The 71,501-nt window shown below is 51.5% G+C and overlaps 2 protein-coding genes and 2 pseudogenes across 2 annotated transcripts; 1 reads left to right on the top strand and 3 right to left on the bottom strand.

Annotated features, from left to right (window-relative positions):
* Positions 1-28,484: 28,484 nt before the first annotated feature.
* LOC145389477 (uncharacterized) lies at positions 28,485-30,260 on the bottom strand. The gene has a single exon (XM_080264770.1). The coding sequence runs from the start codon at positions 30,258-30,260 to the stop codon at positions 28,485-28,487; it is 1,776 nt and encodes a 591-aa protein (XP_080120896.1).
* A 75-nt stretch (positions 30,261-30,335) lies between these two features.
* LOC145389476 (uncharacterized) lies at positions 30,336-30,665 on the bottom strand. The gene has a single exon (XM_080264769.1). The coding sequence runs from the start codon at positions 30,663-30,665 to the stop codon at positions 30,336-30,338; it is 330 nt and encodes a 109-aa protein (XP_080120895.1).
* A 27,999-nt stretch (positions 30,666-58,664) lies between these two features.
* On the bottom strand, positions 58,665-58,958 carry LOC145419019 (histone H4-like; annotated as a pseudogene).
* Positions 58,959-60,797: 1,839 nt separating this feature from the next.
* Positions 60,798-61,618, top strand: LOC145389475 (histone H3-like; annotated as a pseudogene).
* The last annotated feature ends 9,883 nt before the right edge of the window (positions 61,619-71,501 follow it).

Raw genomic sequence — 71,501 nt, 5'->3', positions numbered from 1 at the left:
TGGACAGCCGTTCTTTGAACTTCATCACATACTCCAGCAGGTTGACGTCATCTTCCTCCGACAGCCAGCATTCCTTGAGTAACTTAAGGGGTCCTCTTACTTCATGGCCAAACAGTAGTTCAAAAGGTGAGAAGCCCAGTGATTCATTTGGAGATTCTCTTGTGGCAAACACAACGAATGGAAGACCTTTATCCCAGTCTTTCTGATGTTCCAAACAGTATTTCTTGAGCATCGATTTGAGTGTTTGATGATATCTCTCCAACGCTCCTTGGGTCTGGGGATGGTAAGCTGAAGACGTGATCTGGGTGATGCCCAACTCTTTCAGAGGCTGCTTGAAAACATTCGACATGAAATTACTTCCCCGGTCTGACTGTACCTCCTTGGGCAGACCAAACTTTGTGAAGAACCCTAGCATTTCCTTAACCACGTTCTTTGCTGAGATGTTTCTAAGTGGAATGGCTTCAGGATAACGAGTAGCCATATCAATCATGGTCAACACATAAGAAAATCCTGAAGAAGTCTTAGGAAGAGGGCCCACAATATCCACCAACACACGGGTGAAAGGCGCCTCAAAAGGAGGAATGGGAACTAGAGGTGCAACCTTTTCGGTCTGATTACACTTCCCCACAACTTGACAGGTGTGACAAGATTTACAATACCAGGAAACATCCCTGAAGATACCTGGCCAGTAGAAGTGTTTCAAAATGCGTGCCACAGTCTTCCTCACTCCAAGGTGTCCTGCCAAACTGGAATCATGAGCCACTCGAATGATATCCTGCCTACAAACACGAGGGATGACAACTTGATGTACAACCTCCCATTCACAGTCGGCTGATGCTGTTGGGGGTCTCCACTTCCTCATAAGTACTCCTGACTTTACATAATAACAAGTAGAAGCACCGGCTGACTCTTCTTCACTGTAAGCAGAGTTAGCTAGACCTTTCAACTCAGGGTGAGCAACCTGCAACTCAACCAACTCTTCACGAGACAAATTATCAACACTACGGGGTACTGCCTCATCTGGTGAGTGGTCCAAATTAGCAAGAAAAGTGTCAGCTAGGATAACATCATCATCATCATTATCCTCTAAATCACCAGTAACTTTAGACTTAGCCCTAATGACAGCACATGCAGGGAACACATCAGGGATATCACAATCCTGGGACACAGCCACTGGCTCACTAGACAACTGAGGAGCTGGACACACTTGACTACCACCAATATCATTTCCAAGTAAGAAAGTTACACCTGACAATGGGAGTGTCTCAACCAACCCAACCATAACGGAACCATTAACAAAACCAGACTCTAAATTCACTCTGCACAGAGGGACAGAGAAGTAATTATTCCCTACACCTTGTAAGATTACAGTTTCATCAGAGGAATTAACATTAGAGCCTAGAACACTGGTCAGCATAAGGGATTGGCAAGCACCTGTATCACGATATATTTTAACTGATTTCCTGTCATTACTGTCCAGAGGACTGACAAAACCATCAGACAGGAAATTAGCACATGAACTCTTGAGAGTGTCACCCACGTTACTGCTCAAAAGAGGAGCTCCATCATGAGAATTTAAGTTACCCCTCAAAGCAGGTTCAGTTAACTCAGTTAAAGAATTCTGGGAACTCTCAAGAGTGGACACTAGACCAATTGACTGAATATTTAAAGACTCCTTTTTGTTCACATCACGCTGTCTCCTGAAACATCTCTCCGTAGTATGACCAAGCTTACTACAATAAGTACATTTACTTTTCTGAAATCTAGAGGTGAAGCTGGTATTTACTTCCTGAGAAACATCATCCTTATTCTCTTTCCTGTTACCTGTACTCTGAGTAGAGGCAACGTACTTACTCTCAGCTTTCCCTTTTTCTCTAGAATATCTCTTGTGAGTGAGAACATACTCATCAGCTAAAACTGCAGCATCAGACAAATTATCTATCCTTTTCTCATCAAGATATAGGCTTACATCTTTATAAATACACCTCTTGAAGTCCTCCAGCAAAATCATCTGCTTAAATTTACCAAAATCAGAATCCACATTCTTAGAATTTAACCACTGCTCTAACAGATCTTCTTTGATTTTTGCATACTCAGCATGGGATTGCTTATCTTGCTTGTAAGTTGTCCTAAATTTTACTCTATAGGCTTCAGGAACAAGCTCATAGGCCTTAAGAATCAAGCTCTTAACTACATCATAATTATCAGATTGATCCTGAGGCAAAGATGCATAAGTTACTTGAGCTTTACCGGTGAGAACAGTTTGAAGGAGTACTGGCCAATTCTGTTTGGGCCAATTAAAACCTGTAGCTACCCTCTCAAACAACTGAAAATACTTTGTTAAATCAGATTCATTAAAAGGAGGGACAAGTTTAACATTTTTAGCCACATCAAAATCATCAGAGCTAGATGATCCAGTTCCACCTTGTTTCATGCGATACTCATGGTCTGCCTGAATCCTAGCAATTTCAACTTGTGCCTCAGCCTCCTTAGAACGGGCCTCCGCCTCCTTAGCCTTAGCCTCCTGCAGGGCTAGCTGTAACTTAGCTAATTCAATCTGCGTTTGCTCATTTGGAGGAGTTACATTAAACAAGCTTTCATTAATCATGTCAACAATTTGATCTTTAGAATGATGAGAGCGAACAGCAATTCCCAATTGTTGAGCAACAAGCTTAAGTTCATTCTTTGTTCTGTTTTCTATATCACACACTGTTTGCACATTTGACAAAAAATCTTTGGCTTCATCAAGTGTAGTAATAGTAGACATAATCAATAAGTAACAGTCACAAAATATCAAGCAATATCCTTATGATAATATCCTGAATATCCTGATATGAGGTCGCCAAATTTATGTTACGGAACAGAGAAAGATAATGTACACTTTAAGTGAGAATACTAAGAGTCACTACTGTCCCGTAAAGTTCCAGGTTCAAAACAAAAGAGTTAGGTAAAATTACAAGTTAAAGTTTAATGCACAAACTAACAACAAAACATTCAGGACTCATAAGGATAATGTAATGGCAAATAAACAGGTTAAATATATGGTTAACTGCAATAGCCTCTATTAACACGAAATTAGCAAGAGTAAATTTATCTAAGTCAGCCCTGATAAAATGAGATGCCAGATAATACTCAGTGAATGCCAGATAAATTATTACAGATACAAACTATTATCAAAAATGACTGACATAAAACCCAACATTAATCAAAAACCTCACTAGGCCTAAGAATTAACCTTATGCTACACAGTACAAGAAAAAATGCAAAACAGTTATACTCAAATTACACACAGCTGCTAGATGTTTGGAGATTTCTTGAGCACTCACAATAATAATATCTGTACAGGGGAGGACAGAGATGTGAACAAAATGAGGAGCAGATCTAAGTGGCAATGATGTAGAGAATGAGCTCATTATATAGGGGCCAGTAAAGCTTGATACAACTTGTAAGAAGGACGCGCAAATGAAGCCATGGGGACAAAAAGCTGAAAATCCTGCTCTGAATAACAGAGAGAACGACTTACTCTACTATAACGGTAGAAAGGGGGGACTGAGGCAGAACACGCTCGTGATCAAACATGCAGCAACTGTGCGTTAAAATTACACAAAGGATGATGAAATCATAGGCTATGTAACAATATGTATAACAACACAGGCACACCTTAGGCATGCATGCTAGGTGGGAGGGGGAGCAGAGAGCACAACTTGAGTTAGAACAGGGAGGGGAGTCGTGGCTACAACATAGGCTGCTGCATAGCGGATGGTATTTGTTGATCTTGCAGCTGCATGGGTTCGGGGTATGTCTGGATTGGGAAGAGGGTGTCTTTTTCTGATTTGGGAGGTGGCCGGACATCGGAGGAGGTACTGCAGGAGGGGGAAGGGAGTGGTTATCTGGCAGTGTTGACACTCAGAATCAGGGTCTGTATCGTCGTCCATAATCTCGGAGAAACACTTATAACCAAGGTGAAGGCAGCGCAAACGATTAAGTGTGTTTGTGTCATACTTGGCGTTAAAAGGCAGGGACTTGTACTGTGTGGCTGCAGCATACCATCTGGCAGAGGGAGAGCCCAGTTGTACTTGAAGGCGGTGATCTGCTTTATTTAAAATGGTTGCCTGATGGCCGATAGAACGTTTGACCTGGCTTAAGCTGGTTGGTATTTCTAGGTCAATATTAGGTCTATCTAGAGCGGTCTTTGCTATGTGGTCAGCCTTCTCATTCCCGACGATGCCGACATGACTTGGGATCCAGTTGACAGTGATCGTTCCCCCTGCATTGCAGATTTCCATGGCTGTGTTGAGAATATCGTATAAAAGTTTGGTGTTATCGGTGTGAGTTTGTCGGCGAAGTGTATGAATGGCTGAAGCTGAGTCCGTGTGTATGATGTTGGGAGATGTAGGGGCGTGCTTTAGGACGTCAGAGAGGGCAGCAGAGATGGCTGCCATTTCAGCTTGAAGGGTGGAGGCCCCATCTGTGATGCGCAAGCTGTGGGAACGATCTCCACACACAAAGGCTGCTCCTGCCCTGGAAGACGTAACCGAGCCGTCAGTGTAGTACGTGGCCGAGTCGAGGACTGCAAGGGAGGCGATTTGTTTGAGGCCCTCTTGACGCATCAGTTCGGTGGTGGTACAGTTCTTGGGTGGAGCGCGGGGGATGATGAGATTGAACAGAGGGGGGCTCCAAGGAGGCTGGGCTTGGTAGGTGACTGCAGGTCCAGCTGAGATCTGTACGATGTGATCAGCCAGGTTGTAGGTGTGAATAGCGCGCGCGGCACTGTGAATCCAGCTGTGTGACAGTAGGTCCGGGTGGAGATTGACTGCTGCTACGAGTCGGGGCAGGAGTGGGAGGGGAGAGGCGTTGTGGGCTAGCTTGGCCGCGAGCCCAGCCATTCTAGCAGCTATGCAGAGGTGTAGTGACTCCAGGTTGCATTCAAATCGGAGGTTGCAAAGGCGTGTCCACATGGGAGCTCCAGTCATAATTCGCATAGCATGGTTTTGGATGACCTCCAGTTTGTCAAGCAGTGGGGGGTCAATAGTAGGCAATGCTGGAGCCGCGTAGTCAACCAAGGCGCGGATGGTCTGTGTATAAAAGAGGCGGAGGACTTTGTAAGTAGCTCCCCTCCCCTTTCCTGCCAAGGACCTCAGAGCATTAATGTGGAACCTTGTTCGTTCTCGGAGGTGGAAAACTTCTGGTTTAAATGAAAGTCTGGAGTCGAAGATGACTCCGAGGTATTTGTGCGTGGTGACATTCAATAACAGAATTGCCAAGATGGAGCTGGTCTGTAGGAGGGTTTATGAGGAAAGGGAGGGCCTTGGTCTTACAGGGGTTGATCTTAAGGCCCAGCTCTGTGCATTTCTGGTGCAGTCTCGACAGGGCCCTCTGGGCTTTAATATAGTAGGGGCCCCCATGGATGACCAAAGTTATGTCATCTGCATAACAGAGGAGACGAGCTCCAGGGCCTAGGTCCACTTGCAGAAGGCAGTCTATTATGATGTTGAAGAGCGTTGGGCTTAGAATGCTGCCCTGTGGAGTGCCATTCGTGTGTTGGTGTTCAGAGGACGTGTGCCCCTGGAAGCGTACTGCTTTTCGACCCCGGAGAAACCCCTCCAGACAGCTTAAGAGACGACCCCTGACACCCCTGCTTGCAAGGGCTGCCAGGATGACATCTGGGCATGCAAGCTCGAAGACCTTCTCCAGGTCAATGAAGACAGCTAGGCCTCTGCCGCCACGCAACTCAGAAAGGAACGATCTCAGGCACTCGGCAGTCCCCTTACCCCTGGCATAGGCAAAAATATGGCTGTGAAGGTCTGGCAGGAGCCAGGTGAGTCGCCGGAGCACCATCCTCTCGGCAGTCTTGCATAGGCAGCTGAGGAGGGAGATGGAGCTGAAAGTGGTGGGATCAGTTGGTTTGGGGATGGGGTGAATGGTGGCAGTCTTCCACTGATCTGGGAGTTTGCCCATAGACCAGGAATGGTTGATTAAATCAAGGAAGGCAGATCTTGCTGTGGTGCCAGCATGTGCAAGCATGGAATATGTGATACTATCTGGGCCCGGGGCAGTGTCAGTGCTAGTTTTGAGCGCGTTCTCTAGTTCATGGATGGTAAACAACTGATCACAGTCTGCTGGGGTGGTCTTGCAGGTGTGTATCAGTTCTGATCTGGCTTGGTGTAAGGCTTCTTGCTGACGTCTAGTGTCATCAGGAAGCTGGGTGGGAGAGGTCCGCTGAGCAAATGCAGCTGCCAACCTTTCAGCCTCTCTCTGTGGATCGGGATGAGAGGGGGGACTAGGTGGATGGGGGTTAGAGACAGTCCTCAGCTTCTTCCAGATGCTCCCCAGCCGTGAATGAGCCCCTAGGGATCGACACCATTCCAACCATCTTTCTTCCTTGATGTCGGCCTTTTCGGATATGGAGTGCCTGACGACAGCTTGAAGGTGGGCTAGGCTGTCAGGTGTCGGGTTGGCTCGATGGATCTTCTTGGCTCTGTTAAGGCGCCTGTTAAGTTCCTGCACTCTGGCACAATAGAACCAGTGGTCCTTATGGAAGACTTTTGGTGGGGCGGTTTTGGGGATGGAAGAGCCTGCTGCTGTGCTGAAGGCATCTGTGAGTAGAGTGGCATGTTTTTCCAGGTCGACTGGGGGGGTGAATGCTGCTGTGTTCTCCAGTGTGGCAGTGAAGTGTGACCAGTCTGCTTTCTTGGTGTTCCACCTTGGTGGGGGCCCAGAAGGTTCAGGGAGTGGGGCCACATGAATGGTAGTGACAATAGCATGGTGGTCAGATGTGGTGGGGTGCAGTTCCCAGGTGCTAAGGGTAGTCAGGCCAGAGACGAAAGAGAGGTCCAGCCTGCCTCCTCGTACATTTGTTGGTATGGTGGGGTCGTTAACCCCTACACCGTGGGCTTGTTTACCAATGACTTGCGTGTGCCGCGGGGTTATTTGGGCTCCGACAGACTCTCAAAAAATATTTGCCAAAAATCAGTTATTAGTCCTAGAATAATAAAATTACATATGCTTATGGCACATACCTTCAGCTTTCTCCTGGAATGATTGTCGAGCCTTCGTCGTTACCGTAGGACTTGTGGAGACCTCTGAAGTAGGGTAACGAAGTCTCCACTTTACACTTCCCGACAACCCGTAATATGATTACCACAGCCAGATACAAACACTATAAACACTATTCTACAATTTTCAAGTAGTTTGGGATCCATACTCAAAAAAAAAAACACTGTGAAAGCAATGGAAATTACGAGCGCGTCTGATCGTCGCACTGGCACTAGTTCGCTCTTGGTAGTCTGTCATTTATTATTCATAAAACCCCTCACACTTTATATTTCTATTACTATATAACACTTATATATATCTACAGTCTTTATCCATAAGTTTCCTTCAGTAGTATTAGTTTATTGTCACTGTAGGGATTCAATTTCTTTCAGTAAAATACGTAGCATTCACTTTCTCGTCCTGTATACTGGCATTGAGAGTGAATGTCACTTTCATCTTCACTCTCATAACTCATAGCATTCAGACATGCTAGAGTGAAACTTTCACTTTCATTACTCCTAGGGTATATACTCGTATTCTTATAATACTACTCATTTACATTTCTATTTACGTTCTCTATTTTATTTACGTTATTTACATTTCTATTTTATTTACACTGTGTTGTGCACTGTCACTTGAAATAACTTATAAAACTATTTTCCATTGTTCACGTATATTTACATTCATTACTTTCACTTGCTGTTTACACATTATTTACAATTCCACTTGCACTGTTTTACTCAATAGAAAGATCGTAGTCACTCTTTTATCAATTGTCAGCCCTTTACCTCTTTCCACACGAGGTTTAGCAGGGGGTAAAGGTCACAGAGCCATTTGCATGGGGGTGAAAAAAGGCCTTGAAGTCAGCAAGAAGAAACATACGTCCTCTCACTTCGGAAGATGACAGTACACTGATAACGCAGGGCCAGCCAGCCTAGAGGCCTTTTTAGGGGTTATTCAGAGTTACCAATATTACTTCTTGAAACAGCTAAGTCTAGCACTGATATGATTGGCAGGAAATCTAGACAATACATTATAAATTTGGTAGTTCCAGGTGAATGTAAATATCACTTAGGCTTCTCCCTTCCCTCCTTACGTGTATATTTATTACGAAAATAGATTAGAGGCCTACTTAGGAGATATATAATCAGAGCTACCAATGTTAAATCTTGAAACAGCTTTGTGTAGCACTGATATGATTGGCAGGAAATCTAGACAATACGTTATGAATTAGGTAGTTCCAGGTGAATGTAAGTATCACTTAGGCTTCTCCCTTCCCTCCTTACATGTATATTTATTACGAAAATAGATTATACGGCATATTTCAAGGGGAAAAAAACAGCGAAAATTAGCGAACGAGTGCACGTGAGGTGTTGTCAGGTGATAATTAGCCAATTCCAGGTGTATGGCACTCTCACTTACCTGATTTCTTTCTTGTATATATTATTTGGTATAAGAATACGACATAGGGCTTATTTCAATGGATGAAATCAGTGAAAAATTCCAGGGAAGATTTACTTAGCGTTGCATGGCCGGGCAGGCGAGAGGATAGGGTAATGGAGGGGGGGTAGGGAGGGGAGTCAAGAACGGGGAGAAATGGCTAAATTGTCAACAATGGATGGGAGTACAGATGAGATTAGGAGTGCTGACTAGTGTTGGACATTGTCAGTACTGATAGATGATACAAGCCCCCACTTGGAAGCCCGGGTGAATTCAAAATAACACAGAATCACAAAAGCGACGCCCCGCGGTATGATCACTTGCTCCCAAGCGTCACGAAAGTGACGCCCCGCGGTTAAGGGGTTAAGGAGAGCTATATCAGGCACCTCTTCCAGCATCTCAGCTATATGGCAGCCAGCAGTGTTAGTGGTGGACCTGGACCCAAGACTGGGGTGGTGGGCATTGAGGTCGCCGCCGATAAAAAGTCGTGAGGTAGCAGAGAGAGTGGCAACTTCTCCAAGGTTAAGGTTGGCATTGGGGGGGCGATAGATGTTAAAAATGAGGAGGTGGGTATCGGCCAGGGTGATGTCAATTCCCTGTATTTCGATGTGGTCACCACAGTCTGGTAAGAGACTGATGGCTGTGGCTGGGATGTGGCTGCGTACAAGAATTGCACAACCTCTAGGGCCCCCTGGAGAGCTGGAGAGGAGGAAGGTAGTGAAGCCTCACAACCTGAAAGGTTTGAGAGGTTGGAGCAGGGTCTCCTGGAGGAGGAGGATGTCAAGTCAGTCCCTGTGGGCTGCTTCCTCCAACAAGGGGCACTTAGGCGATGCACCTTGGATATTCCATTGGAGAATTCGTAGTGTCGGGACGGTGGGGGTGTGGCTGGGGTCTGGGGAAGGGGAAGGGATATCCCTCAGTCGTCTATTGCTGTGCGTGGTGGTATGGGGGACCGTGAGCGAGGCCTGTGTGTGGTTGTGGTTGAGCGTGATGGTGTGGGAGGTTGGCGATGCAATGTGCGTGTCGGTATGTCCGTGGTGAGGGTTAGGCTGCTTGGGTTTGCGAGAGCCGATTGAAGGTGTTCCCGGGGTGTGTTTTGAGAGAGGGATCTGCTCCTCTCGTCTTCCTTGCTTCTTTGTTTGCGGCGTTGTGTGGCTCTGACAGGACTGTGCTTGGGGAGGAGTGGGGGAGATGGTATGAGAGGGAGTGGCAGGGGGCATGGTGGGTGGCGGCAATGTTACTGTCTGAGTTGGAGGGGAGTCGTGCTGATGTGTGCTGGGTACGGCAGTCGTGGGTTGTTTTTCTAGACACTGCACTATGGTCTTGTCGATCATAGTGAAAATTCCCTCTGGGTGTGGGATGGGCTTGCCTATCATCATTGCTATCCAGTCGGTGATGAATTCGCCAAGCTGTTGACTGAGGAGGCAGAGGTCTTCTTTGCTCAGCAGAAAGTATCCCTGGGGAGGTGTAGGAGCTGGTGGAGGGGTTGGGGTTGCAGTGTCTGGTTCCGTCTGAGTTCCGGTGGTTAGCACTGGTGGACGTGTACGAGATGAGTGAGGGACAGGGGGATGGGGTGTGGTGGGAGGGGAAGTCCAAGGTGAAGGGGCTGCAGAGGGCATGCCAGTTCTTGGAGGTAGAGGGGGGAACTCTTCTGGGGCCAGTGGAGGCTGAGGTGTGGGGTGCGGTGCGGCTGCTGGCCCCATGCGAAGGTCCCTGGTGGTGCTGGTGCCGTAGTCGCCCTTGCCTGAACCCAGTGATGTTCTTTTTCCATGCCCTTCTGAACTAGGTCTTTCCTCGCACTACAGAGTTTGTTCCATGCGTGATGGGGGCCTGTGCAGTTGGGACATTTTGGTGTCACAGGTTGTTTGGCTTTCAGTTTGTTGATGCATTGCTGTGTGGGATGACGACTGCTGCAGGCAGCACAGGTTGGAGGACGGGTGCATCGGGATTGGTGATGGCCATAGCGTTGGCAGTTGAAGCAGCGGAGAGGTTCTGGGGTGTAGGGGCGGATGTTGTAGATGCCCTATGATTTCAGGTTTAGAGTAGGAGGGATGGGGCCCCTGATGGTGACAAGAACCTGCTTGGTGGGAGCTCCCTTGACCTCGCATCGGGAAGCTTCCTCTACTTGGTCGTGGTGTTTGATGGCTTGGATTGGAAAATTTAGGGGATAGTGCTGGAGGACGACCTTCCTGGTGGTTAGGTTCGGGTCCAGTTTCTTAAGGTGTAAGGGCTTGCCTGCCACCGTGGAAAAGTTTTCTAAGGCATGCAGGGTATTCTCATCAAGGGGAACGAGGATGGTGTTAAGGTTCCTAGTTGCCTCCATCCGAAACTGAAGGTGTGGTAGCTCGGTCTCGATAGCCACAACTGCTTCGTAAGGGGTCATGGAGGCATCAGTACTGGAGATGAGGAAGGCTAGATACTTGGAGGTAGGCTGTTGGTGTGCCCTTGTCATGTCTGGGGGGGCCTGAGATGCGAGTTGTGTGCCCCGACGTAAGGTGACAGTGGGGTTAGCGCGGTCTGAAGCAGGGAGGGAAGTGCTTGCTGTTTCTGGGAGGTTGTGTGCACGCCTTTTTGTCTTTCTGTCAACGAGGATGAAGCCGTCGTCAGGGTTGTTGGGGGCAGGGGCTACAGTAGCTGAGGTAGTGGCTGCATTCATCTGGGAGGAGGGGCCGGCAAGGTGAGTCAGGTCAGTGGCGTCAATGCAGGTGGGTTCAGGAATGGCATCAGGGTTGTCGTCAGCATCCATAGCTAGGCAAGGGTTCTCAAAGATATAGTCAGGGCCAGTGAGCCGTGGTTTCTTGGCTGAGGAGCGTGGTGCATCGCTATTGGGTGGAGGTGGAGTGGCAAGGTCGCCACCAGGCTCAGGGGCAGGACAAAGGTCGGGCGTGTCCATGGTGAAAAAAAAAAAAAAAAAAGCACGTCAGGAAACCTACCTATTACCCGTGGCTAAAATTACCCTGAGTGCAAACCCCCCCCCTCCACTAATGGAGGACGAGGGGTGGATCGTGGGTATGCCTTGGGTAACCCTTCACAGGGACCTAACCTAACCCCTAACAGCAATGCCACCCCAGACACCTCCTACAACTACCCCTGCCTAAGGGGCCCCCTCGTGGATGTTCCTAAGCGAACAAACCCTCGGGGTTCAGCGTCGTACTACGCCTGGGGTATCTAGTGGCAGCCTGACAAGAGTGCATAAAAAAAAACAAAGTCCAAAAACACGCCAAAAAAGTCGAAAAGACGGGAAAAAACCTATGAGGGTAAATGAGACCCAATCCCAAAACCCCCTCGTAGTGTCAGAGACAGAGTCCTAGAAGGTGGCAAAATCAGGTAAAGTGGAGAAAAAAAAAAAAAAAAAAGACAAGAGGGCCAGGAACAGTCCCAAAAGTGGCTGGAAGTCCGGGAAAATGAGCAAAATTCGATAAGAGTAACTGAGACTAAGTCCCAAAACTCAAGAGCTCTGACTGCACGTCTGCACACGGGGAGAATGCTCGCCAGAGTGGTGCGCCACCCACCTTTTTTTTTTTTTTTTTTGAGATATTTGCCCCACTAGTTGAGGACACGGGCAAATAAGAGCCCGTCAGGGAAATAGCTTGGAAAATAAAAAGAAAAAATAAATAGAGAAAGAAACAGGCGACTCTTAAGACAGCAAACGAGTGGGAATAAAATCCAGGACAGTAGAGTGAGGCGGATCGTGAGCCAGGGAAGCAAACAAACGAGACTCCAGGTCGCCAGAGATAGACTGGTCAACGTATGCCTCCCTGAGGTCGACATACAGCTGGCGGGAAATTGGAGCTGAAGGATCATCGGGATCAGCAGGGGTAAAAAGATCAAGGAGCATCTCCTGAAGATCTGAGTCGGTAGCTGAGGCCAGGTGGGCGGCCGTCGAGGCATCGATGGGCGGAAGGGCGTCGGCAATACGCTGGGCAACAGATGGAGGGTCGCCCTTGCTCCTACGCTTGCCCTTGCCCTTCCGTTTCTTCTTCCTAGGTGGAGGTGAAGATGGGGAAGAAGAGCGTAAAGCAACAGGAGATGCAGCACATTCAGCAAGATCCACCAAACTCCCATCAGCAGATGGAGGCACCGAGGAAGGAGGGCCCTCAACGTCCAGGTGGACTGAGGGGACGGGAGAAACGGTCAGTTCTCCCTCGGCTGCTGACAGTGGGGGGTGGACCTCGGCGATAGTGGATCCAGTTTCCATGTCCATTGTCGGTTCCGGGTCAATGATCAGGGAAGAGCCAGTTGCCCTGTTGAGAGGGGCATCAAGCTGTAGCCGTTTCCGCGGTGTACTGCGGGGTCGTGGTGGCTGCAGCTGCTGGGTCTGACGCTTCTGACGAGGGGCCGATACTGCATCGCCAGCAAATCTCCGAGGGATGGCAAGGCGTGGCAGCCCGTTCTCCTCAAAAATCTGAGGGAGGAGAACGCGAAAAAGCCGCCTTGTCACCCCCACAAAAAGCTTCTGCAGTATCGCAACAATGGTGTTTATCTCCCCAGAGCTTCCAGGACCCTTAGGCCGGCGCCTCCAAGCCATGGGGCGTCGCTGTGCATAGGCAGAGCCCTGCACAGCAACACCTCCCGGCCCAGAGACATCCTTAGCCACAGGACCTCTGGAAGACTGAGAGAGACGAAACTCCACTGTCTCACCCTCGGCTAGAGAGCGTTGGAGGTGCCGTGAATTTGGTGCAACGATCCCAAAACTGTGCATGAAAACATCAGCACCAGTGTCCTGGCACTTGATGAATCCGTACCTAGCTTTCACGTTGAACCAATTCACGGTCCCCACGATCTTCTCGGCTCTCGGTGACTGTGATCTGCTACAAGGTGCCCCCCTCAACAGGTCGTAGGCGTGAGCAGAGGTGGACGAAATTGCTCTCGTGTCGGGCATGGTGAGGACTGGCCTGGCCAAGCAACAGACTGGAAGTGGCCACCCGCCTTTTTTTTTTTTTTTTTGAGATATTCGTCCGAGCAATGCTGGGACACGGGCAAACAAAGAGCCCGTCAGAGATGCGCTTAACTTGCGCGAGCTTGAATTATCGAGGGGATTGGTATTCCCTGACTGTGGTGATCAATAATTGTAGAGGAGCACGTGCAACGATGCAAGCGGCATCCATGAAATCATCCCCTGTCCGAGCAAAAGTCGTGTCAGGGTGAGACCTGAGCATCGTAGTGGCTCGGCAGTACAGAAGATAGTGAAAGAGGGGCTCCACAGATGAGACCAAACAATGGGTACACGGGCCTGGCTCTGTACCGACAATTTGTTTGTAGCATGGAAACCCCAGACGTAAGCGCCTGAGCCTCACTACAATATAGTTGGGTATGCCTTTAAAGGGTAACAAAAGAGAATATGAAGTGGCGGTGGTGTACCATGTAGCAGAGCGGGAGCCTTCTGTCACCAAAAGCTGATGTTCCTCTCGAGAGAGCCTGCTAATGGTAGCAGTGAGAGTGCTAATGACGTACGACGGGCTGGGGCGCAGTTGAAATGTGACGTCAGGAAGCGAGCAAGCTGAGCGTGCTGCGTCATCAGCATGCTCATTGCCGCTGATTCCAACATGACCTGGGAGCCAATGGAGAGTAATAGTGGCACCCCTACGGACGAGAAGGGATGCAAAAGTAAAAATTGCAGTCTGAAGAAAGACGTTGTCCTTCAAGGAGAAAGATTTTAGCCTCTGAAGGGAGGAAAGGGAGTCTGTGTGAATTACGACACGGTGATGATGATGGTGATGAGCGTGGCGCAAAGCACCCAGGATGGCAGCAAGCTCTGCCTGAAATGCGGATACACCCTGAGAGAGTCGCCAAGATTCAATTGTATGCCCAGAGACAAAGGCCACCCCAGCAGAGCCATCAGAGGATACTGAACCATCCGTAAAATAAGTGGCTGTGTCTGGTGAATCTAGAGCCGCAACCCAACTAAGACCCTCTTGACAGAGGAGCGCAGAAATGGAAGTTCGAGGTTTGGCTTCAGAGGGGCATACAAATTTAAAAAGAGGCGGGTCTCATGGTGGCGGATCAGTGTACCCAGGAAAGGGAGAATCAGGATCTTGGCAGAGGCTCGCAGCAGCTCCCAGTCCATGGATAACAGCAGTTGTAGTCCGGACCCAGTCACGCTGAGTGGCAGGCTCCGGTGGACGGCACAAAAGACGTCGTAGGAGGGCAGAGACATGCAGGTGGGGCCGGCACCGTATCAGCTGTAGAGTGATGACTGCCGCTTGTAGTGCAACACGATGCGCCAGAGAAGGCAAACCACTCTCCATACTGAGATTGACAATCTGGGTCCAGGGTGGAGCACCCAGCATGATACGGAATGCAGTGTTCTGTATAACCTCCAGAGATCTGGAGACCGGTGGAGCGAATCCGGTCAAACAGATGGCACTGTAGTCCACCAGGGATCGGATGGCATGTATATAAAATGTTCGGAGGACTAAATACGATGCCCCCAAATTCCGCTTGGAGAGATAGCGGAGAGCAGCCAGTCCGGTGGAAGCGCGCTCCCGCAGGTACCGAACATGGCAGGCAAAGGTAAAACCTCTGTCAAGCCAGACTCCCAGATACTGATGCACAGTAACAAGAGAGAGTTGCTGCCCCCCAAGCAGCATAGGAAAGTCTGGGGGACGGAGTCCTAAGGGCATACACTTCGTCTTATTAAAATCTATCTTCAGCCCTAGCTCAGTGCATTTGGCATGCAGACGAGAAAGGGCCAAGTCCGCCTGCGTGAAGCAGTCCCTCCTGGTAAAGACGAGGGCCAGATCGTCCGCATAGCAGAGGAGGGTAATGCCAGGCCCATAGTCTACAGTTAAGAGCCCCTCCATGAGGATATTAAAAAGGAGAGGGCTCAAAACACTCCCCTGGGGGGTGCCGTTAGGATGTAGGTGAAAGGGGGAAAGGTGTCCCTGGCATCGGACCCCAGCAGATCGATCATTAAAAAAATCCTGGATCCAGGATAGGAGCCTGCCTCCCACACCCCTGGCCGCAAGAGCCGCCAGGATAACAGTGGGGCTTGCCAGTTCAAAGGCCTTCTCGAGGTCGAGGAAGACAGCCATTCCCCTTCCTCTCCTCAGCTCCCCAAGGAATGACGCGAGGCAGTGGGTGGTACTCCTGCCTGGATGGTAGGCGTAAATCCCTGGGTGCAGCGGTCCCAGCCGCCAAGCAAGCCGAGCTCGCACAACCCTCTCAGCCGTCTTAGCAACACAGCTGAGAAGGGAGATGGGGCACATGGCGGCGGGATCACGAGGCTTCGGAATTGGGTGGATAACAGCTCCCTTCCACGACCTCGGCAGACGCCCCTCAGACCAGGAGAGGTTGAGCAGATCAAGTAGACGTTCTGTGCCACAATCTCCAGCATGTGACAGGAGAGAGTATGTGAGCCCGTCGAGCCCCGCTGCAGTGTCCTCCCCGCGCTGCAACGCTTTGTGAAGCTCCCCACTGGTGATCGGACAGTCAGCAGGGTCAGGCCTATCACACGCTGCCTGAATTGCTGCAGCGCGAGAGGCAGACAGCTGCGCCTGTAGGGCTCTGACAGACTGCGGGAGATTAGAAGAGGCAGAGCGGTCAGCGAATTGCTGAGCAAGACGGCTGGCCTCAGCGGCAGGGTCAGGATGGGAGGGAGGGCGAGGAGGGCATGGATCAGAGACGGACCTGATTCTCCTCCACATCTCACGGAGAGTGGAGTGAGAGTCTAGGGTACGACACCATCTGATCCACGCCTCCTCCCGAAGGCGGCGCTTCTTGGAAGCCACATGCCGCGTGACGGCAACCAGGTACCGGCGGAGCGGAGATGTACGGCGCCGTCAGTACTGCTTGCGTGCTGCATTGAGTCTCCGGTTCAGTTCCTTGACCCTGTCGCAGTAGAACCAGCCGTCTCGGTAGCACCTCGTCGAGCGCTGCTGCAGCGGGATAGCAAGAGAAGCAGCTTGTGCCAAAATACTTGCTACCTGATCTGCTCTGCTCGCGAGGTCCGAGGCAGGAGATGTCTCAAAGGCCGCCATGAGAGCACGGGCAAAGGCCATCCAGTCTGCTTTGCGTAGGTCCCACAGTGGTGGAGGAGGTGGGGGTGGCAGGAGGGGAGCGAGAGGCGGGTAAATAATAATGGCAAAGTGATCACTTGCAAGGTGTGGGCGGAGTGACCACGACGCCAAGCCTGCTAGTGGTGCCGACACTAGGGAAAGATCGAGGCGACCTCCTGCAATATGGGTGGCCTCTGCCACATCATTTAGTAGGGAGACACCACCCATCTCCTCCAGAACCAAAGAGATGTGCCGTCCTGCTTCATTGGACTGAAGAGGCGAAGATAGAAAGGCGTGGTGGGCGTTAAAGTCGCCCCCTATGTACACAGCTCTCCTGACAGCCTGGGAGAACAGGTCTTCCAACTCCAGGGTGCCCCTTTGACTCTGGTATATATTATATACCGTCAGGGGCGACGTAGCCAGATGGAGAACCACGCCCTGGACCTCCACATCAGGTCCACAGAAAGGAGGGAGCTCACAATCCGTGCACGCAATGTGGTCCTGAACCAGAACGGCACATCCCCGTGTGACGCCACGAACATACGGAAGGAGATGGGTGGTGTACCCCGAGAGACGAAAAGTGGTACTATCCGGGAGCAGGGTCTCTTGCAGTAGAATTACATGAGGACGGTCCCTGGCAGCTGCCTCCTGAAGGTGGGCGAGCTTGCTCCATGCCCCTAAACAGTTCCACTGTAGGACTCGGAGGCTGGCAGCGGTGTCTGGCACTGAGAATGATCTGTCTGGAGGCCAAGGGCCCTGCGTTCTTCCTTGATCGCTGCTGTGGCTGGTGTGAATCCCGAAGGAATGTTGACTGGCATACGAGGCCAAGGCAGAGGAAGCTGGGTGGGAAGCGGCTCTTCCACGGTTGTCTGTGTGGGAGGTGATGCAGGAGGTACCAGGGAAGAAGAGCACGTGTGTTGTTTTGCCTCCACCACTTGGTCGACGATGACGTTCACAGCCTGTACCAATGGTGCCATTTCCAGAGGCTTGCCGAGAAGTGTCCCTAGCATCTGAGCCAAGCTCATAGCAATTTCCGTCCCCAGCGTACGCAATTCTTCCCTGGTGAAGATTATGAGAGGAGAGCCCGTGTTGTGAGACGTGGGTGGAGTAAACTCCTCAACTGTCTGCCGAACTGGGGGTGGAGGAGGGTGATGGACCTCCGCAGTCGTCGTGTGACGAGTGAGAGCAAATTGGAGGTGCGGAAACACTGCCTCGTCTAGCACTGGGGGTTCAGTCGCTGCTGGACGGCGTTGCTGCCCCCAAATGAAAGTTCCCGGAGGTGCCGGTTTGTTGCTGCTTGCCTGTTTCTCCTTCACCCAGGTAACTTGGCGTTCTCGCCCTCGATTGACAAGAGCAACTCTGGTTGGGCAGCTGGGGTGCCACGCATGATGTTTTCCCGAGCAGTTGGGGCAACAGGTAGAGAGAGCTTCCTTGGCCTTGAAGTTGGCCAAGCACCTCTCCTTTTCGTGCAGGCCGCTGCACATCCCACAGACTGTGGCCTGGTTGCAAGTGGCTCTGTGGTGCCCGTATTGCTGGCACCTGTAGCAACGGAGTGGCTCCGGGGTGAAGGGGCGAAGGTGATATTCTCCCCAGTTCCCCAGGTTGATCACAGGGATCAGAGGACCCCGCAGGGTGACGATGACCTGTCGAGTCTCCTCCCTGGTCCGCGCTTTCTGGCAGCGGGTTGCCTCTTCGACCTGAGGGTGCTGAAGCAGTATCTCCATAGGCATCCGCAAGGGATAACCCATGACAACTGCCTTCGTAGATTGTTGGCCGGGCGTCAGCTCGACTAGCCTGACAAGGCAGGCCTCGTCCTGCAGAGCTGTTCTCAAGAGGTCGTAGGCTCCCTCGTCCTTCGGCACCAACACCGAGCTTCCATCCCGACCTATCAGGTTGGAGCAGCATAGCCCTGGCAGGTGACGCTCTAGTGCAGTCACGGCGTCGTAACTCGTCGCATGCCCGTCCCGTACCGGCACACGGAAAGCTGGGAATGCAGAGCGGGGCGGCGGATGCACAGCTACTGTCACGGAGGGACGAGCAGCAGAGGGACCCCTGAGAGGAGGCCCAGTGCATACTGTCGGAGAAGGGCCGTTTCCCTGGCGACCACTCCTCGATCCCTTGCGTACCATGGGGGTGAAACCCTCATCATCATGCAGAGCAAGATCAGCAGAGGGGGAGATCTGAGTCGCAGCAGGAGTCTCCGACGGGACCTCCAGCCGCTTGAGAATACGAGGAGACCTAGCCGGCCTAGGCTCGTGAGAGGGTGCGCAGGTGGGAGCGCGAAGCTGCGGACTGAGGGCTCGGTTCACGGGGGTGCCTTGCCGTGGATTAGGGCTGGCAGCTGCACGTAGGGAAGCTGAAGTGCCCTTGGTGGAAGAGAGCGAGGGTGGAGCAGGTGCAACCTCCTCCATAGCCTCATGTTGGCGGGCTGCCTTAGCAGAACGGGTAGAGGCACGACGCGAGCGAGGTACCACTCCCGTAGACTTGGGTAGAGAGGTGTCAGCACAAGAAACCTCGTGAGCTGACGAGTGGGAGCTTGAGTCGGAAAAGTGACGCTCCCGCTTCGTGCCTGTAGCAGGACACGGGTTGAAGAGCCTCGACTGAGGGAGCGGGAGGCGGGAATGCCCCTGGGGCCTAGGGATGCTAGATCCCTTCATACTGCTCACAGAAGCAGCAAAAAAACTCTGTCAACACACACACACACACACACACACACACACACACACACACCTCACACACACAACCACTCAAACAGCAGAAAAGAAAACAACAAAAGTGGCCAAGGTCCCTACAGTGATGGGCAACCTATGCTCCCCGCCTTCTAAAGGGCGATGGGAGGCCCCGCCACTGCCCCTTTCGGGTCTTCCCTAAACTAACAGAGCCGCCCTCACTGCCTCCTATAACCAGGCCCTAAAGGCCCCTCTTCATGGAAGTGCCCTAACGGCACCCCTTCAGGGTTCGGCGTCGTACTACAATGAGGGACACTAACGGCAGGCAAAAAAAAAAAAAAAAAAAAAACACTAACACACTGCCAATCACACTCAGGCAAACAGAGACAGAGTCCCAGGAAAACCTGGAAAAACATCTAAAAAACCTTTCTCAGTGCCAGAGACAAACTCTCAAAAGTGGCAAAAGCTGAGAAAACAGGCGAAAAATCGCCACTAGTAAATGAGACCGAGTCCAGCACCAGTGAGAAAACAGTCAGAGCTCTGTATCAGACGGTGTCTAGGCAGGGAGTGCCGGCCACCCGCCGTTATTGTTGTTGTTGTTGTTGGGATATTCGTCCCAGTTTCCTGGGACACGGGCAAACAGAGAGCCCGTCAGAGGTGCGCACTACTTGCGCGAACTTCCTTTAGCGAGGTGGAGGATAATCCCTTACCGTAGTAATTAATATATTTAATGGAGCACTTGCAACAACGCCAGCAGCGTCCATAAAGACGTCACCAGATCGGGCAAGGGCCGAGTCGAGCTCAGACCTGAGCATGGTGGTGGCTAGGCAGTCCAGAAAATAATGAAGAAGGGGCTCCTCACAGCTGGCCAAGCAATGGGCACACGGGTCTGGCTCCATACCCACAATTTGCTTGTAGCAGAGAAACCCCAGATGCAATCTTCGAAGCCTGACTACAATATAATTAGGTAGACCTGGGGGGGGCAACAGGAGGGAATAGGACGTGGCAGTAGCATACCATTTTGCAGAGCAAGAGCCCTCCGTGACCCAGAGCTGATGGTCCTCTAGGGATAGTCTTCCCAAGGTGGCAGTGAGAGTGTGAATGAGGTGCGAGGGACTAGGGCGTAGTGGGAATGTGATGTCTGGGAGATCGCAAGCTGAGCGCGCAGCGTCATCAGCACGCTCGTTGCCACTGATTCCCACATGTCCCGGGAGCCAGTGAAGGTTAATCGTTGCGCCCCTATGGACACGAAGTGATGCAAATGTATGGATCGCTGTTAGGAGAAAGACATTGTCATGCAGCGAGAAAGATCGTAATCTCTGAATGGAGGAAAGAGAGTCTGTGTGGATTATGACTCGGTTGCGACGATGGTGGTGAGCATGGCACAATGCACCCAGGATGGCCGCAAGTTCCGCCTGGAAAGCGGATACACCTGAGGAGAGTTGCCAAGCTTCCACTATTTGCCCAGAGACAAAGGCCGCTCCAGCTGCACAATTAGGGGAAACAGAGCCATGAGTGTAATAGATGGCAGAGTCTGGTAAGGCCAGAGCTGCCACACTACTGAGACCCTCCTGGCGAAGGAGTGCTGGAATTGAGGAGCGAGGTTTAGCCTCCGATGGACAAATAATATTAAAAAGAGGAGGATCCCATGGCGGTGGATCAACATATCCAGGAAAGGGAGAGTCGGGATCTTGACAGAGGCTCGCAGCAGCTCCCAGTCCATGGATGACAGCGGCTGTGGTGCGGGCCCAGTCACGCTGAGGGGCCGGCTCGGGTGGGCGGCAGAGAAGGCGTTTTAGGAGGGCAGTGACAGGCAGGTGAGGCAGGCACTGGATCAGCTTCAGAGTGACAATTGCCGCTCGTAACATAATGCGATGGGCCAGAGACGGCACCCCACCCTCCATACGCAGATTGACAAGCCGGGTCCAGCGTGGAGCACCCAGCATAATGCGGAGTGCATCATTCTGGATGACCTCCAGAGATCTAGCGACTGGTGGAGCGAGTCCCGTCAAACAGATGGCGCTGTAATCTACTAAGGATCGGACTGCATGTATATAAAAAGTCCGTAGGACGGAATATGATGCCCCCAAACTCCGCTTGGATAGATAGCGGAGAGCAGCCATGCGGGTGGATGCACGCTCCCTCAGGTACCGAACGTGGCAGGAAAAGTTAAGACCCGCGTCACCAGACCCCCAAGTACCGATGTGCAGTGACAAGGGAGAGCTGATGGCCCCCAAGTAGCAGTGGAAAGTCTGGGGGACGGAGTCTGAATGGCAGGCACTTGGTCTTATGAAAATTAATTTTGAGCCCTAACTCGGGACACTTGGCATGCAGCCGAGAAAGGGCCAAGTCAACCTGTCTGAAACAATCCCTTCTTGTAAAGACGAGGGCAAGATCGTCCGCATAGCAGAGGAGGGTGACGCCAGGCCCATAGTCAATAGTTAAGAGCCCCTCCATAAGGATATTAAAAAGGAGAGGACTTAATACGCTCCCCTGGGGCGTGCCATTTGAATGTTCGTAAAAGTGCGAGATGTGCCCCTGAAATCTGACCCCTGCAGAGCGATCCGCAAAGAAGTCCCTGATCCAGGATAAAAGCCTGCCTCCCACACCCCTGTCTGCAAGGGCAGCCAAAATAACAGTAGGGCTGCTAGTTCAAAAGCCTTCTCAAGGTCGAGGAAGACGGCCATCCCCTTTCCCCCTCTCAGTTCCCCAAGGAAAGACGCGAGGCAGTGAATGGCACTCCTACCATGGTAATAAGCGAAGATCCTTGGGTGCAGTGGTCCCAGCCGCCAAGCGAGACGAGCCCGCACAACCCTCTCAGCCGTTTTAGCGATACAGCTAAGGAGGGAGATGGGGCGCATGGCGGTAGGATCATGAGGCTTAAGAATCGGGTGAATAACAGCCGCCTTCCACGACCTTGGCAGACGCCCCTCAGACCACGAGAGGTTGATTAAATCAAGTAGGCGCTCGCTGCCGCAATCTCCAGCGTGTGACAGGATTGAATAGGTAATCCCATCCAGTCCAGGCGCAGAGTCCCCTCTGTGGTGCAGTGCTTTCAGAACCTCCCCGCTGGTGATGGGACAATCACCTGGGTCTGACCTATCACAGGCAGCCTGAACTGCCGTGGCACGAGAGGTGCATAGCTGAGCCTGCAGAATCTGGACGGACTGTGGGAGATTACTAGAAGCAGAACGATCCGCAAAGTGCTGAGCGAGGCGGCTGGCCTCTGCGGCAGGATCAGGATGTGAGGGCGGACGAGGAAGACGTGGATCGGAGATGGACCTGATTCTCCTCCACATCTCCCTGAGTGTGGAGTGAGCGTCTAGGGTACGACACCATCCAATCCATGCCTCCTCCTTGAGGCGGCGTTTCTCTGTGGTGACATGTCGCGTGACAGCAACCAGGTACCGACGGTGTGGAGATGTGCGACGCCGTCGGTACTGCCTGCATGCCGCATTGAGCGGCTGGATTTACTGTGACAGGGTCAAGAATTGACCCTGTCGCAGTAAATCCAGCCGTCCCGATAGCACCTCGCGGATCGACGATGCAGAGGGATATCAAGAGAGGCAGCCTGTGAAAAGATACTCGCCATCTGATCTGCTCGTCTCTCGAGGTCTGAGGCGGGAGGAGATGCAGCAAAGGCCGCAGCTAAGGCCTGGGCAAACGCCACCCAGTCGGCCCTAAGGAGGTCCCACCGCGGTGGAGGGGGTGGCGTCGGTGGGAGTGGAGCAGCTGGCAGAGTGACCTTTAGGGCAAAATGATCACTAGCAAGGTGAGGGTGCAGTGACCATGTTGCCGAGCCCGCAAGGGGGGAGGACACAAACGCCAAGTCTAGACGCCCCCCGTCAATGTGTGTGGCTTCAGTGGTGTCGTTCAATAGGGAAACATCACCCATCTCCTCCAGTATTAAAGAGATGTGTCGTCCTGCATCATTGGGCCGATGAGGCGAAGAGAGCAGGGCGTGGTGGGCATTGAAGTCACCCCCAATGTACACAGCCTCCCTGGCAGCTTGGGAGAAAAGTTCCCCCAACTCCAGGGTGCTCCTCTGGCTCCGGTATACATTGTATACCGTCAGGGGCGACGTCGCCAGATGGAGAACCACGCCCTGAACCTCCACATCAGGTCCACAGAAAGGAGGGGGCTCACAATCCATGCATGCGATGTGGTCCTGGACCAGAACGGCACATCCCCGTGTAACGCCATGAATATACTGGAGGAGATGGGTGGTGTATCCCGAGAGATGGAAAGTGGAATTGCTTGGGAGCAGGGTCTCCTGCAGGAGAATGACATGAGGGCAGTCCTTTGCGGCCGCTTCCTGCAAAAGGGGGAGCTTGCTCCGTGCTCCCACACAATTCCACTGGAGGAGCCTGAGAGAGGGGTCTACTGGCCGTCCGGCGACAGTTGCGGACGGTCGTTCTCCTGCAGCAGTGGTGAGGCCCTGTCCATCACTTTGGACCCAGGTGGTGTTAGGGTTTGTCCCAAACAATGACGATGACGAGGTAGCTGTGCGGTAGAAGGCAGAGCATTGAGAGGTCGTGGCTTGACCCTCTTTGACGGGCGAGCTGACCTGTGCAATGTGGGACGGGGTCGCCCTGCCGAACGAGCTGGGCGGCGAGGGGACAGAGGAGCACCTAGGCTCGCCATCTTCCTCTCGATCGCCTGGTCTACAAGGCGATTGGCAGCTTCGGCAAGGGGCTCTGTTGGGAGAGGGATGTCGAGGGTTAAGGCTACTGTCTTTGCTAGGGTCATCGCCAGCTCTGTGGCAAAGGTCCTGAGCTCCTCCGTTGTAAACGAGATCACCGGAGGAGCAGGAGCGGGGGGTTGGCTGGGCACTGAGCTGGATGGTTGTAGCGGAACAGACGTTGGTGGGTGGTGAACTTCCGCCGTGGTCTCCCCCACGATGAGGGCAGAAGGCAAGGGTGGAAACTCCTGCTCGCTGAGAGCAGGTGGGCTTGAAGCAAGAGGGCGGCGCTGTTGTCCCCAGACGAAGGTGCCTGGGGGAGCTGGAATGGCACTGGCGGTCTGCCGCTCTTGCAGCCACGCGACCTGCCTCTCTCGGCCCTGGTTCACCTTCTTGACCCTCGCAGGGCAACTGGGGTGCCAGGCATGGTGTCGCCCTGAGCAACTGGGGCATTTTGCTGTTGTCGGCTCCTTTGCCTTGAGCCGCTGCAGGCACTGCTCCGTGTCGTGCACTCCACTGCATATCCCGCCGATGATGGGGCGGTTGCAGGTGGCGCGATGGTGGCCGAAACGATGACACCTGTAGCAGCGCAGCGGCTCGGGCGTGAAGGGGCGGAGATAAAACACTCCCCAATTGCCCAAGTCGACAGATTCCACTAGAGGTCCCCGCAGCGTCACACGGACCTGCAGCGTCTCCTCCCGCGTACGCTGATTTTGGCAGCGCACTGCCTCTTTGATGAGGTCGTGTTGGAGTAGGATATCCACTGGCATACGCCGGGGATATCCCATCACCACCGCCTTTGTTGTATGGCCGCCTTGGGGCAGCTCGACGATCTTGACGATCGGGGCCTCCTCCTCTGCCACTGCTTTCAGGCGAAGGTACGATCCCTCTTCGGTGGGGATCAGCACACAGCTTTTGTCGCCACCAAAGCGATTCATGGCCGCAAGGCCAGGCAGGTGTCGCTCCAGAGCCGCTACCGCGTCGTAGCTGGTGCTGAATCCTTCCTGAAGAGGGACGCGAAAGGCCGGGAAAGCAGAGTGTGGAGGCTGAGGAGCCGTGACTGTGACCGAGGGGCGTGCAGCGGGGGGAGGCCGCCAAGGCCCTGGAGGCTTCGATACAGGCGGCGGTGCGTTTCCCTGCGGAGCTCGCCGTGTTTTGCGCTTCACAGGGCTGAAGCCTTCATCATCAGGAGAGGCAGCAGGTACAGCAGAAGGGGCTGCAGCTAGTGTATGCAGCACTTGGGGTGGCTCATTATGGCCTGTGTCAGTGTTAGGACCCAAAGTAGCAGAAGGTGGCGTGGCAAGGTCAGGTGTCAGGCAGCAAGGGGCCTTGGGAAGAGGGGCAGCCTTACGGTTTGCGCCAGTGGATGGTTTAATGGCAGGAGAAGCATCCGAAACTCCCTCCATTGCCTCATGTACACGTGCAACCTTGGCTGCACGTGTTGAAGTGGAAGGGGGGGATGAGGCGTCATTCTGAGGATTGGGAGTGAGCCTTGCAGGCCTGAAAGGGGAGGCGACAGGGGCCTCGCCAGACGTCGACGAGCGAGAGCTGGCATCAGATAGATGCCGCTCCCGCTTTGCACCTGGCACAGTTGCAGGGCCAGAAGGCCGCTGCGTACAAGGCTCAGGAGAGGAGTGTGGGCCAGTAGTCCCGCCAGACGTCGATGAGCGAGAGCTGGCATCCGACAGACGCCGCTCTCGCTTCGCACCTGACACAGTAGCAGGGCGGACAGGCCTCTGCTTGGAAGGCAAGGGGAGGGCTTGCCCTGTGGGCCTAGGGACCTGGGTCCCCTTCATTGTCTCTGACAGACAGACACAAACACAAACACCCACAGACACCACTCACACACATATACCACTCACCCACAAAAACAGACACACAAAAAGAAAAACACGGCAAAAAAAAGGCCCTACAGTAGAGGGGACCTATTCTCCCCGCCCTCTAAAGGGCGACGAAGGAGACCCACTACTGCCCCGTGAGGGACTTAACCTAACCCTGACAGAAAAGCCGCCCCCAACGCTTCCTATAACCAGGCCCTAAAGGCCACCCCTCATGGAAGTGCCCTAACGGCACCCCTTCAGGGTTCGGCGTCGTACCACGTTGGGGGACACTAGCGGCTGGCCGTGGGAGAAAAAAAAAAAAAAAACACCCACACACACAAGCTCGCCCACACACACACAAGCAAGCAGGGCCTATCTGTCAGAGACAGAATCTTGCCCAAAACGAGAGAAACAACCGAAAATTGCTCTCAGTAAATTGGACTAAGCCCAACGAAGCCAAAAAGTTCGAAAAACTCCCGAAAATCTGTCTCAGGCAATGATACAGAGTCGATAGCTCAGGAGAGACTAGCCAGAGGTCTTCTCACCACGAGAGCTAGAAAGGTAAGGGCCACCCGCCTTTTTTTTTTTTTTTTTTTTGAGATATTTGCCTTACATGGTGAGGACACGGGCAAACAAAGAGCCCGTCACAGAAAAGCAAAAACAAAAGCTCTTGAAAGAGAGCATAGCAGTGACAGCTACAAGTCGAAGCAGCAAGGCAGGACAGGATCAGGCGTGGCTCAGCAGTTAAGAGAGCAGTCTGGTGGCGATGTAGTTGATGAGGGCAGCACGTGGTGGATCTATCTCGATGCCCTCACGGATGTCGGCTTCCTCAGATGGAGAGAGGGAGTTGGAAATGTATGCCTCACGGATCTTCTGATACAGGGTCTGATATACGAGAGGCAGTGTATCAGCGTCGTTGATCAGATCCGTGAGGCAACCGAGTAGCTCTTCTAGGTCCGCATCCGTGCGAGCATCGAGACTACGAGTCCCTGAGAGTGGTGGAAGGAGGGCCTCGATCCGGCGAGCAACGGAGGAGGGGTCGCTCTTGATCTTTCCCCCTTTCTTCTTTTGTTTCTTCCTCTTCTCCTTAGGTGGAGGGGGAGAAGAAGAGAGAGCGATGGCGGCAGGCGGTGGTGAAGGTGGAAGAGGCTCCTCCACTTCGTCAGGAGCAGATGGAGAGGGCAAGGAGGAGGGATCCACTACGTCCAGGTGTGCTAAAGGGACGGGGGACGAGACACGCTCCTCCTCAGCTCCTGACGAAGGGAGGTGGACCTCCACGACAGTCTCCCCATGCTCACAATCCATGGCCTGTGACGGTTCCGGGTCGGTGATCGAAGGTTCCAAGGTGGTGGTGCCAGTCGTCCGGTTGAGAGGGGCAGCCAAACACAGCCGTTTTCGCGGTGTCGTGCGAGGTGGTGGTGGCTGCTGTTGCCGGGCCTGATGCTCCTGACGAGGGGGGAGACGAGGATTGCGGGTGAAGCTTCGGGGAATAGCAAGGCGTGGAAGGCCATTCTCCTCAAAGATCTGAGGAAGGAGAACAGCCAGAACCGCCTTGCTACCCCCACTAAAAGCCTCAGCCGTCGCAATACACATCGCAGTGAGTGTGTTTGTGTTGCTAGCACTTCCATGACCCTTTGGCCGGCGTCTCTGGGCAGGGTGACGCCGCCGTGCATGGACAGAGCCCTGCACAGCAACACCACCCGGCCCAGTGACGTCCTTAGCCTCGGGACCCTTGGAAGTCTGTACAACACAAAACTCCACTGTCTCTCCCTCGGCAAGTGAGCGCTGGAAATGCCGTGGATTTGGTGCAACGATCTCAGATGCGTGCACGAAAACATCAGCGCCAGTGTCCCGGCGTTTGATGAAACCGTAACACGATCTCACGTTGAACCAATTCACGGTTCCCTGGATGGTGGTGGCTCCTGACGGCACAGAACTGCTGTTTGGTGCCCCCCTCAACGGGTCGCAGGCACGAGCAGAGTCGCTAGAAAACTCGGGCATAGAGACGACTGGACAGGCCAAGCTATGCAAGAGGAGTCGCCAACCGCCTTTTTTTTTTTTTTTTTGAAATATTCTCCCCACAGCATGGTGAGGAACGGGCAAACAAAGAGCCCGTCAGAGAACAAGCGAAAATGGCTCCAATAAAGGAGCATAGCAGGGACGAAGACTGGCAGACAGGGCAAGGGCGGCAGAGGAAGGGAATGAGGCGATGGCGGAGACAACCCGATGATCGAGGAGGCAAGGGGGAGTGAGCGATAGACAAGCACGGCGCCGATGGAGAGGGCGCCAGCATGCTCAGATAGAAACCCCCAAACGACTCGGTGGTGGTTCGCGGCCGGCTGCTCCGATGTTAAACAGAGGGCAGAGAGGGACGAGAGCGTGATAGACAATACGGCGCCGATGGTAAGGGCGCCGAAGCTCAGGTCGAAGTCCCGAAACTCTGCCCTCAACCCCCATCTGACTTGCTCCAGCTCTCCACAGCAGCAGGTGGAAGCGTGGAGGGTAGGCCTGGTCCTGGTGGTCAAAAGGCACAACCCTGGTCCTGGTGGTGACGGAGAGAGGGTCGTCGGCCGGGTATAAAGGGCGGAGGAGCCTTGATCTCCTGATGGACCGACCAGGGCACTCCCCATGATGGAAGGACAGGCCCGTTCCTCGGCTGGTGCGGTTGCTGTGGAGAGCTGGTCCCGCCGGGAACAGCGGTGGAGGTGTTGCCTCGGCGAGAGGTGGGCTGCGAGTGGCCACCCGCCGTTGTTGTTGTTGTTGGGATATTCGTCCCAGGACGTACTGGGACACGGGCAAACATGTGAGCCCGTCACAGTTGCGCTATGCATGCGCATCTACATTATCGTGGCGGTGAGTAGCGACTGACTACCCGAAGTAATAGTGAAGTAGGAGCACGGGCAACTATGCCAGCGGCATCCCTCACCTCATCTTCTGATGGGATGTATGCCCCACTTGGGAGAGACCTGAGAGCACAAGTCACAGGGCAATGCAATAGATAGTGCAGGAGAGGCTCCTCCGACCTCTCTAAGCAGTGTTCACAAGGGTCTGGGGCCACTCCTTTTATCTGTTTATAACAGAAGTATCCCAAACGTAAACGCCGCAGCCTCACTAGCAGACGATTCGGTAAGCCCAGAGGGGGCTGCAATGGTGAATAAGAAGTGGCACTGGCATACCAAGTGGCAGAGCGTGAGCCTTCAGCCACACATAGCCTATTTTCCTCCACTGATTGATGTCCAATAGTCACAGCGAAAGATCTAATGATTTGAGCCTGACTTTTGCAGAGTGGGAACGTGACAGCAGGGAGAGAACAGGCAGAGCGCACAGCCTCATCTGCCATCTCATTCCCCAAGATGCCAACATGACCTGGAAGCCAGTGAAGGATGATCGTGGCTCCCCCACGGACGAGGAGAGAAGCTACAGTGTATATGGAGGATAACAAAAAGATGTTGTCTTTGAGGGAGAAGGAGCGAAGGCGCACAATAGATGAGGGCGAGTCTGTATGAATAACCACACGGCAATATCGGTGGTTGTGTGCATGCCGTAAAGCTCCCAGAATAGCAGCAAGCTCTGCCTGGAAGGGAAACGCCCCCTGGGACACCCGCCAAGACTCCACCATGTCACCAAAAACAAAGGCTGCCCCAGCAGTGCCATCAGCTGCCACAGAGCCATCAGTATAATAAACTGCTGACCCCGCAGACCCCAGAGCTGCTACCCGGCGGAGACTATCCTGACGGAGGAGTGCTGGGATGGTATTGCGAGGCTTTCCACCTGCTGGATAAACACACCGGAAAAGGGGAGGCTCCCAAGGTGGTGGTTCCTCAAACCCATTGAAGGGCGAGTCAGGGACCTGGCCTATATCGTCAGCAGCACCTATACTATGTAGCATAGCAACCGTGGCACGGGCCCAGTCCCGCCCAGGGGCCGGGTCAGGAGGGCGTGACAGAAGCCGCTTTAGAAGAACAGAGACTGGGAGATGTGGCCTGCGGTGCACAAGTTGGCGAGAGGTCGCTGCAGCCCGGAGCATAATTCTGCCCTTCAACGATGGGAAACCGCCCTCCACTCGCAGATTCACCAGTCTGGTCCAAGGAGGTGCATGCAGAATGATGCGCAGAGCCTCATTCTGTATGACCTCCAGAGACTGGGAAACACCTGGGGCAAGACCCGCCAGGTAGATGGCACTATAGTCCACCAAAGACCTAATAGCGTGGACGTAAAACGTGCGCAGCACATAAAAAGAGGCCCCCAAACTCTTCTTTGAGAGGGAGCGAAGAGCAGACAGACGTGTCTTTGCCCGCTCATGCAAGTACCTGACGTGGCTCTCGAACGTAAGGTTGCTGTCTAGCCGCACCCCAAGATATGTATGTACTGCCACGAGAGACAGCTGGTGGCCACCAAGCAGAAGGGGAAAGCGGGGAGGCCTAAGGCCAAAAGGCATGCATTTGGTTTTGTCAAAATTAATTTTTAGGCCCAGCTCCGCACACTTACTATACAGCCGTGCAAGTGCAACGTTTGCATGTGCATAACAATCCCTCCTGGCTATGACGGGGGCCAGATCATTGGCATAGCATAGGAGGGTAACGCCGCGCCCATAGTCCACAGTAAGGAGCCCCTCCATGAGGATATTAAAAAGGAGAGGGCTCAAGACGCTCCCCTGGGGGGTGCCGTTTGGGTGGTTATGAAAGGAGGAGAGCTACCCCTGGAAGCGGACCCCCGCAGCACACTCATGAAAAAAGTCTGCAAGCCATGACAAGAGCCTGCCACCCACTCCCTTGTCTGCAAGAGCCTGGAGGATGACTTTAGGGCTCGCCAACTCAAAAGCTTTCTCAAGGTCAAGGAAGATCGCCATCCCCACTCCACCCCGAAGTTCACCGAGGAGAGATGCAAGGCAGTGAGAGGCACTTCTGCCTGGATGATATGCAAATATCCTCTGGTGAAGCGGACCTAACCTCCATGCTAGACGCGCCTGCACAACCCGCTCAGCTGTCTTGGCAATACAGCTGAGCAGCGAGATGGGGCGCATGGCACCGGGATTGTTAGGCTTTGGGATGGGGTGGATGACAGCAGTCTTCCACGACCTCGGCAGACGACCCTCAGACCACGAGAGGTTGAGCAGATCAAGAAGCCGCTCCTTACCACAATCTCCCGCATGCGACAGGATGGAATAAGTCAGCCCATCAAGGCCTGGAGCTGCAAAGCTGCCAGCAGCTCTTCACTAGTGATGGGGCAATCAGCTGGATCAGGACGGTCACAGGCTGCCTGAATAGCCTCAACACGAGAGGCGGACAGCTGCTCCTGCATGGCCAAGATGGACCGCGGGAGATTGCAGGAGGCAGAGCAGTCTGCAAAGTGCTGAGCCAGGCGGCCGGCCTCTGCGACGGGGTCAGGATGTGAAGGTGGACGGGAGGGACGTGGATCAGAGATGGACCTGATTCTCCTCCACATCTCACGGAGTGTAGAGTGAGAATCCAGGGTACAACACCACCTAATCCACGCCTCCTCCCTAAGGCGGCGCTTCCCCGCGAGGACATGGCGAGACACGGCAGACAAGCACCGGCGGCACGGCGAAGTGCGGCGCCGCCGGTACTGTCTGCAAGCTGCATTCAGCCTCCGATTCAACTCCCTGACCCTATCACAATAGAACCAGCCGTCCCGGTAGCACCCCGCAAAGCACTGCTGCAACGGGATTGCAAGAGATGCTGCTTGCCTAAATGCATCAGCAACTTGTTCTGCTCGACCCTCGAGGTCTGATGCAGGGGCAGATGAGAAGGCAAGAGTGAGAGCCCTGTCAAAGACTGCCCAGTCAGCCCTGCTCATATCCCACCTCTGAGGAGGCGACCCGGGTGGAGGAAGGGGAGCCAAAGGTAGATCCACCACAACAGCATAGTGGTCACTCATGAGGTGGGGATGGAGTGACCACGTTGCCGAGCCTGCGAGAGGGGTGGAAACAAAAGTAAGGTCTAGTCGACCTCCCCTAATATGAGTAGCCTCACCGATATCATTCAGCAGGGAGACACCTCCCATCTCCTCCATAACCACGGAGATGTGCCGACCAGCCTCGTTGGTCCTGAGAGGCGAGGAAAACATATCGTGGTGTGCATTGAAGTTGCCTCCAAGGAACACAGGCCCCCTTGTAGCCTGGGAGAACAAGTCCCCCAACTCCAGAGAGGCATCCTGGCCACGATATACATTTAAAACAGTGAGGGGTGACCCCGCCAATTGTAGGATCACGCCCTGGACCTCAACACCAGTCCCACAGTAAGGAGGCTCACAGACTGCAGAACCGATGTGGTCCCTAACCAGAACGGCACAACCCTGAGCTACACCACGTTCATGAGGGAGGAGATAGGAGGTGTATCCCGCCAAACGAAACCAGGAGCCCTCAGTCAACAAGGTTTCCTGCAGGAGAATAACATGTGGTTGATCCCTGTTGGCCACCTCTTGCAGGAGGGGAAGCTTACTTATTGCTCCTGCGCAGTTCCACTGGAGGACCCTGAGGTAGGTACCGTCCCGGTGTCCGGAGACAGACAGAGGCGAACCTCCTCCGACTCCTGACCCACTGGAGTCAATGGAGGCACCAAGGGGGCCGATGGAAGGTGAGGAGAGCCGGCCACTAGGGTGCGGGGTGGCCGACCTTTGGTCTTGGCTACCTTTGAAACAGCCCATCTGGGGGACGACCTGGGCTTCCTCAGTGAGCAAGGCTGCTTGGCTGAGGCAGGAGGAGCAACGAGCTGTCGTTTCGCCTCGACTGCCTGATTCAGCATACGGTCCACTACAGCCACTATAGGATCTGTGTTCAGCTGGACCCCCAGAGTCTGAGCCACGGTCTCTGCTATGGCCAGAGCCAATTGCGTCCCCAGGGTGCGCAGCTCGTCCAGTGTGAAGAGTGGGGCTGCTTGAGTTGGATGTGCCTGCGGAGGAGGGGTTTGTGATACTGGCGCGAGCACTGGATCCTCTTGGGAAGGAGGGGGCGGCAGGGGTGATGGATCCACTGAGGCCATGGGTCTGTGAACTTCCGCCACTGTCTCGACAGTCTGTGCGGGCGTTGGCAGGGGAGGAAAAGCAGTCGTGTCTAAGACAGGAGGACTCTGTGCCTGGGGGCGGCATTGTTGACCCCAAACAAAAGTGCCTGGGGGAGCTGGCGTTGATATCAAGGACTGCTGTTCCTGCACCCAAGAGACCTGCCTTTCTCTGCCCTGGTTCACCCTCTTCACCCTCGCTGGGCAACTGGGATGCCAGGCATGGTGTGCTCCTGCACAGTTGGGACAGCGGGAGGTGACCGGCTCCTTTGCTTGGAATTTCGCCAAGCACTGCTCCATGTCGTGGGAGCCGCTGCAGATCCCGCACACTATAGGCCTGTTGCAGCTTGCACGATGGTGTCCGAACCTCTGGCAGCGGTAGCACCTCAGTGGCTCTGGAGTGTACTGGCTGCGCCCGTTCACTCTCCAGTTACCCAAGATCGAGAGAGGGGCCGCGGGGGCCGCGGAGGGTGACACACACCTGTAGGGTTTCCTCCCGCGTCCTCTGGTGCTGGCACCTGGTAGCCTCCTCTACTAATTCGTGCCTTCGGAGGATGTCTAATGGGAAACGACGAGGGTATCTCATTACTACAGCCTTCGTCACCTGTCCACCCCGTGTGAGCTCTGTTACCTTCACCGTTGCCACCTCGTCCTCTGCTACAGCCTTGAGCTGCTGGTAAGCCTCCTCCGTGGAAGGAATGAGGACACAACTTTCGTCCCTGCCAAATCGATTTCTCGCTGCAAGACCCGGCAGCTGGCTCTCCAGGGCCGCCACTGCATCGTAGCTGGTTTCGTAGCCCGATTGCAGTGGAACCCTGAAAGCTGGGAAGGAGGAGCGGGGTGGAGGAGGGGCTGCCACAGGCACTGAAGGGCGAGGTGGAGGAGGAGGCTGCTTCAAAGCAGGCAGAGAAAAACCCTGGGCTGCAGGCTTGGTCAGGGTTGCACGCTTAGCCCTGCGAGACACAAGGGTAAACCCCTCATCATCTGCAGAGGCATTAGCATTAACAGCAGGAGTAGCAGCAGCAGGTGAACCAGCATCATCATGTGAAGTAGCAGTGTCGGGGTTTGGAGCAGGCACAATGTCATCCATCCCCTCATGGCGGCGAGCTATCTTCCTGGGTGCAGTAAAGGAAGCAGAGGAACAAGAATCAGGACGTCCTGGATCAGCACAACCGCCAGCAGACACATTCGAGCTATCCCTTGATCCACAACGCTCACTTTTCCTCCCAGTAGTCAAATACTTCTTGCCTCCGTCATCAGCTGGATGGGTGACCGAGGTTAAGACACCCTGGGCCAAGACAGCAGCTGGATGGGTGACCGCAGCCATGCTCCCACCCAAGACCCCAGGAACCGTCTCAACCCTACCTCCAGCATAGGGGACGCGAGCAGATGAACCAGGCAGCGGGATCCTGGATGGCAGAGGAATCCTTGAAGGCCCCGGGGGCCTAGGCCTCGACTTGCCTGTCATCACACACAGGCACAAACACCCACACAGACACCCACACTAACACTCACACAAACACACAGACAGGCACACAGAAACGCAGGAAGAAGCCTACCTACTGTGGCAGGAATCTGCCCCCCTGCTAGAGGAGGACGCGGCAGCCCTTACCACAGCCCCGAAGGTCTTGCCTAACCCTAGCTCTAACCAAAGTTTTGGCTCACCCCTGCAGCTTCCTATAACCACACCGACTACGGGGCCCCCTTGTGTACCAGGCCTGCGCCTGGAAACCGCGGGGTTCGGCTTCATACCACGTACCAGGGGAACACTAAGAGCCGGAAAGGAAATACAGTAAGAGGCAAAAAAGAAACCACTGAAGGGCGAGTGCACACAAGTGTGCGCACCCCGGTACACAACAGCGGCTGGAGACCAAGGCATGGTCAGGATGAAGGCGGCGAGCAACGACAGTAACAACACCTCAAGCACTGGCGAGAGACAAAAAGGGCAGAGCAGCTCGATCGACGGCGAACCAGAGAGCTGTTACCCTTGTTGAAGCAAGACAGGAGCAGGAGATGATGTCAGTGTGGAGGCAGGCAGCAGAATGGCCACCCGCCTTGTTGTTGTTGTTGTAAGATATTCGTCTCAGCAGTGCTGAGACACGGGCAAACAGTGAGCCCGTCAGTGGTGCACATGTAGCGCACAAGCTGTATTTAACGAGGAGGGGGGTAGTCCCTAACTGTTTGTAGTAAAATTTTAAAAGGTGTTCTGGCCACAATGCCAGCAGCGTCAGTATAATCGTTGGCCGATTGGGCAAAGCCAGCTGCGGGACGGGATCTGAGATGAGCTGTGGCAGGGCAGTGAAGTATGTAATGGATGAGAGGCGTATCCAACCTCTCTAAGCAATGAGCACACGGATCTGTTGCCGCATTTTTAATCTGCTTATAGCATGGGAATCCCATTCGTAATCTTCTAAGATGCACTAAAAGATAGTTTGGCAGGCCTGGGGGAGGCACCAAAGGAGAGTATGATGTGGCTATGTCATACCAAGTCGCAGATGTGGAACCTTCAGTGACGCAAAGCTGGTGCTCCTCCCGAGACAGCCTACCTATTTTTGCAGTCAAAGTGCGACGGACATGTGATGGGCCGGGGAGAAGTGGGAACGTGATCTCTGGCAGAGAGCAGGCAGAGCGTGCAGCGACATCAGCTGTTTCGTTCCCAGTGATCCCCACATGTCCTGGGAGCCAATGAAGAGTGATAGTGGCTCCTCGCTGGACAAGGAGGGTTGCAAATGTATGGATGGCCGTTATGAGAAAGATATTGTCTTGCAGCGAGAATGAGCGCAACCTCTGCAGAGAAGAAAGGGAGTCTGTATGAACAACGATGCATTGGTAATGATGATGGTGAGCATGTCGCAACGCACCCAGAATTGCCGCGAGCTCTGCCTGAAATGCAGATACACCAGGGGAGAGGCGCCATGATTCAACTGTCCTTCCAAGGACGAAAGCGGACCCAGCAGAGCCATCAGGGTGGACCGACCCATCTGTAAAGTAAGTGGCCGAGCCCGGGGAGTGCAGAGCAGCCACCTGACTGAGACCCACCTGTCGCAGGATGGCAGGGATAGAGGAGCGAGGTTTTGCCTCCGTTGGAGTAAGAATGCGGAATGGAGGTGGCCTCCATGGCGGTGGGTGTTGAAACCCAGGAAATGGGGAATCAGGGCCTTGGCAGAGACAAGGCGCGACTTCCAGGTTGTGGATAAGAGCCGCCGTGGTTCGGGCCCAGTCGCGTTGGGGGAGCGGCTCAGGTGGTCGTCGTAGTAGTCGTAGGAGCAGGGCAGAGACTGGCAGTTCTGGTCGGCGCTGCACTAACTGGTGAGTGATAAGCGTCACTCGTAGTGCTATTCGGTGCGCCAGCGACGGCAAACCACTCTCCATCCGTAAGTTAGTGATCCGGGTCCAACGTGGAGCACCCAGCATGATTCGTAGAGCATCATTCTGGATGACTTCCAGTGATCTGGAGATTGGCGGTGTGAGGCCAGACAAGCAGATTGCTCCGTAGTCCACAAGAGAGCGGATCGCGTGGATGTAAAAAGTGCGGAGGACTGCATATGATGCCCCCAGACTCCGTCGTGAAAGGTATCGGAGGGCAGCCATGCGAGTTAAGGCACGCTCCCTCAGATATCGGACGTGGCTGCCAAAGGTGAGGCCCCCGTCAAACCAGACCCCCAGATACTGGTGCGAAGTGACCACAGTGAGCTGGTGGCCTCCGAGCAGCACCGGGAAGTCAGGAGGACGGAGGCCAAAGGGCAGACATTTAGTCTTCGTGAGATTTATTTTGAGCCCTAGCTCATTGCATTTTTCATGCAGGCAGGAGAGGGCAGAATAAGCCTGCGAAAAACAGTCCCTGCGTGTAAAAATGAGGGCTAGGTCGTCTGCATAGCACAGTAGTGTTATGCCAGGCCCATAGTCAATGGTTAAAAGCCCCTCCATCAAGATGTTAAACAAGAGCGGGCTTAAGACACTTCCCTGAGGGGTGCCATTGTCATGATGAGAAAAAGGGGAGAGATGCCCCTGAAATCTACCCCCGCTGATCGAGCAGTGAAAAAGTCCTTGATCCAGGATAGTAACCTGCCTCCCACACCCCTGGCTGCAAGAGCAGCCAAGATAACAGTTGGGTTCGCTAGTTCAAACGCCCTCTCAAGGTCGAGGAAGACGGCCATTCCCTTTCCTCCCCTCAGCTCCCCAAGGAATGATGCGAGGCAGTGGGTGGTACTCCTGCCAGGGTGAAAAGCATAAATCCTTGGGTGCAGTGGTCCCAGCCGCCAAGCAAGGCGGGCCCGCACAACCCTCTCAGCCGTCTTGGCAACACAGCTGAGGAGGGAGATGGGGCGCATGGCGGCGGGATCACGAGGTTTCGGAATCGGGTGGATAACAGCCGTCTTCCACGACCTCGGAAGACGCCCCTCAGACCACGATAGATTGAGCAGGTCAAGTAGACGTGCTCTACCATAATCTCCGGCATTTGCTAAGACAGAGTATGTGAGGCCGTCAAGCCCCGGCGCAGTGTCCTCTCTGCGCTGCAGCGCTTTATGAAGCTCCCCACTGGTTATCAGACAGTCAGCAGGGTCAGGCCTATCACATGCTGCCTGAATTGCTGCAGTGCGAGAGGCGGACAGCTGTTCCTGTAGGGCTCTGACAGACTGCGGGAGATTAGACGAGGCAGAGCGGTCGGCGAAGTGCTTAGCAAGACGGCTGGCCTCAGCGGCAGGGTCAGGATGAGATGGAGGACGGGGGGGACGTGGATCGGAGATGGACTTGATTCTTCTCCACATCTCACGGAGAGTGGAGTGAGAATCCAACGTCCGACACCATCCAATCCACGTCTCCTCCTTAAGGCGGCGTTTCTCTGAAGCCACATTGCGTGTCACTGCGACCAAGTACCGACGGTGCGGAGATGTACGGCACCGCCGGTACTGCCTGCGAGCCGCATTGAGTCTCCTGTTCAATTCCTTGACCCTGTCGCAGTAGATCCAGCCGTCTCGGTAGCACCTCGCCGAGCGTCGCTGCACGGGGATGGCAAGAGAGGCAGCTTGTGCAAAAATGCGTGCTACCTGATCCGCCTGACTATCGAGATCCGAGGCATGAGGGGATGTCTCGAAGGCCGTTGTGAGAGCACGAGCGAAGGCAGCCCAGTTCGCCCTGCGTAGGTCCCACCGTGGTGGTGGAGGTGGGGGTGGCGGGAGGGAGCGAGAGGCAGGTCAACCCTGAGAGCGAAGTGGTCACTCGCAAGGTGTGGGTGGAGTGACCATGACGCCAGGCCTGACAGAGGGGTTGAGATAAAGGAGAGGTCGAGGCGACCTCCTCCAATATGGGTGGGCTCTGTCGTGTCGTTTAGGAGGGAGACACCACCCATCTCCTCCAGAAGTAAAGAAATGTGCCGTCCTGCCTCATTGGACTGAAGAGGCGATGACAGAAGGGCGTGGTGGGCATTGAAGTCGCCCCCAATGTACACGCCCCCCTGGCAGCTTGGGAGAAAAGTTCCCCCAACTCCAGGGTGCTCCTCTGGCTTCGGTATACATTGTATACCGTCAGGGGCGACGTCGCCAGATGGAGAACCACGCCCTGAACCTCCACATCAGGTCCACAGAAAGGAGGGGACTCACAATCCGTGCACGCGATGTGGTCCTGGACCAGAACGGCACATCCCCGTGTAACGCCACGAATATACGGGAGGAGATGGGTGGTGTATCCCGAGAGATGGAAAGTGGAATTGCCTGGGAGCAGGGTCTCCTGCAGGAGAATGACATGAGGGCGGTCCCGTGCGGCCGCCTCCTGCAAAAGGGGGAGCTTGTTCCGTGCTCCCAAGCAATTCCACTGGAGGAGCCTGAGAGAGCGGTCTACTGGCCGTCCGGTGACAGTTGCGGACGGTCGTTCTCCTGCAGCAGTGGTGAGGCCCTGTCCATCACTTTGGACCCTGATGGTGGTAGGGTTTGCCCTAAACGATGACGCTGACGAGGCAGCTGTGCGGTGGAAGACTGAGCATTGGGAGGTCGTGGCTTTACCCTCTTGGACGGGCGAGCTGTCCTGTGCAGTGTGGGACGGGGTCGCCCTGCCGAACGAGCTGGGCGGCGAGGGGACAGAGGAGCACCTAGGCTCGCCATCTTCCTGTCGATCGCCTGGTCTACTAGGCGATTGGCAGCCGCGGCAAGGGGCTCTGTTGGGAGAGGGATGTCGAGGGTTAAGGCAACTGTTTTGGCGAGGGTCAGCGCCAGCTCCGTGGCAAAGGTCCTGAGCTCCTCCGTTGTGAATGAGATCGCTGGAGGAGCGGGAGCGGTTGGTGGACTGGGTGTGGAGCCAGGCACTGGTGGTGGAACAGGCAGTGGCTGGCTGGTCTCTACAGGTGGAAGTGCTGGTGAGACAGGCGGCTGCTGGCGGTGGACCTCGGCTGTGATCTGGACCACAGTCAGGGCTGAGGGCAATGGAGGGAACTCTTTGTCGCTGAGAGGTGGTGGGCGCTGGATGAGAGGGCGGCGCTGTTGGCCCCAGATGAAAGTGCCGGGGGGAGCTGGAGTAGCGCTGGCGGCCTGGTTCTCCTGCACAAACGCTACCTGCCTCTCTCGACCCTGGTTCACTCGGTGAACCCTCGCGGGGCAGCTGGGGTGCCAGGCGTGGTGTCGCCCGGAGCAGTTGGGGCACTTGGCCGCAACTGGTTCCTTCGCCTTGTACCGCTGGAGGCACTCGGCCGTGTCGTGGCCGCCACTGCACATGCCGCAGATGACGGGGCGGTTGCAATTGGCACGGTGGTGCCCGTAGCGTTGGCAGCGGTAGCAACGGAGAGGCTCTGGGGTGAAGGGGCGAAGGTGATATGTTCCCCAGTTCCCCAGGTCTATGGCAGGGATCAGAGGACCCCGCAGGGTGACAATGACCTGTCGAGTCTCCTCTCGGGTCCGCGTGTTTTGGCATCGGGTTGCCTCCTCGACTTGAGGGTGGTGAAGGAGAATCTCTATGGGCATTCGCAAGGGATAGCCCATGACCACTGCCTTCGTAGACTGTTGACCAGGCATCAGCTCTACTAGCTTTACAGGGCAGGCCTCGTCCTGCAGGGCTGTTCTTAAGAGGTCGTAGGCTCCCTCGTCCTGTGGCACCAACACTGAGCTTCCATCCCGACCCATGAGATTGGAGCAGCGTAGCCCTGGCAGGTGACGCTCTAGTGCAGCCACGGTGTCGTAGCTCGTCGCATGCCCGTCCTGGACCGGCACACGGAAAGCTGGAAATGCAGAGCGGGGAGGCGGACGCACAGCTACCGACACGGAGGGACGAGCAGCAGAGGGATCCCTGAGGGGAGGCCCAGTGCGCACTGCCGGAGAAGGGCCGTTTCCCTGGCGAGCACGCCTCGATCCCTTGCGCATCACGGGGTGAAACCCTCATCTTCCTGCAGAGCGGGATCAGCAGAGGGGGGGAGCTGAGTCGCAGCAGGAGCCTCCGAAGTGCCCCTGGTGGAAGAGAGAGATGGTGGAGCAAGTGTAACCTCCTCCATAGCCTCATGTCGGCGGGCCGCCTTGGCAGAGCGGGTAGAGTCACCACGCAAGCGAGGTGCCGCTCTCGTGGATGTTAGGGTAGAGGGGTTAGCACACGCGGCCTCGTGAGCGGACGAGTGGGAGCTCGAGTCTGAGCAGTGACGCTCCCTCTTCGTGCCTGTGGTAGGGCACGGGATGGAGGGCCTCAACTGAGGAAGCGGGAGGCGGGAATGCCCCGGGGGCCTAGGGATGCTGGATCCCTGCATGCTCACCGGAGCAGGCCAAAAAAAAAAAAAAAAAAAACTCAGTCAAAAACACACACACACACACACACAGACACCTCACACACACAACCACTCAAAAATCACAAGCAAACAAAATACAGAAAAAGAGGCCAGGTCCCTACAGTGACGGGCAACCTATGCTCCCCGCCCTCTAAAGGGCGATGGGAGGCCCCGCCACTGCCCCTTTCGGGTCTTCCCTACTCTAACAGAGCCGCCCTCACCGCCTCCTATAACCAGGCCCTAAAGGCCCCCCTTCATGGAAGTGCCCTAACGGCACCCCTTCAGGGTTCGGCGTCGTACTACGGTGAGGTACACTAACGGCAGGCCAAAAAAAAAAAAAAAAAAAAAAAAAACACCCACACACTCAGTCACAAACACACACACACTCCCACTCACACCCAGGCAATCTGAGACTAAGTCTCAGAAAAAACCTGTAAAGCAAAAGAAAAGCTTCCTCAGTGCCAGAGACTAAGTCCAAACTGGCAAAAAACGAGGCGAAACAGGCGAAATTCTCCACGAGTGAATGAAACAGAGTTCACAGCTCGAGAGAAAACGGCCAGACCTCCGCACCCGACAGAGTCTGAGCTAGGAGTGGCCACCCGCCCGTGACCTTCCCTTAAATACCCGTCTTCCCGATCCGGGCCCATCCCACCCGCGAATGGGAACGAGGCAGAAGCCGGGCTACGATCTGGCAGCAATCACATATAAGGATTTCAGCCAGCGCGTGGGCCTGGGGGACTTTGATGCATGGTCGTGAGGAGCGTAGACGTGTTTTCTGTTGCGCTGTTCTCTAGTTTTCAGGGCTGCCTCACCGGCATTAGCTTTTTTTTTTTTTTTCACCCCTCTGGTGACACTTAGGATTAGCTAGTACTAATTTTCCTCCCTACCCTTGCTAGAGATATAGTAAGTGTCTATAGTGTCTATATCTATTTACTAAGATTACCTTTGCTTACTCGCCCACGGAGGGTCCCCCCCACTGATCGCTCTGGGGTGTGAAGTAACACGGTCGGGCCTCCCTGGAGTGGTTTTAGAGGGCAATCTTAGCCATAGGTGTGTTGTCCTGTTTTTTTTGTCCCTTGTTTGTTTTTTCTCTTTCTTCCCACTTCCCCTTTAGGGGGAAGTGGTCACTATGGCGGACGCCACTGCTGCCAGTCCTGACCGACCCCCGACTGTCTCACGGACGGACTACCCCCAGACTGAACGGCCCCGGACACGCCCTCTGCTAGACATTGACGTAAAAAATGCGAGTTTTGTTTTGCTGCACGCGGTTGGTTCTACTCCCCTGTCCAGCCTCAATCCCTTCATTATCAAGAAGGTGATTGATGGATGTGCAGGAGAGGTAGAACAGGTCAAAAAACTTGCTAGCGGAGATCTCCTAGTAAAGACTGCAAACTCGTCCCAGGTTAAGGATTTGATGAAGATGAGCAAATTCCATTGCTATGATGTTGTGCCGACGATCCCTCACTCCATGAATTCCTGCAAGGGAGTCATCACTTGCAGGGACCTCATGGTCATGGAAGAGGACGACATCATACGTGAACTTGCTCATGAAGATGTAATTGAAGCCCGTTTCATCACGAGATTTTCCGAGGGCAGGAGGACGAAAACGGCAACGGTTATATTGACTTTCGGTAAAGTGACTCTCCCAACCCATATCAAAGTGGGGTATGAAATTGTTAACGTCAGGACATACATCCCTAACCCACTTCGTTGTTTACGATGTCAGTTATATGGACACCATGAAAAGTCTTGTCGGGCTTCTCAATCAGTCTGTGGCAAGTGCGTAACGCAAGGTCATGATGCTGACCATTGCACATCAGAGGGTGTCAGCTGCTTTCACTGCAAGGGTGCTCACTTCACTTCCTCTAGGGATTGTCCCAAGTGGAAGGAGGAGAAAGAGGTCTGTGCGGTGAAGGCGACTGAGGGCATCTCTTTCTACGAAGCAAGGAAAAAGGTGAAGGAGTTGCATGCAACTCCCACACCGAATAGGTCCTATGCTTCGGCAGTGATGTCCCGCCCTGTGATGTGCACTGTGGAGACGCAGACTGATCTCGTGCTTGTTAATCAAGTCACTCACTCTACCTCCACCTCCACCTCTAAACCTCCTGTAAAATCCAACTCTCTAACTGACCTCCCTAAAGCTTCATCATACTCACAGGCCGCTGCTGCTTCTCAGTCAGTCAAGCCTAAATCGAAGCCTGACAAGACTGTAAAACATAACTTCACCACCCTTTCAAAGCCACGTCCTCATGTCCTCCCTGCTCCTAGCCCAGCGAGGGAGAGGAAGAATAGCTCTTCCTCGGTGTAATCTGGGAGCCCTGTTATTGACCAAAATATGGAGGTTTCCGTCAGCAAGCACCGGGAAAGGTCCCCCGGTAGCCACTCGCCTGGTCGCGGGGGGCATAAAAAAACTAAACACACTGGCCCTCCTCGTAAATCTTAAACCGCCGCATTCACTATACTACAGTGGAATTGTAGAGGTATTGGGAATAAGTTACAGAATATAGCAATCTTGCTTTCTATACACAGGCCAGACGTTATTTGTTTACAGGAGACGCGCCTGGAGGATCACCCTGATCCTCCACAGTTAAAACACTACCACTCGTATAGAAGATATGAAGGTCACGGAGTAGCCATATACACACACAAATCACACCCACAAACAGAAGTGATTCTAAATTCTACTCTGGAAGCGGTCGCGTGCAGAGTAAAATTTAATAACACGTATCTGTCTATTTGCTCTCTGTACTGTCCTCCACATGGCCCCATTGATAGTGATGCTTTAAATTCACTACTGGAACATCTCCCTGGGAATAAGTTAGTGTTGGGCGATTTTAACGCCCATCACTATCAATGGGGTAGCTTGAGGATTGATGGTCGTGGGGAGCAAGTAGCCGACCTAATACTACAGTCCAACCTCTGTCTTCTGAACGATGGTAGAGCGACTCGTGTAGATGATCGTACTGGTAACTTTTCGGCCATTGACTTATCTTTGGCCTCCCCTGGTATACATCAAGATTTTTTATGGAATCCTTATGACGACTCCTTGGGAAGTGATCATTTACCCATCTGTCTTTCTTATACATGCGACATCATTTCGGACCCTCCACCTCCAAAATTTAACTATAAGAAAGCAGATTGGGGATCCTTCTCAAGGATCGCCAATTTAGATATATCTGGGGAGACCATAGATGTTAAGGTCGAAAATATAACTACTTCCATATTACATGCAGCCGAGGCTGCTATTCCCAAGACTTCTACAGTTCATGCGAAGCCTAGAGCACATTGGTGGACGCCGGATTGCCGACAAGCATTAAGAAAACGCAATAGGAGATACAGGATTTTTGATAGTCAGCCCACTGAGAAAAATTTTATTGCATACAAACAGGCACAGGCTGAGGCAAGGAGAATAATAAGAAGGGCCAAACGTGACTCCTGGCGGTCCTTCGTGTCCACGGTGACTCGTACAACACCATTACGTAAAGTCTAGTCCAACATAAGAATATTAAATAATAAAGGCCCATATTTCCCAATCACCACCTTGCAAGTAAATAATAACATCTATGACGAGCCCGTGGACGTTGCTAACATCCTCGCCAGGAGTTTTTCTCATGTAAGTAGCTCAGCCAATTATGACCCGCGTTTCCAACATCATAAACGCACGGCTGAGCTACAGATATTAGACTTTGCCACAGAAGATGTAAACTCCCCGTACAACCAAGAGTTTACGCTAGATGAACTGCTCCTTGCTTTTAAATCCTGTAAAGACACCAGCCCTGGACCAGACACCATCACGTACGGTATGATCCAGCATCTTAATCAGGGCAACCTGATTAAGATGTTAGCATTGTACAATGAGATTTGGGCGTCTCGAACGTTCCCAAACTCATGGCAATTTGCGCATGTCATACCGATACTCAAAGAGGCTGGTCGTCTTATGAATCCCACTTCATTTCGTCCTATTGTGTTGACTTCTTGTCTATGTAAGGTCATGGAACGTATGGTTAACAATAGGCTTCTTTTTGTTTTAGAGTCGAAAAATTTCTTAAATGATCAACAATGTGGCTTCCGTAAATACAGAAGTTCACTAGATCATTTAATGAATTTGGAGCATTGTATTGCAGAGGCATTTGCCAATAAAGAATTCATGATAGGGGTGTTCATGGACATCCATAAAGCCTATGACATGACCTGGCGACACGGTATACTAATGAAGCTCTATGCTTATGGTTTAAGAGGAAATTTACCTGTTTTTATTTTAAATTTCTTAAGGGACAGAACTTTCTCTGTCAAATTGCCCCGTAACGTAACATCGGATATATTTATCCAGGAAAACGGGATGCCACAGGGAAGTGTGTTTAGTCCTACTTTATTTAGTATTATGATCAATGATATTCTGTTATCAGCTCCCATCCCGGGGAATCTTAAATACTCGCTCTACGCTGACGATTGTGCAATATGGCACTCTTCCCGTAATGCACAATTTTCGGCTGGGCGGATTCAAGCAGCCCTCGACTCCGTCCACCAATGGGCCTTGCAGTGGGGATTTAAGTTTTCCGTACGTAAGTGTGCCGCTATAGTTTTCACTAATCGTAACGTACCTAATTTGTGCTTAACTTTGGATAATCAGGCGGTACCTTTTCAAAATTCTGTAAAATTTTTAGGAATACATTTTGATCGTAGAATGAATTTTTTAAACTTCACGTTAATACTTTGCTTGCTCGTTGTGATAAACCGTTAAATGTCCTTAAGTACCTAGCAGGTACTACCTGGGGTGCCGACAGAAAATCTTTATTAATGGTGTATAAGTCCCTTATTCGATCGAAGCTAGACTATGGCGCACAGTTGTATGGCTCGGCATCCGATGCCATGCTGAAAGGATTGGATGTGCTACAGAATAAATGTTTGCGAATGTGTCTTGGAGCCGTCCGGTGTACCCGTGTGACTCGTATGGAAGTGGAGGCGAATGTGCCTCCCCTCCGTATTCGCCGTGACCACCTAGCCTTGTCCTACGGCATAAGGACGTTAAGGAAAAGTAATATTGGCAATGTGGCCTGTACCCCCCTGCGTCAAGACCATCACCTTCTGCGGGGGGGGTGTCGGCCACTTGCAGTTCGTCTCCACTTACTGACTCAGGAGCTTGATGTGGACCCCAGTGACTGTGACAAGTTGGTGCTAAAAAATATAGTGCCTTGGGAGCCGCCCAGCTTTACAGTCGATGTCACATGGCTCCCAGCACCAAAGGCCAAGGCGCCGGAGGCGGAGGTCCACCACTTGTTTCGTAACATCATTGTTCGTCACTTGGGGTCCCATCAATTGTACACCGACGACTCCAAGTCGAGTGAATGTGTGGGTGCAAGTGTGTGGTCGACTGAATGTGCCCTCAGGTATCGGTTGCCGACTCATACATCTGTGTTTACTTCAGAACTTTTTGCTATTGACAAAGTCATAGACTATGCTCTCAATTCTAGGCATGACTCATTTGTCATATTTTCAGATTCAAAATCAGCCCTTCAGGCAATTGCATCTTGTACTACGGACTCTCATGAGATCCAGGGCCGCATCGTTAATAAGTTGCATTCATGCAACAAGTCATTCACGCTGATCTGGGTGCCTGGTCATTGTCGTATCTACGGCAATGAGCAGGCTGACTTACTTGCAAAGTCGGCTGTAGAGCTCGAGGAGACTTGGGACGTTCCTCGTGATCTACGGTCGAGTCTATCTCTCGGAAAGAAATCAATAAATCTTCTGTGGCAAGGTCAGTGGACCAGACTAAATATTCCAACTTGTAAGCCGTACCTGGGCGACTGGGACACTGCCAACCGTCCCAGTCGCCTAGAAGAAAAAGTGTTGGCACGATTACGGCTTAATGCCATCATTTTAACCCACATAAAACCATATATGGAAAGACGCTTCCCACCGCACTGTGACATCTGTAATGCGGTGTTATCTATTAGTCATATCATCCTGCGCTGTCGGCGATTTATTCGTGAACGTGCTTCACTTATAAATTACTGCGGCGCAGTAGACGTCCCCTTCACCCTTTCCACCATCCTGGGTGATGGGGACATTGTTATGAATGATAAATTGATGGCTTTCTTGAGAGAGACCAGACTGATCAGAGCGATGTGACTTTTTTACTGTGTGGTTATGGTTTTTATCAACGGTAAATATGTATATATTGTAATATTAATTAGGGTTGACAGTTGACATTTTTAAATAGTTCCTTCTCCCACTGATCTATTTCTAATATAGATGTCCCCTACATTATGCCAAGTTCCTCGCCTGACAGTCACCAGCTGATGAGTGCAAGTGTGCAATATAGGAAGGTATTGGGCACTTGCAGTCGATGGTGGTCTGCTGGGCGAGCTTCTTCACTTTCTGTACAAATTATGTAAATAAGTTATTCTAATTAGGGACGACAGCTGACGTATATGGAAATGTTCCTGACTCGTCTGGTTCCCTTTCATATACTGATGTCCCCTATATTAGGTTGTGCCTCGACTGACAGTCACCAGGTGATGAGTGCAGGTATGTAATGTAGAAAGGCATTACATATCTGCAGTCGATGGTGTTCTGTTAGTCGAGGTATTTTTACCATTAGTGTAGGTCTAGCTATTTGTCTCTGTAGGATTAAGTATAGGTTAGCGATTTGTATGTTAGGTGATTAATTTTAGGGTCTTTAGATTAGTTTGTCTTTATAATATAAGGTATAAAAAATATAAAACGAAGAAAAAATTAAAAAAAATAAATAAAATTAAGATTATTATATATATATATATATATATATATATATATATATATATATATATATATATATATATATATATTGTTACATAGCCTATGATTTCATCATCCTTTGTGTAATTTTAACGCACAGTTGCTGCATGTTTGATCACAAGCGTGTTCTGCCTCAGTCCCCCCCTTCTACCGTTATAGTAGAGTAAGTCGTTCTCTCTGTTATTCACAGCGGGATTTTCATCTCTTTGTCCCCGTGGCTTCATTTGCGCGTCCTTATTACAAGTTGTATCAAGCTCTGCCGGCCCCTATATAATGAGCTCAGTCTCTGCATCATTGCCACTTAGATCTGCTCCTCATTTTGTTCACATCTCTGTCCTCCCCTGTACAGATATTATTATTGTGAGTGCTCAAGAAATCTCCAAACATCTAGCAGCTGTGTGTAATTTGAGTATAACTTATTGCATTTTTTCCTTGTACTGTATAGCATAAGGTGTTGATTTGTAGGCCTAGTGAGTTCTTTTTGTAATTTATATAAAGTTTTACTATCAGCCATTTTTGATAATAGTTTGTATCTGTAATAATTTATCTGGCATTCACTGAGTATTATCTGGTATCTCATTTTATCAGGGCTGACTTAGATAAATTTACTCTTGCTAATTTCGTGTTAATAGAGGCTATTGCAGTTAACCATATATTTAACCTGTTTTTGCCATTACATTATCCTTATGAGTCCTGAATGTTTTGTTATTAGTTTAAGCATTAAACTTTAACTTGTAATTTTACCTAACTCTTTTGTTTTGAACCTGGAACTTTACGGGACAGTAGTGACTCTTAGTATTCTCACTTAATGTGTACATTATCTTTCTCTGTTCCGTAACATAAATTTGGCGACCTCATATCAGGATATTCAGGATATTATCATAAGGATATTGCTTGATATTTTGTGACTGTTTCTTATTAATTATGTCTACTATTACTACACTTGATGAAGCCAAGGTCTTTTTGTCAAATGTGCAAACAGTGTGTGATATAGAAAACAGAACAAAGAATGAACTTAAGCTTGTTGCTCAACAATTGGGAATTGTTGTTCGCTCTCATCATTCTAAAGATCAGATTGTTGACATGATTAATGAAAACTTGTTTAATGTAACTCCTCCAAATGAGCAAACGCAGATTGAATTAGCTAAGTTACAGCTAGCCCTGCAGGAGGCTCGTGTTAATGAGGCAAATGCTCGTATTCAAGAGGCAGAGGTACAGGCTCAGGCACAAATTGAACTTGCCAGGATTCAGGCAGACCATGAGTATCGCATGAAACAAGGTGGAACTGGATCATCTAGCTCTGATGATTTTGATGTGGCTAAAAATGTTAAACTTGTCCCTCCTTTTAATGAATCTGATTTAACAAAGTATTTTCAGTTGTTTGAGAGGGTAGCTACAGGTTTTAATTGGCCTAAGGAGTATTGGCCAGTACTCCTTCAAACTGTTCTCACCGGTAAAGCTCAAGTAACTTATGCATCTTTGCCTCAGAATCAGTCTGATAATTATGATGTAGTTACGAGCTTGATTCTTAAGGCCTATGAGCTTGTTCCTGAAGCCTATAGAGTAAAATTTAGGACAACTTACAAGCAAGATAAGCAATCCCATGTTGAGTATGCAAAAATCAAAGAAGATCTGTTAGAGCAGTGGTTAAATTCTAAGAATGTGGATTCTGATTTTGATAAATTTAAGCAGATGATTTTGCTGGAGGACTTCAAAAGGTGTATTTATAAAGATGTAAGCCTATATCTTGATGAGAAAAGAATAGATAATTTGTCTGATGCTGCAGTTTTAGCTGATGAGTATGTTCTCACTCACAAGAGATATTCTAGAGAAAAAGGGAAAGCTGAGAGTAAGTACGTTGCCTCTACTCAGAGTACAGGTAACAGGAAAGAGAATAAAGATGATGTTTCTCAGGAAGTAAATACCAGCTTCACCTCTAGATTTCAGAAAAGTAAATGTACTTATTGTAGTAAGCTTGGTCATACTACGGAGAGATGTTTCAGGAGACAGCGTGATGTGAACAAAAAGGAGTCTTTAAATATTCAGTCAATTGGTCTAGTGTCCACTCTTGAGAGTTCCCAGAATTCTTTAACTGAGTTAACTGAACCTGCTTTGAGGGGTAACTTAAATTCTCATGATGGAGCTCCTCTTTTGAGCAGTAACGTGGGTGACACTCTCAAGAGTTCATGTGCTAATTTCCTGTCTGATGGTTTTGTCAGTCCTCTGGACAGTAATGACAGGAAATCAGTTCAAATATATCGTGACACAGGTGCTTGCCAATCCCTTATGCTGACCAGTGTTCTAGGCTCTAATGTTAATTCCTCTGATGAAACTGTAATCTTACAAGGTGTAGGGAATAATTACTTCTCTGTCCCTCTGTGCAGAGTGAATTTAGAGTCTGGTTTTGTTAATGGTTCCGTTATGGTTGGGTTGGTTGAGACACTCCCAATGTCAGGTGTAACTTTCTTACTTGGAAATGATATTGGTGGAAGTCAAGTGTCTAGTGAGCCAGTGGCTGCGTCCCAGGATTGTGATGTCCCTGATGTGTTCCCTGCATGTGCTGTCACTAGGGCTAAGTCTAAAGTTACTGGTGATTTAGAGGATAATGATGATGATGATGTTATCCTAGCTGACACTTTTCTTGCTAATTTGGACCACTCACCAGATGAGGCAGTACCCCGTAGTGTTGATAATTTGTCTCGTCAAGAGTTGGTTGAGTTGCAGGTTGCTGACCCTGAGTTGAAAGGTCTAGCTAACTCTGCTTACAGTGAAGAAGAGTCAGCCGGTGCTTCTACTTGTTATTATGTAAAGTCAGGAGTACTTATGAGGAAGTGGAGACCCCCAACAGCATCAGCCGACTGTGAATGGGAGGTTGTACATCAAGTTGTCATCCCTCGTGTTTGTAGGCAGGATATCATTCGAGTGGCTCATGATTCCAGTTTGGCAGGACACCTTGGAGTGAGGAAGACTGTGGCACGCATTTTGAAACACTTCTACTGGCCAGGTATCTTCAGGGATGTTTCCTGGTATTGTAAGTCTTGTCACACCTGTCAAGTTGTGGGGAAGTGTAATCAGACCGAAAAGGTTGCACCTCTAGTTCCCATTCTTCCTTTTGAGGCGCCTTTCACCCGTGTGTTGGTGGATATTGTGGGCCCTCTTCCTAAGACTTCTTCAGGATTTTCTTATGTGTTGACCCTGATTGATTTGGCTACTCGTTATCCTGAAGCCATTCCACTTAGAAATATCTCAGCAAAGAACGTGGTTAAGGAAATGCTGGGGTTCTTCACAAAGTTTGGTCTGCCCAAGGAGGTACAGTCAGACCGAGGAAGTAATTTCATGTCAAATGTTTTCAAGCAGTCTCTGAAAGAGTTGGGCATCACCCAGATCACGTCTTCAGCTTACCATCCCCAGACCCAAGGAGCGTTGGAGAGATATCATCAAACACTCAAATCGATGCTCAAGAAATACTGTTTGGAACATCAGAAAGACTGGGACAAAGGTCTTCCATTCATTGTGTTTGCCGCAAGAGAATCTCCAAATGAATCACTGGGCTTCTCACCTTTTGAACTACTGTTTGGCCATGAAGTAAGAGGACCCCTTAAGTTACTCAAGGAATGCTGGCTGTCGGAGGAAGATGACGTCAACCTGCTGGAGTATGTGATGAAGTTCAAAGAACGGCTGTCCACTGCTTTACAGCTGGCGAGAGAGAATTTAGGAGCTGCTCAGGAGAAGATGAAGACTTGGTATGATAAGAAGTCCAGGTTACGCCACTTTCAGCCAGGAGATCAGGTTTTGATTCTGCTACCAGTTCATGGGCAACCTCTTCAAGCCAAGTTTAGTGGTCCTTATTTCGTGGAGAAGAAGCTCAGTTGTGTCAACTGTGTCATCGCCACACCAGATCGTGGAAAGAGCAAGCAACTGTGTCACATCAACATGCTAAAGTTATATCACAGGCGGGACGAAAATAATCCAGTCTGCACTGTAGCTGTTCCACCCGAGTCTGCAAGTGAAGCTCTCCCATGCAGTATGAGCCTGAGTGATAGTTTGGGGAAGAATCCTGATATCATGAATGATCTCCAGACTAAGCTTTCTCATCTACCTCCCAAGGAAAGGCAGGAGTTTTCGGCATTACTGCAGGAGTACCCGCAAGTGTTCCGTGCTACTCCAGGAAGAACCACTGTGTTGATGCATGATGTCGATGTTGGAGACGCAAAGCCAATTAAATTGCCTCCTTACCGTGTGAACCCAGTGAAAGTTCCTCTCATCCAGGAGCTTGGCTACCTGTTGGACCACAAGATGATTGAGCCCTGTCAGAGCGAGTGGAGTTCTCCTGTTACTCTAGTCCCTAAGCCAGGTGGGTCACAGAGGCTTTGCATTGACTGCAGACGTGTTAATCAGATAACTAAAACAGACACTTACCCTCTCCCTCGTGTGGAAGATTGCATAGACAAGATCGGAAAGGCTAGGTACATAAGTAAGTTTGATTTGTTAAAGGGATACTGGCAAGTACCTATGACTGAACGTGCTAGGGAGAGCTCATGTTTTGTAACATTAGGAAAGACATTTGCATGTTCTGTAATGCCATGTATAGATTGTTTTAGAGTAATAAGAAATTTCCTTTGTAAATTTCTTTTTTCTTTGTGGGGAGGTGTTACATAGCCTATGATTTCATCATCCTTTGTGTAATTTTAACGCACAGTTGCTGCATGTTTGATCACGAGCGTGTTCTGCCTCAGTCCCCCCCTTCTACCGTTATAGTAGAGTAAGTCGTTCTCTCTGTTATTCACAGCGGGATTTTCATCTCTTTGTCCCCGTGGCTTCATTTGCGCGTCCTTATTACAAGTTGTATCAAGCTCTGCTGGCCCCTATATAATGAGCTCAGTCTCTGCATCATTGCCACTTAGATCTGCTCCTCATTTTGTTCACATCTCTGTCCTCCCCTGTACAGATATTATTATTGTGAGTGCTCAAGAAATCTCCAAACATCTAGCAGTTGTGTGTAATTTGAGTATAACTTATTGCATTTTTTCCTTGTACTGTATAGCATAAGGTGTTGATTTGTAGGCCTAGTGAGTTCTTTTTGCAATTTATATAAAGTTTTACTATCAACCATTTTTGATAATAGTTTGTATCTGTAATAATTTATCTGGCATTCACTGAGTATTATCTGGTATCTCATTTTATCAGGGCTGACTTAGATAAATTTACTCTTGCTAATTTCGTGTTAATAGAGGCTATTGCAGTTAACCATATATTTAACCTGTTTTTGCCATTACATTATCCTTATGAGTCCTGAATGTTTTGTTATTAGTTTAAGCATTAAACTTTAACTTGTAATTTTACCTAACTCTTTTGTTTTGAACCTGGAACTTTACGGGACAGTAGTGACTCTTAGTATTCTCACTTAATGTGTACATTATCTTTCTCTGTTCCGTAACAATATATATATATATGTACGTTTGCATGAAAGTGTGTCTGTATGTATGCATGGAAGTGTGTGTGTGTGTGTGTGTGTATGTATATATGTATGTTTGTATATATGTGTATATATGTTTAACTGTATGTACATATATATATATATATATATATATATATATATATATATATATATATATATATATATATATATATATATATATATATATATATATATATATATATATCTATATATATATATATATATATATATGTGTGTGTGTGTATATATGTGTATATATATATATATATATATATATATATATATATATATATATATATATGGCGTTAATAACCAGGGGCTTCGGCCCCAATGGTTGATAGGCCGGAAAAAAAAAAAAAAAAAAAAAAAGCGTGGGCCCACAGTAGGACGAAACCTAATGACATTCATTAACGCGGGCACAGCACTGCGTACTGGCCCCAACTTCCCAACCTTAATCCGCCATAATAGTGCCACATCACCTGATATCGTCATCACCAACAACCGTGCCCATCATCACACCTTCTCTCAACCTGGCCCTCTAACTTCATCAGATCACATACCCATCGTATTCACCATCTCCACCTCACCTATACATATCCCTGCCACACCCAGACTCAACTACAGACAAGCTGACTGGGACCTTTTCAGAAGGACCTCTGACGCCTCCCTCCCTGACGTCCCCTCCCTTGACAATCAGACTCTGGAACACATAGACTCTGCACTTGAGCAGTGGCTTAAAGCAGTGGATAGTGGCATTAAAACTGCTATCCCTACAACAACATTTAAAACTATTAGAGCGCAAAGACCTTCCCCAGAACTGCATGTACTCCAGACTCACTATACAAGACTGCACAACCTTGCTGAACGACAGGGACTGACATACGACCAATACCAAGAAAATCGACAGCTTCAAAGAGACATACAGACACTGTGCAGACAGCTCTGCAATGACCAATGGAACCTTAAAATCACCCAGCTGACAGAGAAATATCCTGACCCAACCAAGTTCTGGCGAGAAGTACGTCTTCTCAAAGGAACAGACAAACGACCCACCCCTTATCTGATTGACCGCCAAGGACGTAAAATACATGATACCCAAGGACAACTGACTCTTTACCAACCTATGGCGTGACATTTTTCAAATATCTGACGACGAAAATGACGATTTTGATGAGGACAACGAACGAATGGTCCTTCACTTCCTCAATGACAACAGAGACAGAATCCTCCCCCATGACACAGCAGACTTCTCCAGACTAACGAACGACCTTCTCACTAGACGAATCACAGTAGACGAACTTAAGACAGTAGTCACAAAAACGAAGAACACGGCCCCAGGACTGACAGGCATTAACAAACAAGTTATCATGGAATGCTCACACTCCATGATAGAAAGACTCATCGACATTTTCAACGCCTCCCTGTCCGCGGGATACTTCCCTGACAAACTTAAAGAAGCCGTAATAGTAATGATACCTAAGCCAGGAAAGACTGACACGACACCCGAGAACTATAGACCAATCTCACTGCTCGAAGTACCAGGAAAACTGCTTGAAAGGATCATCAACAGAAGCCTCCGACTTTACCTAGAGACAGACTCCATAACCCCAGACAGTACGGCTTCAGACCACAAAAAGACACAAACAAAGCCATAGCCCTAACTTACGAGACTATCGCCCAGACCCTTTCGAGACGGGAACAGTGCTGTCTCGTCCTCAGAGACGTAAGCAAGGCCTTTGACAAGGTCTGGCATGAAGGACTCAAATACAAACTATTACAACTAGGACTCCCTACCATCCTCGTGAAGTTTTTATGCGACTTTGTGACTGACCGCACCACAAGAATTAGACACAAGGACCAGTTAGGCGACGTTATACAGCTCGACAGTGGGGTGGCACAAGGGAGCGTCCTCTCCCCCACCCTATACATTCTTTACACTAGAGATACCCCCCCCCCACCTCCAGACTGCCTGGACATAATATATGCTGACGATGTGACTCAAATAGTGACTTACCAAGGATGGTTCAAACTCATGATGGCCACCAAAGTAGCCAGAGAAATCACCAGAATCAGTGAATATGAGAAACGAAGGAAGATCAGGAATAAGCAACAGAAATTTAAAATAATTCCATTGGCGCAAAAGTATATGGAAGAAATCATTGTGGATGGTGAGCTGCTAAACACAAGCAATGAGGGAATCCTGCTAGGCCTCACAATAACACAGGCTGGAATCACAATGCATGTAAGGGAACGAAAATGCAAGGGGAAGGCAGCACTGTCCACCCTCTACAGTTTTAAGACGTTAAATAGAAAAATTAAAAACCACCTCGTTAAAGCCTACATTCTCCCTTTGCTAGAATACCCTCCTGTGCCACTGGACACTGTATCAAACACCCAAAAGCTAAAACTACAAAGAGTATTAAACAAAGTTCTGGGATATGTCGAAAACGACCATCACCCCTTCAACTATATCACAGAACAATTACACAGCATGCACAAAATAGCTGCACTAAACATCTGGATGCACAAGAGGGCAGGAAAAATCTGGCAAAAACTAGAGGAGACCAGGGACCCAAATTACGAGGACATCACCAACAAAGAACACGGGAGGATGCATAATTAGTTCCCCAGCTCCCTCTTAAACAGAAATAGACCGCCACCAAACCCAATTTATACGTCCATCTAACGACAACCCCTCTCATTATATAATAACAGTAATAATACAAACGGCAGCAACGAAGCGAAAGACCCCGTTACCCTATATCCCATACACCTGCAGACCTTGAACTGGGCGTACCAGACCACTACTACTGTCAGGAGGCAGTCGCACTGTTCACTCATTCCCTAGCCCACTCCTGAGTGAATGCACTCCGTCGTCCGTTGTGCTAGCTCCTGAAACCGAAATGTAAGGAGCTGTCACATCTGATGGCGGGGTCGTGAACGTGGAGTGGGTTGGGAATAGACATGGCCCATACACAGCCTATGTCTCGTGCACCCTGGTGAGTGCTATGGGGAGGAAAGGTGTATCTACCTCTCTGGCTGCAATACTTCCCTACCCCCAATGATGGAAAAACAAAATAAAATAAAACAAAAACAAATACATAAACAACAGGAAATAATAATAAAATAAAACAAAATAACAATACAAGTAAATAAAAAACAATCATAAAAGCAGTCAGACTTCCATCTCCCTGAATGCCGACGCGTGTGTCGCGGTGCAGAGGTGGGGGGGCCGACGCATTCCGTAGCCCAGCCCTCCGGCTGCTGCACCCGCGGGGCGAGCGGGGCATAATGGGAGGTTGACACACATAGACTTTCTCTATTACTAAGATAATTTCTAGCTCCCCCCCCCCCCATTTCTCTAATACTAAACTCCTCCCTTCCGTGACTATGGAGCCGGTGAAACAGAGCAGCAACCCACCAAGACGGCAGAAGCCACCACCAATGCCACACTGACAAGCACCACCCTCAGTAGGGCCGGGAGTACAAACTATGGCTCTTCCACCTTCATCGATAAAACTGCCCTTGTCTGCACATACACAGAGTGACCACTGTATAGGAACAACAGGAACACAACACAAAAAAAAAATAAAACAACTAAGCCACAGCAATGGGGACGGCCCACAATCTTTATACCTCCGACTATCTTCATATTTCCCCACTTAATCTCTTCCAATCTCTCCCTCTTCTTTCCCCCCACTTTTCTAAGACGAAGCAAAGTGAAGCGAAGTGACGCATTAGTCTTCTACTGAAGGTCCTACTCCAGCGACGACGACGAAGACGATACTACCATGTCCGGACGTGGCAAGGTGAAGGGAAAGTCCAAGTCCCGATCTAGCAGGGCTGGGCTCCAGTTCCCCGTCGGCAGGATCCACCGTCTCCTTCGTAAAGGCAGTGTGTCCAGGCATCTCAAAATGATCGGATCTTGAATTTGGCTCTATATTGTATTTTGTTTTTCTCTTGGAGGGAACTGTTACTGCGGGCTCATGGCCTTTGGTTCCTTCTTCCTCGCATAAAAAAAAAAAAAAAAAAAAAATTACGCTGAGCGTGTGGGTGCTGGTGCCCCCGTCTACTTGGCTGCAGTCATGGAGTACTTAGCAGCTGAAGTGCTTGAGCTGGCTGGCAACGCAGCCCATGACAACAAGAAGACTCGTATCATTCCCCGTCACCTGCAGTTGGCTATCCGTAATGACGAGGAGCTCAACAAGCTCCTCTCTGGCGTCACCATTGCCCAGGGAGGTGTCCTGCCTAACATCCAGGCTGTGCTGCTCCCCAAGAAGACGGAGAAGAAGTAAACGCTTCCAAGAAATTCTTCGTCTTCTTCTTCACCTCCATCGGCTCCTTTAGGAGCCACATTCGTTTCTTGAGAGAGAATAGACTTTGGCATTGCCCAACATCATCTTTGTGTATGGATGAATGTGTTGGTATACTGTATGTATGTGTCTGTCTGTCTGTCTGTATGTGCGTATAATGTGGTATGTGTTGAATGCTGGCATATGTCTGTGGCTGTATTTATGTTCGCTTGGATGTAAGAAGCTGCTGACATCAGTGAAGGTCGATTAATAATATTATTATTCCCACTACTACATAGCATCTTGTCCTGTTCCCAACTGCACCTACATAATACTGTACTGTATAATTATGCCTCCTAACTGCCTGGCCGGATGGATGAATGAAAACACAGGTGATGATGGCTATTCTCCCACCATCGAAGGAATGGACAAAGTCGTTCAGTGACAGAGGATATGGTGATGTATACAACAGTATATATATTATCCATGTGGTGACGACCATGGTGGATTTAACACCCCGAAATAAGAGCAATAATGGTAATAATGAAGAAAATACTATTCATTCATTTCTCTCGGCATTAGTAGTATTGCAACAACTAGTTACTACAAAATCAAAAAACAATACCACCACCATCTATCTATTCATCCATCCATTCATTCATCATCATCATCATCATCAAGATTAATAATAACATTAATAATAATCATCATCATCATCATCAGCAGCAGCAGCAGCACCCATCGAACTGCGAGCTCCGGTGAAGGCCTGCTTAGTGAAACTGTTGGGAGGCGAGTGTCAGCCACCTTGTCAACCACCTCTTCTATATCATGCACTAGCGGTCGTGCAAGTACCAACCGGATCCATTTAAATTTGATTTCAGGCCTCGGCGGTTGTATGGCGGTTGATGCAATGCTTGTACGATGGATGATTGGTGGGTTTTGTCACTTAGAGAAAACCGCCGTGACAGCGACAAATTCAAGGGATAACTTCTTCATATGCAGACATTCTGTCTGTCTAACACTTAGGCATTCATATCATGCACTGCGTGTGGTGCCTCACCGACGTGACTGACTGTGTCTTCTCTTCTCTAGGTGCATCCTTCAAGTTTGCTGCTCGTGCATATGAAGGCAGAAATACCTTGGATTAGTGGGATTTGCCTTCACGATTTATGGAGGTGACTCCCGGAGCACAGCAGAGGAGATGCTCTCGCAACAGGATGGAAAATGCCCTGATAGGTATGGAGAAAGCTTTCCTGAAATGGGGGGGAGGGTATTAGATCAGAGGGACAGAGAAAGCAATGGCCCAGCAAAATAAGTGATAATGTATATGTATGCAGACGTCCATTAAAATTAGAAGATGTAGAAGCAAAATTGACAGTTGCCTCATCCCCCCCCCCTTTTTTTTTTTTTTACAACTGCCAGACAGAGAGGGAGAGAGAGAGGTTTGGTATGGTTCAGTTAGGTTATGGTTGGTTTGGTTAGGTTACGTTAGGTGTGGTAAGAGTTGGTTGGGTTGCATTACATGTCTTCATATCTGTTACATTAAAAAAAAAATACTTATTTTGGTGCTAGCTAACCTGCTCAACGTCTGCATTTACTTAGACTACTATGCCTTCATTCATTCTCTTTCACAGAAATTAGGTGTGGACCTTTAAAAGAGGTCCGGGGGTTGTTGTTGTTGTGTGCTTTGCCGTGGCCAGGTGGAATAGTGCCATGCAGTTATGCACGCACGCTCTTAACCGCCGAAGCCGTAAAGGGTACGCCCTTGCCTTTTCAGGGCGTACACCACGTCCATCGCGGTCACGGTCTTACGCTTAGTGTGCTCAGTGTAGGTGACAGCATCGCGGTTCTCTAGGAACACCTTCAGAACACCGCGGGTCTCCTCGTAGATCAGGCCCGAGATACGCTTCACGCCGCCACGACGAGCCAGACGACGGATGGCAGGCTTGGTGATGCCCTGGATGTTGTCATGAAGCACCCTGCGGTGTCACTTGGCGCCTCCCTTGCCGCCTTTGCCTCGACCAGTCATAGTGTCAGCTGCTCAGACCCAGTAGTTGTGAGTGTCCACTCCGCTCCCAGCACCAACAATGATGACGATCCCACTGTTGTTGTATTGTTGTGATATTTTCCCCAAAACTATGGTGGGGAACGGGCAAACAAAGAGCCCGTCAGGGAAAACTGCAGGAAAAATCCCTCCAATGAGGGCGTAGAGGAGACAACGAGCTGGCAAATGACGGAAAAGGCGTCAGAGGCAGGGGAAGGTGCAATGGCTGGTGGTGAATTGGGCTGCCAGATGTACGACGAGGCAGGGCGGAACAGATGGAAGACTCGGCGGTGGATGGTGAGTCGGCTGCACGATGGTTTAACGAGGGCAGGGCGGGACGAGAGCTGGGTAGACAATGCTGTGCCGATGGAAGGGGCGCCGATGAGCTCAGATAGACACGCCTCGATGCTGCCCTCAACCCCCTTACACTCGCTCCAGCTCTCCACAGCAGCAGGTGGATGCACAGAGGGGAGGCCCGGTCCCGGTCGTCATGAGGGCACAACCCTGGTCCTGGTGGTGGCGGAGGGTGGGTCGTCGGCCGTAAGAATTGGGTGGAGGAGCCTTGACCTCCTGGTGGACCGACCAGGGCACTCCCTCAGATAGAAGGACAGGCCCGACCCTCGGCTGGAACGGCTGCTGTGGAGAGCTGGTCCCGCCGGGAACAGCGGTAGAGGTGTTGCCTCGGTGAGAGGTGGGCTGCGAGTCGACTACCCCGCTGTTGTTGTTGTTGTTGGATATTTCCTCACACTTGGTGGGGTATGGGCAAACAAAGAGCCTGTCAGGGTAGAGCTAACAGTGTCCTTGCTGATTTATCTAGGGGAAGAGTAATTGGTCACTAGGGATAATAGAGTGTTAAAAGGGGAGTGAGCAATGATGGTGGCTGCTTCATTGAAAGCATTTTCATACTGGGCGCAGCCCACATCTGGGTGAGATCTGAGCTGGGCAGTGGCTGGGGAGTCGGGCAAGTAATGTATTAGAGGCTCTTCAGCACTCTCAAGGCAGTGGGGGCATGGCTTTGGTGCGGTCCCAGCGATCTGACTGTGACAGGGGAATCCCAACTGTAATCGCCGGAGCCGCACTAACACGTAGTTAGGCACTCCAGGTGGAGGCAGGAGTGGTAAGTAGGTCGTGGTTGTGGCATACCACAACACAGAACGAGAGCCCTCTGCAACACACAGTTGATGATTCTCCTGGGACAGCCTTCCAATAGTGCCAGCCAGGGTGGCAATGGTGTTAGAGGTGGTAGGGCGAAGTGGGAGCGTAATTCCCGGGAGAAAGCATGCTGAGCGTGCCATAGCATCCGCTCGTTCATTGCCAAGGATCCCAACGTGCCCTGGAATCCAGTAGAGGATGATGGTGGTGCCTCTGTTCATGAGGAGGGAGGCGACTGAGTATATCCCCGTTAAGAGGGAAACGTTGTTGCTGCAGGAGAAGATGCGGAACCCTTGAAGGGATGACAAGGAGTCTGTGTGGATGATGACCCGCCATTGCTGGTTAAGCTGTGCGTGGCGTAATGCCCCGAGTATGGCAACTAACTCTGCCTGGAAGGCAGAGACCCCAGGGGAGAGTCGCCAAGATTCAGTATGGTGCCCTAGAACAAAAGCAGACCCAGCGGATCCATCAGCGCACACAGATCCATCTGTGTAGTATGTCACGGATTCAGGGGAGTCGAGAGCAGCCATCCTGCTGAGGCCCTCCTGTCGAAGAAGGGCAAGAATGGAAGCACGTGGGTGAGCTTCAGTGGGGCAGTGAATTTCATATGGAAGAGGGGCCAATGGCGGTGGATCGGTGTACCCAGGGTAGGGGGAGTTGGGTTCCCTACAGATGTCAGGGGCGGCTCCAAGGCTATGCACCAAGGCGGCAGTGGTGCGAGCCCAATCATCCTCTGGATGAGGGTCACATGGGCGGCTCGCCAACCACCCTTATATAACCCAGTGTCGGTCGTGGAAGTACGAACCTTGTCCATCTAACCTTGATTTCAGGCCTAGGCCCCACCCGAGCTCCCAGGAGGCCAATCCTAGAGAGGCGTCGCAGCCAGGTCACGTCACAAGGCATGGCAAATTCTGCAAGCAAACCAGGAATTGCATCGAAAAAGCATGAACAGTAAATCACCACCGTGTACATCACACCCCGACCACTCACACGCCGCCAGTCCTGAGACAGGCGACATAAAAAGCCGCTGCCAGGGGCGGCGCACCCACTCTCTCGCTCTTCTTGCTCCCTCAGTCGCGCGCCATAGCTCGTACCAAGCAGACTGCACGTAAGTCCACTGGAGGCAAGGCCCCTCGAAAGCAGCTGGCCACCAAGGCCACTCGCAAGTCTGCCTCTGCCACCGGCGGCGTCAAGAAAGCCCATCGTTACAGGCTTGGCACTGTGGCCCTGTGTGAGATCCATCGCTACCAGAAGAGCACTGAGCTGCTTATCAGGAAGCTGCCATTCCAGCATCTCGTCCGTGAGATTGCCCAGGACTTCCAGACTGACCTGCGCTTCCAGACCTCTGCCATCATGGCTCTGCAGGAGGCTTCTGAGGCCTATTTGGTCGGTCTCTTTGAGGACACCAACCTGTGTGACATCCACACCAAGTGTGTAACAATCATGCTAAGGACATCTAGCTGGCCTGCCGCATCCGTGGTGAGCGCACCTAAGGCGAGAGGCCCCTCACCTCGATCGAAAGAAATCTCGGCCCTTTTCAGGGCCAAAACCCTTCTTCAAAGAGAGATGATGACAGACCCTCAGTTTAGGTTTCTGTAATGCTAGGTGAAATTAGGCTCGACTTCTTGTACCTATTTCACCTAACGTGGAGCGGGGTCCTCTTTCGAGACCGGAGCTTAGTGCAATAAAGAGAGGCAGAACACAGAAACTCTAGGCAACAACCTTTACACGTATATTACCACAATCAGACACAGGACAAATCAGCAGATATTACAGCACAATACATAGCAATATAAAACCTTACCTAGGATATGTGTATCTCGCAGGATACTTGCTTCTCTGAGAGTAATGACAACACAATCGATCCTAGTGTATCAGGAGTACAATAAATATAGGTGCGTACTGGGGCACGGGAGGGGGGTTTAGTCTCACTAGGAGATAGGGGAGGTGCGGGGAGTGACTTGTGACGGCTAGGGGAAAGTTATGGTAATACTGGAGGGCGGCAGATATTAGCCGTGAAGTTTATATGGTTTCCACTAGCCGAGGGGCTTTGGTAATTGATTTTATTCTTGACTCACACTTACTCGGGATATTGGAGTGAGAGAGGGTGATAAACAAGATTAATGGGTTGCGTGGGGGAGGGAGAGAATACCATTAATACTTCCTTTCACAGAATTCTTTCACAGTAATGGGGGTATGTCTTTATAGGGGAATCTCCAGGCGGCACAGGCTTACTAATTATATTACAGGGATGTCACTCATAAGTATAGTTCATCAGATCTTGTTCCACACACTCGTCCTTTAACTTCTCACTGTGATCTTATTTACCCTGATATTCACTATATGATATCACTGCACAATACTTACATTAAGGGAAATCACACTTAACCTAAATCACTCGTACTACAGTATCACACGTATTCATCAGGGGGATAGGCAGGAACATGTCGTCGGCGATCCTGCCGGGCTAGGGGCACTGCCAATGCGAGGCGTGCCGAGAGGACACGGGATAACTTGTAAGGGCGTCCTCTCGCGTCCTGGGCTTCCCGTGACTTCCGGGCTTGGCTCAGGCGTGTGGCCCTCGGGACTGGGGCCGAATAGCTCCAGGAACCTCTGTGATAAGTCCCGGCCTGTCGTGAAGGCCTTACGGCGTCGTGTGGGCATAGGGAGATTGCGCCCGGGTGTCCTGGGGAGAACCGAGAGAGACTGTGGGCTGCAGTCTCCAGCGTCTAGGGGCGCCGACAGGGGAGGGCTGCAGCAGCGACTTGCACTGGGGTCCGTCAGGTGTGTCTGCTCTAGAGCCAGGTGTAGGGAACAGAGACTAGGGGAGGCTGTGAGGTCTGTCTGGGTCACTCTGGGACAGGAAGCCTGGGCTCTAGTCTCCTGCCGTAGGGACGTCTCTCTCCTTACCTCTCTCTGCACACCCTCGGAGCGACGATAGATCGTCTGACGAGGAAGGGAGTGACAATAGGTCATCTCTACCAAGATACTCTCGGAGCAACCATAGATCGTCTCATGAGGATGGGAGCGACCATAGATCGTCTCACGAGGATGGGAGTGACCATAGATCTTCTCACGAGGATGGGAGTGACCATATTTTGTCTCTACCGGAGCACTTTCGGAGCGACCATAGATCGTCTCACGAGGATGGGAGCGACCATAGATCGTCTCTACCAGAGGGGTGCCGTCTGGAGTGTCTTTTACAACTCCACCCCTAGCTGACTCAACAATTCCACTCCGTGAAGGTAGTGTCCTTCTCCTATGGCGGCGACGGCGTTGTGGCTGCATGACACAGGGGTGCACGGCCCGGGCTGACATACCGGGTATGTCGCTGTTGCTGGGAGTGGTGGTGACTGGTGGCGGCTACCCCGTGGGGTCCGTGTGGGGGTGTCGGCGCATCCTGGGGCATACTGAGCTGTGTTTAGCTTGCCCTGTCACCGGGGGTACTATGGTATATTTCGGCGGCACTGTTCTTTCAGTCACGCATTTTACCACTCTCCCCCTGTAAAAAGTCACGTCCTTGTGGCTGGAGGTGGAACACTTGTGTGTTGAAGGTGGTGTACACGGGCTGGAGGTGTTGCAACGCAGTTTGCCAGACGACGGTGTAGGGGTTCTCCTCTTGTGCTGGGTCGCAAGTGAGGAAGAGTGTGGAGGTGGTGATGGTAGACTGGAGGATGTTTAGCAGGTGGTGTGGCCTGCGGAGTCTGTGGTTCCTGCCAAGGGTAGGTGCCCATACGGCCCGCTTCACTCTCATCTTGCTTGGTGTGGCTGTCGGTGTGGTTGGGGGTTGAATGCTGGATACTGTGGGTAAGGGCCGGGTTTTGTGCCGTGGTAATGCGGCGTTGAGTCTCTGGGGAGTACAGGTAGAGGGGATTTGGGCCTGATGTAGCTTGATGGTGTGAAGTCGTGGAGAGGTGGGTGGTGTAGGGGTGTGTGAGTATCGGGCAGGCAGGCGTGAGAGGTGGCCCGAGTGGGTGGTGGTGGTCTCGAGGGTCGGGGTGGGGGGAGAAGTGGGCGTATGGGATGGGCGGGTTGTTTTGCGTGTTGTGGGCGTGGTGGGGCGCGGTGTTGGCAGAGTGGGTGTACGGATGGTGGGTAGGGGAGGGGGGGGTGGTAGTGGGTTGTGGTGAGGGTGTGGTGGCGTGGGCAGAAGAGGTGGGAGTGGGCGTTGAGGGGGAGGCCATGGAGGGAAGGGGTGAGGGTGAGGGAGGGGTGGCGGGGGAGGCGTCAGGTGAGGTGCTGGGGGTGGTGGTGGCCAGGGAGGTGGAGATGGTAGGGGGGTCGGAGTAGGAGGGTGAGGAGGAAACATAGCACTCATATGTGACTGTAGAGGGTGGTGCGGGGGCCGGAGGGGGCTGGGGGTGTGGGGCCGGAGCGGAGGAGGTGGGCGTGCGGAAAGGCCGCACGTGACGGTTGCGGAGGGTACGGGGAGTGCCGTGATAGTCTACGACTACTTGGTATGGGTTGGGGACTTTGGTCATTGTGTGGGGCCCCGTGAAACGGGGGGCGAGCTTGTGGGGAGTGGGAAGTTGGGCGACGACGACTGTGTCACCTGGGTTGAAAGGGTTGGAGGCTGTGTCGGGTCCAAGGTCTAAGTTCTTTTGCAGGTGGTATATCCGCCCTTTTAGCAGGTGTAGCGGGTCTGTAGTGGGAGCGGAAGCGGGCGGTTGCAGGTGATGGCATAGGGGTAGTAGGAGGGGGGTTTCGCCAAAGATTTTTTCGTGGGGGGAAACCCTGTCTTCTCGGGGGCACGAATTCATGCCCCACTGGACAATTTTTACATGTGCCGGCCAATCGTCGTCTTTTGTAGCCTCGATTCTGGTGCGTAGCTGATTGATAAGGGTACGATGGCTACGTTCACATACCGCGTTCCCTTGTGGCCAGTATGGTGAGGAGTGGGAGATCTTGAACCCGAAAATCCTGGCTAGTTCTTCCCAGACTTTTACGGAGAACTCGGGGGCATTATCAGAATGGATGGCTTGGGGAATGCCAAAGTAAGGGAACATGTGTCGGAGCAGGGCATCAGTGACAGCGACGGCATGATGTTCCTTAGCTGGGCAGGCTACTACGAATTTGGAGTACGTGTCTACAAAAGTGACCATGTATTTATATCCAGATTTAGGGGGAAGAGGGCCTACTACGTCAATCACCAGGAGTTGCCAGGGCTTGTGGGCGGTGATATGGCCAGATGGCCCGGCGGTCCGGGTGATATCTTTTCCAAGCGCGCAGGCGCGGCAAGTCTGGATAATTTCCTTGGCGAGTGTGGAGGGATTTGGGGCCCAGTAAATATCATTGAACACCTGTAGTAATTTTTTGGTGCCCAAGTGGATGCCGTTGTGGGCATATAGGTGGCGCAGGGTGTCACGTGCCGCATTGGGGGTCAAGAGGATGTGTCCGGATGGGGTTAGAAGGTGGTCGCCCTGTCGGCACAGCTTGGGGAATAGGTGAGCAGGGATCCAGGGGGGCTGTTCCTTGTGGTGCCAGAGTTGTAGGAGGTCGGGGTCCGGTTGTACCACGTGGATGTGGAGGCGGGAGAGGGCATCTGCATTGGTGTGGAGCTTTCCGGGTCTGTATGAAATCTCGTACTGAAACTCCTCTAGGGTGTCACGCCACCGGACGAGTTGGGCGTTATGGGAGTCTGATTGGCGCAACCACTGGAGTGATTGGTGGTCGGAGATTATCGTGACTTGGGTCCCGGAAAGATATGCCCTAAAATATTGGAGGGCCCAGATTATGCCGAGGCATTCTCGCTTGGTGGTGGCATAATTTTTTTCGGCTGGGTTCAGAGTGCGACTGGTGCAGGCAATGATGTGTTCCCGGCCAGCCTGTACCTGGGCTAGGACGGCGCCTATCGCGGTAAGGGATACATCCACGTAGAGGCGAAAAGGGAGGGCATAGTCGGGGAAGGCCACGATGGGGGCCGAGACAAGCTTGTCTTTTAGCTGTTGAAAAGCAGCTTGCCGGTCCTCGGTCCAAAGGAAAGGTTCCCCTTTTCGTGTCAAGTCGTGAAGAGGCTTAGCGATCTGCGCGAATCCCTTCACGAAGCGACGGTAATAGGACGTGAGTCCCAGGAAGGCGCGGACGTCGTGGACATCCTGCGGAGGTGGTATGTCCGCTATGACACGGAGCTTGTCGGGATCTGGGGAAATTCCTGCTTGGGAAATAGTATGTCCTAGGAACGAGACAGTCTTAGCGGCCAAGACACATTTAGACGGATGTAGCTTGAGGCCTGCCTGGCGAATTCTGGTGAAAACTCGACGGAGGCTCTGCAAGTGGTCGGCCCAGGTCTGGCTAAAAACAATGACGTCGTCAAGATAAGCTAAACATATTTCCCAAGTGAGGCCGCTCAAGACAGATTCCATTAGTCTGGAGAAAGTGGCAGGGGCATTGCAGAGGCCGAATGGCAGAACATTGAATTCGTAATGTTTGCCATTACTGGTGGAAAAGGCCGTCTTTCCTCGATGGTCCGGGTGGACGGGGACCTGCCAGTATCCAGACTGGAGGTCGAGGGTAGAAAACCAAGACGCCCCGTAGAGGGAGTCTAGGGAATCGTCAATGCGGGGGAGGGGGGTGGCATCTTTAATGGTGACGTCGTTCACATGGCGGTAGTCGATGCAAAATTGCATCATGACGTCTTTCTTTTTTACTAGAACGACGGGGGAGGACCACGGGCTGGTGGAGGGGGATAACACCTGCCTCTTCCATTTCACGCATCTGGCGGTCCTCCTCTTCTCTCTGTCGGGGGTTCTTGCGTTGGGAAGGTTGTCGTATAGGTGGGCCTGTTGTATGGATTTCGTGCGACAGGTACGTGGTATGCCCTATATCTGCTGGTCCTGTCACAAACAAATCCTGGAAATCCAGGAGGAGGCGGCATAAGGTGTCCGACTGCTGGTTGGAGAGATGTTCAGGGATGGGGGGTAGAGGGGTGGGGAGGTGGGAGGAGGATGAGGCACAGGGCTCGGCTTCCTCCATCTCTCCAATGATAAGCCCTTTGGGGAGGGTGAGAGGGGACGGGGCGAGGCTGGCGATGCGGATGGTGGCGTGGTGGGGAGGGAGGAAGGTGGGGGACACAAGGCAGGCAGAAAGGGGTCCGGAGGGGAGGAGGGGGGAGAACAAAACGGATGGACCTGAGGGCCTGTTAAGGCACACCCATGCCTCATGGTGGAAGGGGATGGTAACGGCGGCAGAGATGGTGGCAGGGAAAGAGGGGGCAGGAGTGGGGTGGAAAGGCATGGGAGGGGGAGGAGAGGGGGGTGGAAAAAGGGGGGAAGAAGGGGGGCACTGGGGGGAGGAAGAGGGCAAATCCTCCGGCCGGGGCCGCGGAGTGCATGTGCAAACGGCTGGGGTGGAACGGGGTGGGGGGCGGAACTAGAGTTGTCGGTGGCGACAGTCGATCGTGGCTCCGAGTTTTTGGAGCAAGTCTAGCCCTAAATAACCGTCATAACTCTGGCAGGAGGAATAAAAAATGATGAATGAATGTTGGGTGGACACTGGCTGGTGGGTGTCGACCCGTAGGGCCCGAGTTTCCCCATGGATGGGCAGGGGGCCATCCCCCGCGTCCACAAAGTGAGTGGTAGTAGGGCGGAGTGGGCCAAACTGCGATTTGTAGCGGGAGAAATAGTGGCTGTAAAGGCAGGACCTGGCCGCTCCCGTATCGACAGTAGTCTGGCCTTCACGCCGTTTATTTTCACCTTGTGGTATACTGGGGGGCGATACTTAGGGGTAATGGCCCCCGCCACCATGGGTTGGTGAGGGGGCGGGCCTAATAATCCAGCTGGCTAAGGCTTTCGTTCTCCTGTTCCTGCTCTAATTCTCCGGGATGGGGCTCGTCCACGGGCGTCAGCTCATCTGCTGGGGCTGTGATTCTGCGGCGAGCAGCTTTAAGCTGGTCCTGTATGTCATGAAGGGGGCAGCGGGAGTTGCAGGCTGTGAATTCCCACGGGTTGATAAGAATTAGGTTCGGGTTTTCTCGCGGGGTGGAGCACTGACGGGAGGGGTGTGCCCTGGGCGGGCTAGGCATCGGGGTCGGGCTGGTGTGAGGCAGAGGTGGACGCGGTTTGGCTGGGGGAGCCGGGGGTCGGGTGGGGAATTTCTTAACAACATTAATTTGTTGTGGAGAAGGGCAGGCGGTCAGGAGGCGCCGTATCAGCTGTATATCTCTATCCATGTCTCCTGTTGGGTCATGGATAGTGAAGTGTTGTTTTACAACACTTGGGAGTACTCTGAGCAGAGTATTAAATGTATGCTGATCCCGGGTTTCCTCATTTGCCTCTGGGTAGGCAGTAGTAACCAGGCATTTTGCCTGTATCAGGGTATTATCTAAATCCCCGTTGAATGAAAAACTATCCAATTTGGATAGAGCCACTACTTTCCCTAATGATGGGGTGATGGCTTGTACAGTGAACTTTGTAAAGTTCTACCAGGTGAGTTCTGGGACGATTTTCTGTGCTATGTTCGCCGCCGCTTTACCCAATAGTGGTAGTGTGACTGCAATTTTTTGTTGGTCATTTTCAAAGCCAATATCCAGTAAGGGTTTAATTATTGCCAGATATGTGTGTATATCATACTGGTCGGAGTCAAACTGGGTAACTGAACGTGCGGTTTGGTTGACATTTTGCCAAATATTTCCTGATTACCTCTCTTTTACGCCCGGGTCTAGAACCACCACTGGCCACCAGTGTAATGCTAGGTGGAATTAGGCTCGACTTCTCGTTCCTATTTCACCTAACGTGGACCGGGGTCCTCTTTCGAGACCGGAGCTTAGTGCAATAAAGAGAGGCAGGACACAAAAACTCTAGGCAACAACCTTTACACATATATTTCCACAATCAGACACAGGACAAATCAGCAGATATTACAGCACAATACATAGCAATATAAAACCTTATCTAGGATATGTGTATCTCGCAGGATACTTGCTTCTCTGATAGTAATGGCAACACAATCAATCCTAGTGTATCAGGAGTACAATAAATATAGGCGCGAACGGGGGCGCGGGAGGGGGGTTGAGTCTCACTAGGAGGAGATAGGGGAGGTGAGGGGAGTGACTTGTGATGGCTAGGGGAAAGTTATGGTAATACTGGAGGGCGGCAGATATTAGCCGTGAAGTTTATATGTTTCCACTAGCCGAGGGGCTTTGGTAATTGATTATATTCTTGATTCACACTTGCTCGGGATATTGGAGTGAGAGAGGGTGATAAACAAGATTAATGGGTAGTGTGGGGAAGGGAGAGAATACCATTAATACTCCCTTTCACAGTATTCCTTCACATTAATGGGGGTATGTCTTTATAGGGGAATCTCCAGGCGGCACAGGCTTACTAATTGTATTACAGGGATGTCACTCATAAGTATAGTTCATCAGATCTTGTTCCACACACTCGTCCTTTAACTTCTCACTGTGATCTTATTTACCCTGATATTCACTATATGATATCACTGCACAATACTTACATTAAGGGAAATCACACTTAACCTAAATCACTCGTACTACAGTATCACATGTATTCATCAGGGGGATAGGCAGGAACATGTCGTTGGCAATCCTGCCGGGCTAGGGGCACTGCCAATGCGAGGCGTGCCGAGAGGGCACGGGATAACTCGTAAGGGCGTCCTCTTGCGTCCTGGGCTTCCCGTGACTTCCGGGCTTGGCTCAGGCGTGTGGCCGTCGGGACTGGGGTCGAATAGCTCTAGGAACCACTGTGATAAGTCCCGGCGTGTCGTGAGGGCCTTATGGCGTCGTGGGGGAGTAGGGAGATCGTGCCCGGGTGTCCTGGGGAGAACCGAGAGAGACTGTGGGCTGCGGTCTCCAGCGTCTAGGGGCGCCAACAGGGGAGGACTGCGGCAGCAACTTCCACTGGGGTCTGTCAGGTGTGTCTGCTCTAGAGCCAGGCGTATGGAACAGAGACCAGGGGAGGCTATGAGGCCTGTCTGGGTCACTCTGGGACAGGAAGCCTGGGCTCTAGTCTCTTGGCATAGGGACATCTCTCTCCTTACCTCTCTCTGCACACCCTCGGAGCGACAATATATCGTCTCACGAGGAAGGGAGCGACAATAGGTCGTCCCTACCAAGACACTCTCGGAGCGACCATAGATCGTCTCACGAGGATGGGAGCAACCATAGATCGTCTCTACCGGAGCACTTTTGGAGCGACCATAGATCGTCTCACGAGGATGGGAGCGACCATAGATCGTCTCTACCGGAACACTTTCGGAGTGACCATAGATCGTCTCACAAGGATGGGAGCGACCATAGATCGTCTCTACCGGAGCACTTTTGGAGCGACCATAGATCATCTCACGAGGATGGGAGCGACCATAGATCGTCTCTACCAGAGGGGCGCCGTCTGAAGTGTCTTTTACAACTCCACCCCTAGCTGACTCAACAATTCCACTCCGTGAAGGTAGTATCCTTCTACGGCGGCGACGGCGTTGTGGCTGCGTGACACAGGGGCGCACGACCCGGGCTGACATATGTCGCTGTTGCCGGGAGTGGTGGTGACTGGTGGCGGCTACCCCGTGGGGTCCGTGTGGGGGTGTCGGCGCATCCTCGGGCATACTGAGCTGTGTTTGGCTTGCCCTGTCGTCGGGGGTACTATGGTATATTTCGGGGGCACTGTTCTTTAAGTCACACATTTTAGTTTCCATATATCAGCTCTTGCTTTTCCGCAGCGAAGTTTGCTCTTACACACACTTACAGATGAAAGAACTCCATTACTTACATACAGACATGCATTCATTCATTCCTTTTTTTTTTTTTTTTTTTTCAATCATTTACTCTTTTTTTTTTTTGGAAAGGGGGGGAATACTTGCCTATTCGTTTATTTCTTTTATTGATCTGTTGTTCACGTCGCGGTTTTTCTTTTCGTTATTTGCCTGTTTCTTTTACTTACTCATCGATTCACTCACGCCCTCATAAAGGTACACAGGTTTGCACAACGAGAAAGGCATTCCCGCTGCATATTAGGAGATGCTCTCTATCCGTCATGAACGCACGGTGAATTCTTCAGTTACTATGCTGGAAAAAAAAAAGTGAACCTGAACCCATCGATTTTCGCCTGCAGTTGTGCGCGTGTATGTATGTTTATACTGTACCTATGTATTTGTGTGTCTTTGTGAGGATGTATGTTTGTGTGTACGGACGTATGAGGACACACACACACACACACACACACACACACACACAGAGGGATTCAATCTAGGCGGACGTGCGATACCGGCGCTCCGTACCAAATCATCACGGCCAGTGGCATTACCTAAATAGTATCTTTGTATGAGTCAAGCTCAGTACCAGGTTAGACTAAATGATTGTTCATTATTAAAAGGAAAAAAATAATAAGTTTAAACAAGACTTGTACAAACAGGAAATAGAACCAA

This window comes from Coenobita brevimanus, chromosome 117, assembly GCF_032717465.1.
Source record: "Coenobita brevimanus isolate Jiangsu-jjx chromosome 117, ASM3271746v2, whole genome shotgun sequence".
Taxonomy (NCBI): domain Eukaryota; kingdom Metazoa; phylum Arthropoda; class Malacostraca; order Decapoda; family Coenobitidae; genus Coenobita; species Coenobita brevimanus.
This window is presented reverse-complemented; position numbering and strand designations above follow the sequence as displayed.

Coding starts and splice junctions, on each gene's coding strand:
- LOC145389477 (XM_080264770.1), bottom strand. CDS start 30,260: ATGGAGGGGCTCCTTACTGTGGACTATGGGCGCGGCGTTACCCTCCTA.
- LOC145389476 (XM_080264769.1), bottom strand. CDS start 30,665: ATGCGCCCCATCTCGCTGCTCAGCTGTATTGCCAAGACAGCTGAGCGG.